We start from the raw sequence: 72,089 nt of genomic DNA, 5'->3' as shown, positions 1-72,089 counted from the left end.
AGAAAAGTTTGGGGACCCTGGTTTTAATAGTGTCTGAATGGCAGCAATTTAAATTTCCCCACTGAATGTCAACAAGTGACATCTGATTGGTGGCTCCACCCCCTTTTTCTAACCTGGAACTGCAGTTACCCAGTGACTAACTCTGCAAAGTTTAGGGACCCTAGGATTAATAGTTACAGGCAGCAGTTTAAATTTAAACCAATAAAAGTCAATAGGTAAATTGTGATTGGTGGTTGATGAGTGTGCCCACTTTTTCTAACCTTGAGTGGAAGTCACTTAGTGACAAACAGTGGGCACCCTGGCATAAATACTGTGAGAATGGCAGCATTTTAAATTTAAATGAATAAAATTCAATGGATGAAGTCTGATTGGCTGTTAGTGGCTGAGCCCATTTTCCCTATTTTTGAACTGCGTCCCCCAGTGACCAACTGTTCAAAGTTTGGGGACTCATAAAAATTGTGAGACTGACAGCATTTTACACTTCACCATTGAAAGTAAATAGGTGAAATGTGACTGGCTGTTGGTGTCTCCGCCCACTTTTTTCTAACTTTGAACGGCAAATACCCAGTTAGTAACTTTGGAAAGTTTAACAACTCTGGAATTAATACTTAAATAATGGCATCAGTTAAATATAAACCAATGAAATTTAATGGGTGGAAATGGGTTGGCTGTTGGTGGCTCCGCCCATGTTTTCCAACTCTGAACCGCAGTTACCTGGTGACTAGCTCTGCAAAGTTTGGGGACCTTAGTATTAATATTTAAAGAATGGCAGCAGTTTAAATTTAAACATATGAAGTCTATAGGTGAAATCTGATTGGCTGTTGGCTTTTCCAAACTTGGAACATAGTCACCCAGTGACTGAATGTGCAAAGTTTGGGAACCCTGGCACCTAACTAATAAAATTCAATAGGTGAAATCTGATTGGCTGTTGGTGGCTCCGCCCACTTTTTCAAAACTAAAACTGCAGTCCCCTAGTGACCAATTGTGAAAAGTTTGGGGACCCGGGTGTTGATTCTGTGACAATGGCAGCAGGTTGAATTTTCCCATTAAAAGTCTATTGGTAAAATCTGATTGGCTGTTGGTGGCTCCACCCACTAAAAAAATACAAAAAACCTTAAATGTGTAGTCACCCAGTGACTGACTATGCAAAGTTTGGGAACCCTGGCATCAAACCATTAAAAATCAATAGGTGAAATCTGATTGGCTGTTGGTGGCTCTGCCTACTTTTCAAAAGTAAAACTGCAGTCCCCTAGTGACCAACTGTGAAACGTTTGGGGACACTGGTGTTATTACTGTGAGACTGGCAGCAGGTTGGATTTCCCCATTGAAAGTCAATAGGTAAACTCTGATTGGCTGTTGGTGGCTCCACCCATCTTTTCTTACCTTGAACCACAGTTACCTGGTGCCTAACCCTGCAAAGTTTGGGGTCCTGGTGTTATTACTGTGAGAATGGCAGCAGGTTGAATTTCCGCTAAATCAATAGGTAAAATCTAATTGGCTGTTCACAGCTCCGCCCACTTTTGGGCATCCAGCAATCATCATATTTTCATTCAGGCTGTCAAGTTTGGGGAGTGTAGCCTCATAGCTAAGATTTGGCAGCAGTTTCAATTTCCCCATTAAAGTCAATGGGTGAAATTTGATTGGCTGTTGTTGTCCCCTCCCCCTTTGGGGTCATCCCATGATTATGTTATTCAAGTTTGGGGGGTGTAGCTTCAAAGCTGTAAGTGTGGCAGCAGTTTGAAAATCTTCCCTGTCAAAGTCAATGGAAAAATTGGGGTGTTCAGAGCGGCGCCACAAAAAGATGGGGGGCCGGATCGCTTAGAAAAGCACAAGCAACCTGCTCCGGTATCGGGCGACGATGTGTGGGGAGTTTGGGTGTTGTACCCCTAAAACTGTAGGAGGAGTAGCTTTTAGAAAATGGGGGGCGCTAAGAAGAAGAAGAAAAAGAGGAAGAATAAGCCAAAGTGGAAGAACAGTATGTCGGGACTTTCGCATGATTCACTATAAGCATACTCGCGCTATTTTACGTGCGGTATTTCATGCGATAGTTTTGTCGCGATAAATAGCGTGCACGGTATTTTCTGCATGCATGCTATTTATCGTATGCGCTAATTGTCGCGACATTACGCACGCGACAATCGGCAGCATAAAACTGGCGACATTTTGCCCTGGGAGAGCACAGAGTGCTAGAGAGGTGCTGTAAAAATGTTTATTTGCAAAAAAAACCCCAAAAACCCAATACAAATAAAAGTAAGAAAAAAAGTGCTAGAGATAATAAAATGGGCAGGGGGGGCATTTAAGGATATTTAGCCAAATACTTAGGGGTCCGTTTGCTAAAGTGGCTTAAATTAAGTGGGAGATTTTAGACACAGAATAAATGGCAAATATGTTATGGGCACTTTATTAAACGGGAACAAATATAATATTGCAATTATTCTGGCAACAAAACATTTGATTGGCAGTTATCACACTCGCCAGAAAATACGCTACGTACTAATTAACGCAAGTTTTACTATTCAGCAAAATGGGCTAAAGGCAAAATTGTTGGCAGAATATTTGCAAACATTTAACCCATATAGCATATTGATGCTGTTACTGATAAATGTAAGAGTGTAGGGGAAACTACATGAAAGTATAGAATACCATATCAAGGAAGGAAAAATAATTAGACATTAACCAGTTCAAAAGTACAAAAATAAAACAATTTTTTTTTACAATTAAAGGGGAAAAACTGGGAAAGAAAAATCTTAGGGCTTGCTGCCCTTGAGTTCTCGCATGTCCCTCCTGAGTTCTGCCATTTCCCCCCGGAGCTGGGCCAGCTCGGCCTTGATGTTGGCCAGGTCCTCCTGCACTGATGGTCCCTCGTGCGCAGGAGAACCTGGCGCCCAGCGCTTGGCCTGGGGGGAGTCCGGGGCCTGGGGGGAAACTGGGGGAGGAAGGAAGGGGGGCAGTGTCCGGGGTCTCGGGGGCAGTGTCCGGGGCCTCGGGGGCCGATGATGGGGCCTCTGGGGCATATTCGGCCTCGGGGGCCTCTTGTCCTGGGGCCTCTGGGGCCGGAGGAAAATTTGTGGCTACATTGTTTTTGCCTGTGTCTCCATGGGAATTATGGAATAACTTTTTTTTAAGGCTTCTACTTCTTCAATAAATATGCTTTTTCTTCATTAGACAAAATCTAGCATTGTATTATTGGTTATATTATATCTATAATCCTATGCATATACTGTACTTCTGTGTACTTTGTATTCTCTTATAGTAAAGAATGTGTGTAAGGTGCAATAAAAGCTCATAACCCACAGGCAGATAAGGCAGGTATATATCAGTGTGTAAAGGTGGCTATAAAGGAGCAGATAAAAGCTGTTGACTTAAAGTAGAACTAAATCCTAACAACGAATATGGCTAGAAATGCCATATTTTATATAATAAACTGACTGGACTGGCTTAAAGTTTCAGCATCTCTATAGTAGTAATGATATAGGTCTTTTCAGTTGTCACAGTAGCTCCCTATCTTGGATTCTGTTAGAACTGTCCGGGACAGTGCACATGCCCAGTGCGCTCTAAGCAGCTGTTGAGAGGCTGAGCTTAGGGGTTGTTGCAAATTATCAACAGAAAATGAGATATGTCTGTCATATGAGCGGATTCTACAGGGTTAATTATTCAGTTCTGATGCAGTTGCCCTGGTTTCAGATCTGTCATTTAATGTGAATCTGAATGAATTTTACTGTTACATTTATATTCTATTCATGCAGTATATTTTGAGTTGGCCCTTAAAGGGAAACGAAAGGTAAAATCACTTGGGGGTGCCAAAATGTTAGGCACCCCCAAGTGAATTTAACCGCTTACCTCGTACCCCGGGCTGGTGCCCCTGTTAGGAGAAAAATGCACCAGCCCGGGGCACCTGGAGCGGATCGTTTCCTTATTCCGGCTTCCGTTTCTGGAGTGAAAAGCCGACTTTAAAGTTTAAGTTTGGCTTTTCACTCTACTGCGCATGCGCGCACAGCGAATCAGGCAGAGGCAAGCGCCGGCAGCTACCCCGGGCTGGTGCTGTTCCCTCCTCACAGGGGCACCAGCCCGGGGTAAAAGGTAGGTGGTCAAAGTCACTTGGGGGTGCCTAACATTTTGGCACCCCCAAGTGACTTTGACTTTCTTTTTCCTTTAAGCTCAGTAACTGACAGCAGCACATGAGCATATGCCTTGGGCTGGTACAAAAGCCCAAAACATAATGTACAACATTTCTGCCCTACTTCTTTAGTTAGGCTTCAGTTCTCCTTTAAGGTGGCCATGCATGCTACATTATGATGCTTCACATGACCATTAGTCGTAGGAAATATTGTTTTTTCACCGTACTGACCTTAAGAGCTGAATCGTCAGATATGCAGGTAAAAACAAAGTAATTCTTACCCATATCTGTTGATTCAGCATTAACATTTACGATGTTCGGGCACCTTCAATCGGCTATTAGAATGGGATCCAGAGGCTCAGGAGCTTAGTCTCCCTCAGGCAACAAAGCACCCCGTCTGTCATCTTCTTAAAGGGCCCAATAACCCTCAAATTGTTTTCTCCACTAGAGGAGCTGGCAGGTTGAGGAAAACAATAGCTTAGATATTAGATCTGCTGACATCAACATTTTAATTGATGTTATGTGTGATTTCTTTTGGATAATAATAACATAAAATATAAAAAATAATAATATAAAGCTAATAAAATATATGTTTTAATTTTGATTTAAAATACCACACCTGGAGTAATTACAGGTACAGGACCAGTTATCCAGAATGCTCGGAACCTGGGGTTTTCCGTGTTAGGGTTTTACCGATTATTAGGACCCCGGGCTCTCTTGTTAATGTGAACCCTTCATTCCGGATAAGGGATTTTTCTGTTTTTGATAACTTAAGTTTGTTAAAAATAATTTAAATATTGAATAAACCCAATAGGACTGTTTTGCCTCTGATAAGGAATAATTATATCTTAGTTGGGATCAAGTACAAGGTACTGTTTTATTATTACAGAGAAAAAGGAAATCATTTTAAAAAATTAGAATTATTTGCTTATAATGGAGTTTATGGGAGATGGCCTTTCTGTAATTCAGAATTTCTGGATAATGGGTTTCCGGATAAGTGATCCCATACCTGTATTTCACATGATTATATATGGTCCCAATTTAGCTTCACTGTGTGCTGTTCATGTAACAAGGCCATTACTTATCAGGGAAGGTATTTTTTTTTTTAATATATATATATTTCTCAAAAAGAAATTATGTTGTTTTTGAAGCTGTCAGCATGTCCATTTCATCTTTTTTTAATCAGTTTTTAGGCAGTGTAATGAAATTGGTTGGTCAGGGTAATGCAACTAAAAATGTTTCTGCTCTTATATCTGAATGTGTGCTTAGTGGCATTCCATCTTCTTTGATGTTCATTAAAGGAAAACTATAACCCCAGAAAGAATACTTAACCAACAAATAGTTTATATTATATTAAATGGCCTATTAAAGAATCTTGCCAAACTGGAAAATATACAGTATATATATATATATATATACATATATATATATCAATAAATATTGGCCTTTTATATCATTTACCTTGAGCCACCATTTAGGGAAGGGCTGTGTGCTCCCTCAGAGATCACATGACTAGAAAGAGTGCAGCTCTAACTGTAACAGGAAGAAGCGTGGAAGCAAAAGGCAGAACTCTAACCATTAATTGGCTGATCGGGCCTAGCATGTACAGTGGTGTGAAAAACTATTTGCCCCCTTCCTGATTTCTAATTCTTTTGCATGTTTGTCACACAAAATGTTTCTGATCATCAAACACATTTAACTATTAGTCAAAGATAACACAAGTAAACACAAAATGCAGTTTTTAAATGAGGGTTTTTATTATTTAGGGAGAAAAAAAATCCAAACCTACATGGCCCTGTGTGAAAAAGTAATTGCCCCCTGAACCTAATAACTGGTTGGGCCACCCTTAGCAGCAATAACTGCAATCAAGCATTTGCGATAACTTGCAACGAGTCCTTTACAGCGCTCTGGAGGAATTTTGGCCCACTCATCTTTGCAGAATTGTTGTAATTCAGCTTTATTCGAGGGTTTTCTAGCATGAACCGCCTTTTTAAGGTCATGCCACAACATCTCAATAGGATTCAGGTCAGGACTTTGACTAGGCCACTCCAAAGTCTTCATTTTGTTTTTCTTCAGCCATTCAGAGGTGGATTTGCTGGTGTGTTTTGGGTCATTGTCCTGCTGCAGCACCCAAGATCGCTTCAGCTTGAGTTGACGAACAGATGGCCGGACATTCTCCTTCAGGATTTTTTGGTAGACAGTAGAATTCATGGTTCCATCTATCACAGCAACCCTTCCAGGTCCTGAAGCAGCAAAACAACCCCAGACCATCACACTACCACCACCATATTTTACTGTTGGTATGATGTTCTTTTTCTGAAATGCTGTGTTACTTTTACGCCAGATGTAATGGGACACGCACCTTCCAAAAAGTTCAACTTTTGTCTCGTCGGTCCACAAGGTATTTTCCCAAAAGTCTTGGCAATCATTGAGATGTTTTTTAGCAAAATTGAGACGAGCCATAATGTTCTTTTTGCTTAAAAGGGGTTTGCGCCTTGGAAATCTGCCATGCAGGCCGTTTTTGCCCAGTCTCTTTCTTATGGTGGAGTCGTGAACACTGACCTTAATTGAGGCAAGTGAGGCCTGCAGTTCTTTAGATGTTGTCCTGGGGTCTTTTGTGGCCTCTCGGATGAGTTGTCTCTGCGCTCTTGGGGTAATTTTGGTCGGCCGGCCACTCCTGGGAAGGTTCACCACTGTTCCATGTTTTTGCCATTTGTGGATAATGGCTCTCACTGTGGTTTGCTGGAGTCCCAAAGCTTTAGAAATGGCTTTATAACCTTTACCAGACTAATAGATCTCAATTACTTTTGTTCTCATTTGTTCCTGAATTTCTTTGGATCTTGGCATGATGTCTAGCTTTTGAGGTGCTTTTGGTCTACTTCTGTCAGGTAGCTCCTATTTAAGTGATTTCTTGATTGAAACAGGTGTGGCAGTAATCAGGCCTGGGGGTGACTACAGAAATTGATATTGAAATTGAAAATTGAAATTGATAAACCACAGTTAAGTTATTTTTTAACAAGGGGGGCAATTACTTTTTCACATAGGGCCATGTAGATTTGGAGTTTCTTTTCTCCCTTAATAACGTGAACCTTCATTTAAAAACTGCATTTTGTGTTCAATTATGTTATCTTTGACTAATAGTTAACGGTTTTTGATGAGCAGAAACATTTAAGTGTGACAAACATGCAAAAGAATAAGAAATCAGGAAGGGGGCAAATAGTTTTTCACACCACTGTATGTGTGCCTTGACTTTGTCTGCACTGTGAATCCAAGGATCCTAGGAGGTGGCCCTTAATTCATAAAATGGCTATTTTCTATTTAGGAGTACCCAATAACACATACTACTAAAAAGTATTTTTATGAAAATGGTTTATTTAGATAAAGCAGGGTTTTACATATGAGCTTGTTTATGCACTATATTTTTATAAACACCTACATTGTTTGCGGGTAGAGTTTTAAGTTTAAGTTAAAAATGGGCCAACATAAGTTTATTTCCTGCATGAGTACAGCATTACATTGTGTAAAACATTTCCTCTCCTTGCACTTTTACAAGCTATAAATGAGTGATATTACCTGAGTGACACATGCAATGTAATGGTTTACTTACCTTGAAACCAAGGTTTAGTGCAAACAGACCCATGCTTGGTATATACCGTATTTTTCACCGTATAAGACACACTTTTTCTTCCCCAAAACTGGGGGGGAAAAGTTAGTGCGTCTTATACGGCAAATACACAGAAGGAAAGTGAAAAATTGTAAATGCGCTTACTGTATATACTCGCGCAAGCACAACTTCCCATATAACTGTGCTGTTGCTTGTTGTGCGCACAGTGGAGTGCGAGTACTTTCTGCAGGACATGCCATTGAGGAGGTACGTCTGTACGTTCACAGGGGGTGGGGGCACGCCAGCTAGTGAGGCAGTTAGAATAGGCTTGTGATAGCTGCAGGTAGGAACGGAGAACACACACGCTGTGACACTGGAGGGAGAAGGGGGGTTGATTTGGGCAGGCGCTTCGTCACAGCTCTGAGAGCTGTTATTCATTCAAGGGTTAACTGTGGCCGGGAGGAAGGAGGAGGGGGGCTGAATCAGGCAGATGTCCTCTCACAGCTCTGAGAGCTGGTATTTACTTAAGAGATAATCGCGACTGTGGGGAACATTAGAGATCGCCGCTTCTCAATCAAGTGAGATGGCAGTAGTCAGCCGGGGATATGGTGGTTTGGTATTTGGTTCAGAATGTTTTTTTTGTAGATTTTCCTCCTTTAAAATTGGGTGCGTCTTATATTCCAGAGCGTCTTATATGGCGAAAAATATGGTAGTTACATTATGTGCATATTAAAATGCATGGAAAAGAGCTAATGCACATCAGGATAAGGAAATACAAAATAATAAAGGTTTATTCAAAATTCTGTGTAACAAGTGTGAGAAGTATATATTACGGCAATGCTCTATTATAGTCTCCTGGTGGGGAATTGCTGCTTCCCTTCCCATCAATTTGCAGTCTTTTTTACGCAGAATGCAGCATTTTGTTCCATAATTTAAGCGTCAGGCATGAGGGTTGCATCTGACAAAACACACACAATGTGCTCATTTTGAGGACTCAGGCACAATTGCAATTGAAAATGACATCTGTGTGTAATTCTTTAGGTGTAAGCGGGCTAAGCGTACTGATGCAGCCTGACGCGGGAACCCTGTAGCCCTTTGAGGGCACAGTGACTTGCACGTTACATTGATCAAATTACACAGTGACTACCAACATCAAGTTAAACATTTTTCCTTCCTTAAGGTGGCCATACACGGACCGATTTTTTACTTACAAACGACCGATTCCCGAACGATCCGATGCTATCGTTAAGTTATCGTATAGTTGGTGGTGTACGAACGATCGTCGGCCCACTAAACGAGCCGACATTATCGTCCCCAAAATCGATCGGCCAGGTTTAAAAATTTTGGTCGTTTAACGATAAAATCTGCCAGTTGGTGTGAGTGTCAGACATTTGTCTTTCAACGATTGTTCTCTGCGCATGTCACGATTGCCAGCAACGACATCGATCGTACGTAGATGTACGATCGTAGGTATTTTACGATAATGATGCGACAAAATCTTTCCCGAATTATCGTTGCCCGTGGATGGCATATCGTATGGGAACTCGATCGCCATACGATCGTTTGTCGATATAATCGTTCATCGCACAACGAGCGAAATCGCCTCGTGTATGGCCACCTTTAGCTTCTTACCAATTTCTATTCTACCATCCTCTTTTCACAGTGTTTGTGTCCCTTCCCTCTTTACTCTTCTCTTCTGCTCTCTACTACCTCTTCACTCTTCCCATTACTGTCAGTACCCTAGCTGCAGTCCCATTCTATCAAATTTATTTTCTTTCTTTAAAATCCTTTCTTTTCTCTCTTTCCACTCTGCCAACACTACTCTATGCTTCTCTAACCATCACCTCTCCACACATCTCTTCCAATTTTTTTCTTCCCCCTTCATGGCCTCTTTCCTCCCTACTCCCCATTTTCCTTTTTTTTGCTGGCACTTCCCTTCTTCCCCTTACATTCCCATGTACTTCCTTTACTATCAACTACCTGCTCCACTTTTTTCTCTTTACTGCACTTATGCAAACCTTAATGCTACCTTATCACTACCTCACTACTTCGTAAGTCCATCTCAGCCCCACTTCTGTCCCCCGCCCATGTTCCAGTCGCTCCACCCTCTCTCAAGTCAACCTTCTGCAGTGTGTAGCTTTCTCCCTTTACATATTCACAATAGAACTTCAGCCCGATTCCTTTATAAGCAGCATGCAACACTCCCCCCTCATTGGGCTTGTTACATTGCAAATGTGTTATAACCCACACATAGGGTGGGCTACCTTGCCATACCTCCCAACATTTAAAAATTAAAAAGAGGGACAAAAGTATATGCTGCGCTAAGTGATGCGATATTTTTTTACCACACCCACGTTACAAAACACCCCCATTTTCCATGGTTGGAATGGCAGCATCAGACACACCAAGTGCACTAGTGTTTTAAGCACTTTCTAGCCAAAAAGTGTTTGTTGGGTAATAAACCCAATAAATACAATAACACAATAAACTTAAGGAAAAGGGCCACAGTCATATTTTTGTTGCTAATTATATTGGCACTATGATGTATAAACAGAGATTATACGTCATTTACCACAGTATATACCTTATATACCTTTGTTCTCAAGGTCTTTGCTTCTATTTCCCTTTCCTTATCCATTTGTTTTCTCTTCTTCCAGTATTTCTGTTATGTGCTTTTCCTTCACTTCCAAGATTTGCTTTAACTGGTTTTTATGGCTCAGCCAGATCCCCACCATGTGTATGTAAATACACCAAATTGTAAGTGGGGGATAATATACAAGGCAGAGTTTGAAAGGGTTAAAGTGCACTCAAGGTGGATAAGGAAACACTGCTAATTTCTAAAGCAGTACATCTCTTAATTCCTGCACAGACTGACAGCACACAGGAAAGCTCAGCCCAGCACTGGCTACACTTCCCCTCTCCAGACCAGCTGCTGCAGAAATCCAGACCCTATTCCCTAGCCATGTGAGCGAGCACAGCCAATGGGGACGTCCAGACCCTTTCCCTAGCCATGTGAGCGAGCACAGCCAATGGGAGTCTTACAAACACGGAGAAGCATCCTGTATTTTACTTGTTGTAAGTGGACTGGGAAAGGTGTAAGTGTAGGAAACTCGTCTGGGTTCGGCTTGAGTGGCGCAAAGGCAGCTGTGCCGAAGAAGCAGGATATTCTAACAACAATCCGGGACTGCGGGATGTAGTATAAAAATCGGGACTGTCCCGCGAACAGTTGGGATGTATGCCTTGCACTGTAACAACCGCCCCCCTAAAAATCATATCAGTGTATTGTTTGCGTTGTGACTCAGCAAAACCCGTGCCCTTGCCGTGCCATAGGTAAAAACACTCTCATGCAGGCGTGTCTTGCCTTATCTGAATGAGTGTGCACCTTGTAAAGTTGTTTTATAGCAGGAAGACGAGTTCTTCACAAACTCAATGAATCCGAGTTCTGCCGGTTCTTAAATGGCGCCCATGAGGAGAATGCTAGGCACCTCAGTGTTTCTATGTGCCGCTGTCTTGTCCTCTGTTCAGGCTGGGAAGATTCTTGTAGTACCAGTAGAGGCAAGTCACTGGATCAATATAAAGATACTAATGATGGAGCTGGTTCAGAAAGGACACGAGCTGACAGTCCTCAGGCCCTCGAACAGTTTGTACATCGACGAGTATTCAGAGGACTTCCGTGTTATAAATGTGTCAATGGCGGAAAATCAAGTGATGAGCAGGGACGAGTTTGAGAAGTACGCTCTAGAATTTGTCTTCACAATTGCTCTATCCAAACATTCCTCTCCTTTCTCTTTAGCTTGGAATTTCATTCAGACCGTCCAGACAGGAACACAGATTGTGTCCGTTGCAGTAAGTGCACTTTTTGAAAACAATAACATTATGAATGAACTGAGAAATACTAGATTTGATTTGGTCCTGGCTGACCCCTATAATATTGCGGGGCCAATGCTGGCTCACCACCTGAAGCTCCCCATGGTATTTTTTGGAAGATGGATGCCCACAGAAGATATCCATTTTGTTACAGCACCTTCACCCTTGTCCTATGTACCTGTTATAAATTCTAGGCAGACAGATAAGATGTATTTTTCAGAAAGGGTGACTAACGTTCTCCTTTTTTCCATGTACTATGTGACTAGTCACTTGCTGATCTACCCAGTCTATGATAAATTATGTCAACTCTACCTCCACACAGATGTTGGATTGTTAGAGATGTATAAGAAGGCTGATATATATCTCATGAAAGTAGATTTTGTTTTTGAGTTCCCACGACCAATAATGCCAAATGCGGTGTACATAGGTGGATTTCAGTGCAAGCCAACTAAGCCACTTCCACATCACTTGCAACAATTCATGGATGGTGCTAGTCAGGGAGTGGTAGTCTTTTCCATGGGAACACTTGTGAAGTATCTGCCTTACAACATAGCCCGAGAAATTGCCGCAGGCTTAGCACGACTACCGGAAAAAGTAATCTGGCGTTATTCTGGAGAAAAACTAGACACACTAGGAAATAACACATTGATTGCAGATTGGATACCCCAAAATGACATTCTAGGCCACCCTAATACAAAAGCATTTTTAGCCCATGGTGGAGAAAACGGTGTCTATGAAGCTATATACCATGGAGTCCCCATAGTTGGTATTCCACTTTTTGGTGATCAGTTTGAGAACATTCTACGATTGAAGACAAAAGGAGCTGCCATCTTGTTAGAAAATCTGGCAGATATTAATTCAGAGGAAATTTTCAGTGCAGTGCGCCTAATAATAGATGATCCTTCCTATGGTGCTGCAATGAAACACCTCTCCAAGCTGCATCGAGACACCCCAATAGCACCACTAAATGCTGCAGTATTTTGGACAGAGTTTACTATGCGCCATGGAGGAGCGGGCCATCTGCAGGCTGTAGGCAACAATCTGCCGTGGTACCAGTACTATCTTTTAGATGTTATTGCATTTCTTGCTTTCATAGCCATTATTTGTATCTCTTTACTATACAAGTTCTTAAAAGCTATTTTCAGAAAATGCTGCTCAAGGAAGAAGAAGAACAAGAGAGACTAAATTAGATCTTAACATTCAGTTACTGTAACCCATATTTTCCCTTTTGCCTGCTACTGACACTGCACAGCAATTACTACCAATCTTATATAACCGCAGGTTTTTTGAAATACAAAATAAAACCAACAAAAACCTTGGTTCCGTATTGTTTATTGTAAAATAGTTATATGACACAGCACCATATCCTGAACGTAAAGGGGTAGTTTACCTTTATTTATCATGCTAAAAAGGGTGAACTGCCCCTTAAAGAATAAGTAAACCTTTTTTTGTCTCTGAGTAAAATTACTCTAAACAGCCTCCAGAATTACCTACCTTTGTCCCAGCATTCTCTCTGACCTGGTTCCTCAGTCAGAAGGTATTCTTTTTCCTTGCTTCCTTGTGCAGAGTGAAGCCCCGCCCTCACTTCCTGTTCAGTTCTCTCTTCAATTCGACAAGGTTGTCGGAGTGGAGAGCCTTCTGTGCATGCCTGGAGGCAGCACAAGGAAGCAACTAAAAAGAATACCTTCTGACTGAGGAACCAGGTCAGAGAGAATGCTGGGACAAAGGTAGGTAATTCTGGAGGCTGTTTAGAGTAATTTTACTCATAGAAAAAAAAAGATTTACTTATTCTTTAAAGCTGGTCATACACAGGCTGACAGCTACTTATTTGGCCCTTCTAGACTGACTCCGTTATTGGCCTGTGTAAGGGGGGGCCTCCCAAAAGTCAGGCAGATACCATTGTGAAGGTTTGACAATGCCATCAAGGAATTGTCAAAGTGTTGATGCAATGCAGTCATATCTAAAAGACTCTGTAGGACTGCTGTATCATTAAATACAATCACATGGCTGGCCAGATCGTGCAGAGATTTGCTCATTTGGCAATTTCCAGCTTTAATTGTATTGGTATTGTAGAAGATAATAGTTTTTCACTTTTGTGGCATAATGGAACTTGGCCATGCAAAGTAACCCAGAAACCCTATGACTATTTAAATAATGTTTAAACAACCACGTTTAGCCAAGTTTCAGAAGTTATTAGGGATGCGCTGAATCCAGGTTTTGTTTTGTGATTGGGCCGAAATCTCAGCCCTTTTTGAAAACTTCTAAGAGTTCAACCATACCTACTGGGTGCAGACCCTATCCCTGCGGGGAACCTTGGGGCGCAGGGGCATGTAAAAAAATGTGGGTGGGTTGCAGGTGACCCTCAGTTGATGGTCTCCTGCAATTATGTGCAGTAGGGATGAGCCCCAAAAATATTTTTGCACCAGGGAATTTCTTATACTCAATTCATGCAACTTTTAGTTTATTTTCAAATGTAAATGTAAATTTTTTTTAAAACTGAAAGTAAGTTTACAATGTGATTACAATTGTGTGCAAGCACAAAAGTAACTATAACTTTTTACAAAATTTATTTTTTCTTGGTTATATTTTAAACAAATATCTGCAATTATAATTATGTATAGATCATGAATTTCAGAATACAGTTTTCCATAAATGAAACAAGCCTCCACTGTGAGCTCTCACTAGACAGGTAGGAGAATGGACCCTATTCATGATTTTCCACAATCTTATAGGTGTAAAACAATATTTACTTAAGTAATGTAATAGACGGTGCAAAGCTTGTTCCAAGCGCACCAAACCACAATAACCAATCAAATGCTTTCTGCCACACAGGTGACTAGGGGATACTACCTGCTATGGTTGCTGTGGGTTACTAGAACTTTCTCTGTTATCACTTAATCCTCTTAGGTACAGTAGAGACAGGGGTTCAGATATATGCATATACTGTGACCAGACAACCCTCAAACTGCCATATAGGGAAAAAGTCTTGTTCTTCAACGTGACTAGTCATTTAACTGTTGTTCATGTAGTGCATAACATTCAGTAAACAGATCCCAATGTAACAGCTCATGTTACTTTTTAATAAGTATTCACCTACCGGTGCCATCACACTGCTCTGCATTATCATTGATTGATGCACAGGTTATACAGTTTTTTGCATGAGTTAACTAAATTGCTGTGGGGCCAAAGTAGTAGGTCATATAAATAGTAAATATAATTAATGAATGTGCTTATAAGTCAGTCAGTTCATTGGGGGTCAGTGGAATTTACCTTAGTTTTTACTGTTACGCAGTTTACAAAACACAGGCAGGCCCCCAATCTGGACCAAAATTTAACTAACAGGACAAACTATTTTAAAAAGGGTGTTTTTATACTTCCATCCAACAGTATAAAATGAGGAAATATTGATTCACTAAAAAAAAAAAAAGCCCACAGCATCAGTCATGAGTGATCTGGTTAGGGATCCCCAACCTTTTTTACCCGTGAGTAACATTTTAATATCAAAAAAGTTGGGGAGGAACACAAGCATGAATAAAATTTCTAGGACGTGCACAATAAGGGCTGTGATTCGTTATTTGATAACCCAATGTGGACTGACAGTTTAAAGGAGGCTCTGTTTGGCAGGACACATGGTTTTATAAAATGAGCACCTGCTTCGAGGCCACTGGGAGCAACATCAAAGGGGTTGGGGAGCAACATGTTGCTCACGGCAACTGGTTGGGGATCACTGGGTTAGACCCAAAACTAAACAGTTTTCTATTATAGCTAAAGAAGAACTAAAATCCTTAGGTAGAAAAGCCCCACTACAGGAATATGTGCAGTTGGAGCTATTGCAGAATCAGCTGCGTTTACTCCTGCAGGCTCCCTGTCAGTAAAGAGATACGAAGAGGATTGGAAGATGGTGCCTGCAATTTCCGCTGTGCTGCATTTTAGCTCTTCTATGAAATAGACTGTGTGGGAGAGGTGAGAGGGCAGATAAAAGGCATTTAAGTGAGGCTCCCAGGGAGGTTTAGTTCTCCTTTAAAGGAATACTGTCATGGGAAAATATGTTTTTTCAAAGTGCATCAGTTAATATCGCTGCTCCAGCAGTATCCTCTGCCGAAATCTGTTTTTTAAAATAGCATTTAATTTTGAAATCTGACATGGGGCTAGCAATTTCCTTACTTTCCCAGGTGCCCACAGCCACATGACTTGTGCTTTGATAAACTTCAGTCATTCTTTACTGCATGTTGAACTGATATCTACCTCCTCCCTTCCCCCCAGCAGTCCTAAATTTCTGTACCAGCTAAAACACACTGTGGAAAAACTGCTCCAAGTGCCAATAGCCTCATTTGGCTTGTTTAGTAAAGGATATATAGTGAATAGTGTACTCCCTGTTGTAAAATATAGGGATATTATAAGTCACTGAGAAGTTTCATGACCACTCCAAGGTGACTTCTAATATCCTCATATTTTACAACAGAGGATACATTATTTATTATAATACACAAGTTTCAGTGAGTCTGACTAACATAACATCACTAAGCACCAGTTATAACTGATTACATAATTAAGCTCTGTTTATAAGGATATCATTTACAGGTTATTCATGGCTGTTGTGAATTATATAGATATATACACACAGTGTGAATGTGCAATGAATAATGGTACATTGACTTTTATAAACAATAACTCCAGATCCTAAATACATTATACAGTGAGGGGCAGAAGTATTGGCACACACAATACATTACATACAGTGAGAGAGAGTATGAAATGGCACCCAAAACACAGTGAGAGGCAGTGGTAACTTTAGCCATTAAAGGAATACTGCAGTGGGAAAACTAAACACATCAGTAAATAGAGCTTCTCCAGCAGCATTCTACATTGAAATACATTTTTCAAAAATGCACATAAAACAGAATTTATTATATTTAATTTAGAAATTTCACATGGGGCTAGCCATATTCTTCATTTCCCTGGGTGCCACAGTCATGTGACCTGTGCTCTGATAAACTTCAGTCACACTTTAACGGCTGAGCTGCAAGTTGGAGTGCTATCACACCTGTCTCAGCAGCAGATCAGCAGAACGATGGGAAGGTAGAAGCTCCAGTAGATATCAGAATAGTTAGAAATCCAAGTCCGGCTTGCACTTCCTCCAGTTACATGGGAGTAGGAGAAACAAAAAAAGTGTACCATAAAAATCATGATCATTGTATCCCTTTAAAGGAGAAGGAAAGTCATTTTGGCATTTTCTGCCAAAAGATTTGCCACATTAGCACCACCTAGAATGCTATATTTATTCTGCAGAAAGCATTACCATACTTGAGTAAATAGCCCTAGAACCTTTCTCTGTTTGTTTAGGACAGCAGCTGCCATTTTTAGTAGCTTCCTGCTACAGCTCTAGCCTTTATAGCTCAGAGCACACATTCCTAAGGGGGGGTGGTGAGTTTTATGAATTCTTATGGGAGGGGGGAGCAGGAGAGAGGAGAGAACTGTGTAGACTCTGGCCCCAGGAATGAAGGATTTTTCTGAGAGAGTCAGACACCCTAAGAACATGTTTACAAAAAAGGAGACAAGAAATCCTGTGTTTCTTTTGATAGAGGACTCTATCAAAAGAATTATTAATATTTAAATAGACTTTTCTCATAAAGTTTACTTAGTTTTACCTTTCCTTCTCCTTTAAATACAATGACAGGCAATGATTTTTGATACCCCAGAACCCCTTACACTTCAAAAAAGCAGGTTTCCGAAAGGCTGGAGAAGATATCAGCATTGTAGATATCAAAATTAAGTCAGAATTCATTGCCTCATGGCATAGCAGCACTGTAATTGACAGTACATTGAGTAGGAGAAGCGATAGCTTATCTAAAAGCAGTTCTAATGTGTAGCGCTGGCTCCTTCTGAAAGCTCAGAATCGGGCACAATGCACTAAGATGGCTGCCCACACACCAATGTTATAGCTAAAAAAGTACATTGGTTGGTTTAAGAACATTTTTAATGGCTGACTAAATTATTTGCAATGTAATTTAGAAATAAATTAATAATAAGAAATAACAATTTAGAAATAAAAAGTACACCATAAAAATCATGACAGAATTCCTTTAAGAATACTTATATCACCTGTGTCTATATGTAATGCACAGTGGTAACAGTAGTAAGTTCAGTGGGAACTAGATTTTTGTTGTCAATATTTTTATTGCTTAATTTGAATCACTCAACCATTCATTTCATTTTTTTGTCATTTAGATCGCTGCCTTGTTGCTACGGTTGCTTACTTTGGCGCATACTGTATATAGTATAATTTAATTCCAGGCAAAAAACCCAAAACAGTTACATAATGTTTTTGTATTTAAGTGTATTTGAGTCAATAAGAACTAAATGCTATTATTAAAATGTAATACATAGATCTGCTGGTGTTATTTATGTACATTAAATACAAATCTGAAAAGACATTTTATCTAAATATATCTCTAGATATGGCTAATGGTTAAATGTTCCTATCCAATATTTGTTGAGAAATATGTTACATTAAACATCAGAAAACAGTAAATATGTGTAACATAGAATATTTATTAAAAATTAAAACCAGTTTCATTGATAAAATTGATAACATCAGTATTTTAGATCTTTGGTTAGTCCTCCCTCAAGATGGCAACCCAGATGGATTATAACTATTTGTTTTTAAAGCCAATGAGATACTGCTACCTAGTGGTCATTTACTAGAATAGTGGCTTCTTTGCACAAACTATGCAACTATTTCCAGTTAGAGTTAAAATGTAAAAATGCAGACAAGATAGTAGTATGAGAAATATGTCTTAGCACACCCACAGTGGGTCCAGATAAGGCAGCTTTTAAAAACATGCCTTAGTGGAAAGTGTTGCATGCCATCCCATTGCTATTATTTAGATATACTTATGGGCAATGTTCAAATAGAAAAAATATCCATTACAGGGACAGGTAGAAATGGTTATCTATGCTGATCCATTACAGATTATAGGGTAAGGATGCGCTGCACTCTGACACTGCTACAGGGGGGGGCTGAAACTGAACAAATCTATTACAAGGGCTGGAGAAACAAAAGGGCTTATTTGCAAATGTTTTAGAAATTGGTATATGGTCTTTGTGCAATGACAAACAAATATTTCCCTTAAATTCCAGAATAATTTGGGGATACTGTAAACTAGTTCAAAATTTTCCCAGAGAATGGCGCATATTCGGGTGCATGCAAACAGGACATGGGTGTGTATTTACAGATCCATCATGTGCATGCATGCAATTGTAATGGTGTAAAGAGAACCCTGTACTTGTCTGGTCAAGACATGCTTCAGATTGGTCACAACATACAGTATCTAAGACACAAATGGTTGTATTACTTTAGGCACAATAAGACCCCTAGTCAGTATGACAATCTTGCCCCTAAGTTTAAAGACATCTTTGACTTTTATAAAACAGAATATGCTTGACACCCAGTATGTAAAATACAATAATATACAAAGGACAATTTTATAAGAAATAAGTCCAAATTATTTTCTATATTGTTAGTTGAGCAAAATAAACTTTACTTACTCTATATAAATAATATAAACCTTGTTTCCTTCCGTCTTGGAATTACTCAATCAAAGCAAGCAGGCAGGCACCATTTTGTGGACACTGTTATGAAGGCAAGCTTTGTATCATGCAAAAATCTTGTTTATGTGCCAGAATGGGGGACCAGATGCCCAGGCCCATGCACTGGCTACACAATTAGATGATGAGGAGGGAGGGGAAAGTGATATGTGCAGTGACATCTAGGTAGTGCTGAATGGAAAGCTAAAGTTATTGTCTGCCCCGCCTCTATGCCTAAGGCATAGAGGCGGGGCAAGCAATATATGATTGACAGCTGTGATTTTTAAATGCCTTTATAATGGGTTTGGATGTGTTAATATAAAAATTAATTTGGGGTTTATGTTTAATTTGAACAGGACTTTTATTATACAGATTTTCATGTCTGGGTGACAGGTCCACTTTAAAATGTGAAAATAACAGGCCGATATCTGTAATAGATGAAAAACTAAATCCTTTAAAAAAAATACTGGCATGTTGACATGTCATGACACATTACGAAAGAAATCTAAAAGAAGCACATTTTAGAAAAAGTTATTATCCTAATAGAAAAGTTATATCAGCTTGGAATCGGCTTGATGACTAAAACACATTTCACTGGCTTAATGTTTTGTGCATGCTGTGCTTTGCATGGGACATACCACAACCACACTTGCCAGACTCAAAACAACTCTAATTATCACATCCCACCCCAATGTCACTGTATCAGCTATAATCCATATTATATTATAGAAACCTTATTCACTTTACTCAGGGCCAGGGCCGTAACTACCATATGGACACCTACGGGTGCATGTATGGGAAATAAAAATATTGTGAAAATAAAAATTCCTCCAGCTTGCCACTGGAAACCTTGGGCTAAATCCGACAGCTGGGCTGAGGGGTATACCTCTTTTCTTATTGATCTGCAGCAGAGAGAGGAAAGGGGACTGAAGTCTAGGGACTAGGGTCAGCACCAGACCTAAATACACCACTGCTTAGGGCAATGGCACCTGGTATTTAAATTACTTAAAACATGGCTAAGTTCCTGAATATTATAAAAACATGAGCACTAAGGTCTGGAGTGGACCAAGTGTGTGTTCCTCTGATACAATGGCAGCCAAGTCTTCCATCAGGGGGATCCGGGGGTACTTCAGTTAGGGGCCTGTGAGAGAGGGGGCTCCATATAGGGTTGTCACCTGGATAATAATTTACTGGTAAAAATAATGCTTGATGCCAATGTCATTAAGAAAAAAGTCAAAAATATATGAAGGCTGATATTTTTTTTTTAGAGAAGGTGGCAACAATAGCTCTTAAAGATGTGCTGTTTTTTTTGACCCTGACAGCCTGGTTTTCAGTAGGGATCTCCGGGTCAATTTGGAAAACTGAGCTGGATTCTTGAAGATTGACATGGTGATTTGCTAATTGCTGATTTTCCCGTCATAGCCCTGCCCCCGTGATTATGTGGCCAACCCCATGACATCACTAATCTGTCCAGTGATGTCAAACCCCCTGCCCGAAGTATCCTAAAAGCCAAGCTCTTTTGTTTCAGAATGTTGTATTCCAGCTCTGTCCAACTGGCAGCCCGTGGCCCCCACCTGTCTGGCTGCTGTGACTGCTTACCTTTGTGTAAGCTTTAAATGGTATAAGCTTCTGAGGAAGTGGCTAAGGGCCACAAAACACATCAAGCCAAGCAGGTGACTATTTGGGGTGAAGCTTCCCTTGTTTCTTGGTTGTTTTTATTATACTAACAGGCTGGTGGCTGGTTGAATCAACTTGTTTTTCAATTCAACAAAAAAGGGATAAGTATTCTATATTAACTTTACTCAAAATCATTGGGTTTTCTAACTGTTGGGTTTAATTTTTTCAAAAGTAATTGTTGTTTTTGGTGCTAATTTACAAAGTTTGGTGAATTATAAGGCTTACAGCAGGTTTGCCAGAAGTTACATTCCTTTGTAATTACCCCCAGTTTGAGGTGGGTGGGGTTTGATTAGTTGACCGTAACAGACTGTATTAATAGAACCACTGGCACTCCAGTGGAGCTTGCTCTGGTGGTAGGTGCTCTGTAAGTGATTGCTCTTTAAGTGGGGGCTCTGTAAGTGGAGTTATAAACACAGGAGTTAGTGGGGGCTCTATAAGTGGAGTTATAAACACAGGAGTTACAAACTAGGAGTTAAAAACAAGGTACTAAGTTTGTCCTTTTACCTATTTTTGTTTAACTGTTCCTGTAACTGGGAGAATGAGTGGCAGCAACATTGAAGATCTGACACAGTGCACAGCCTGCCACATGTATGCAGTTGTGGAACAACAGTTCCAAAGTGCATACCTCTGTTGTGGATGTGAGCGAATTGCCACTTTAGAGGCTAGCGTTAGAGCACTAGAGGAACAAGTTGCAACACTGCGTTCAATCGACAATCTTGAGAGAAGTCTCTTGCTTACTGAACAAGAGCTAGCGGGGTCATATAGTATAGGGGGAGGGGAGCAACGAAAGGATGATAGGGCAGTAAGCTGGGTGACAGTTCGACAATCTAGTGTGGGGAAAAGGAAAAGGGAGGCTGCTCCAGGGTTTGCGCATCCCAACAGATTTGCCAGACTGTGCGAAGATGGGAGTGTGAACTCTGGACTGGCGGTTCTAGATGAGGCTGATCTCTCTAACAGCCGGGAGACCAGTCTCTCTACTAGTGGTGGGGAGGAGAGCAGAGCTAGGCCTAAACAGATGGTGGTTATAGGGGATTCAATCATTAGGAAAGTGGACAGGGTAATCTGTCAAGCGGATCGCTTCAACCGGACAGTTTGTTGTCTTCCTGGTGCCAAGGTTCGGCATGTGGTTGATCGGGTTGACACATTATTGGGAGGGGCTGGGCATGACCCGGCCGTCTTGGTACATATCGGTACTAATGACAAAATGAACGGTAGGTGGAGGACCTTAAAGAGTGAGTTCAGGGATCTAGGCTCTAAGATTAAGGAAAGGTCCTCCAATGTCATTTTTTCTGAAATTTTGCCGTTGCCACGTGCAAGTTTAGGGAGACAGCGGGAGCTTAGGGAGTTAAATGTGTGGCTAAAGTCTTGGTGTAGGAAGGAAGGGTTTGGGTTCCTAGAGCACTGGGCTGACTTTTCTTTGGGGTACAATCTATACAGCCGTGACGGATTGCACCTCAATGGAAGGGGGTCTGCTGTGCTAGGGGAGAGAATGGTTAAGAGGCTGGAGGAGTGTTTAAACTAGACAAGGGGGGGGTGAGCTAGAGTTCTATAGGAAAGCTAGTGTAGACGGGGCAGTGGGACTAGCAAAGTGTTGTGGGGGAGGAGTAAGGGGGGCATATAGTTTATCAGATAAGGAGCTTCCGTTACAAGGAAAACAGTCTAATATTTGCCTTAGCTCTAACTCTCCGTTAGCTAATGTAAACATCAGAGGGAGAAGTAGTAATCTCCGCTGCATGCTGGCTAATGCGCAAAGCTTGTCGGGTAAATTTGGGGAGCTGCAAGCTATTGCATGTATTGAAAATTATGATTTAATTGGTATCACCTGGTGGGATGAAAAATGCGTCTGGGCCGTGAATTTAAATGGTTATACACTTTTTAGGATGGACAGAGAGATTAAAAAGGGTGGAGGGGTTTGTCTTTACGTAAAGTCAGATTTAAAGCCATGTAATAAAGACATTACCAATGAAAACGTTGAATCTCTTTGGGTAGAAATTTCAGTAGGGCTGAAGGTCACAAAGAAAATGATCATTGGTGTATGCGATAAACCACCCCGTATAGATGAGGGGGATGAGGCCCAGCTATTGTTGCAAATGGAGGAGGCTTCAAAACTGGGTTAAGTTGTTATTATGGGGGACTTTAATTATCCGGACATTGACTGGAGTAATGGGGTGGCTAAGTCAGAAAAAGCTAGTAGGTTTGTAAATATGCTAAATGACAACTTTTTATTTCAGGTGGTTCAAGAACCTACTAGGAATGACTCTATTTTGGACCTGGTAATATCTAATAATACTGAACTCATCTCTAACATTTGTGTGGGTGAGCATTTGGGGAACAGTGATCACGACATGGTCTCCTTTGAGATAATGCTGCAGAGACAGTTCTATAAGGGATTAACTAAAACGCTCGATTTTAGTCGTGCAGACTTTGCCAGTATAAGGGCATCTCTGCAATGTGTCAACTGGGAAAGGCTTTTCACAGGGTTAGACACAGAAGGAAAATGGAACATCTTTAAAACATTGCTTTGCAGGTATACACAACAGTATATTCCCCTTGTAAGCAAGGAGAGGCATCGCAAAGCAAAACCTTTATGGCTGAATAAAAGTGTTAGTGTCGAGGTTGGTAAGAAAAAACATGCTTTTAAAGCATTCAAGTTAGCTGGGACAGCAGAAACTTTCATCAGGTACAAGGAAGCAAATAAAGCATGCAAAAAAGCTATCAGGCAAGCTAAAATAGAAATGGAATGGGATATTGCAGCTAGGAGTAAAAAGAATCCAAAATGATTTTTTAATTATGTGAATAGTGAAAAAAAGAAGCAAGAAGGGGTGGGAACCTTATTATCATGGGGGGGTAAGTTGGTTGATGAGAATGGGGAAAAAGCAGAAATTTTGAGCTCTTATTTTTCATCTGTCAATAAATCTGAGGAACCAGCTAATGAAGGCTTCCCTTTTAATATGCCCAGTTCTAGTAATTTAGCTACTGACGCATGGCTCACTCGGGAGGAAATTCAAAAGAGACTTGAACATGTAAAGGTAAACAAAGGTCCAGGACCGGATGGGATTCATCCCAGGGTATTAAATGAGCTGAGCGCTGTGATTGCCAAACCTCTTCACTTAATTTTTCAGGATTCATTGAGGTCTGGCATGGTGCCGAGAGACTGGCGGATTGCTAATGTGGTGCCGTTATTTAAAAAGGGATCCCGTTCTCAGCCTGAAAACTATAGGCCTGTTAGTCTGACATCAGTAGTAGGAAAACTTTTGGAAGGGGTAATAAGGGATAGGGTACTTGAATACATTGCAGTTCACAATACTATTAGTTTGTGCCAGCATGGTTTTATGCGTAACAGATCTTGCCAGACTAATTTAGTCGCCTTTTATGAGGAGGTGAGCAGGAAGCTCGATCGTGGAATGGCAGTTGATGTCATCTACTTGGACTTTGCTAAAGCGTTTGATACAGTACCTCACAGAAGGTGGGGGATGTTCTTTTTTCCCATAAAAACAATCAACGCACCAGAGGTCACCCCTTTAGATTAGAGGAACGGAGCTTCCATTTGAAGCAGCGTAGGTGGTTTTTCATGGTGAGGGCAGTGAGGTTGTAGAATTCCCTTCCTAGTGATGTGGTAATGGCAGATTCTGTTAATGCCTTTAAGAGGGGCCTGGATGAGTTCTTGAACAATCAGAATATCCAAGGCTATTGTGACACTAATATCTACAGTTAGTATTAGTGGTTGTATATATAGTTTATGTATGTGAGTGTATAGATTGGTAGGTGTGGGTTGTGTGTGCTGGGTTTACTTGGATGGGTTAATGATCAAATTGAGGAATATTGGCCTAGAACATAATATCTGTAATTGGATAGAGAACTGGCTGAAGGATAGATTACAAAGAGTGGTGGTAAATGGAACATTTTCTAATTGGACCAGTGTGGTTAGTGGAGTACCGCAGGGGTCAGTCCTTGGTCCTTTGCTTTTTAACTTGTTTATTGGAGGTGGGCATAGACAGTACTGTTCCTTTTTTTGCTGATGACACTAAATTGTGCAAAACTATAAGTTCCATGCAGGATGCTGCCACTTTGCAGAGCAATTTGACAAAATTGGAAAACTGGGCAGCAAACTGGAAAATGAGGTTCAATGTTGACAAGTGCAAAGTTATGCACTTTGGTAGAAATAATATAAACGCAAACTATCTACTGAATGGTAGTTTGTTGGGGGTATCCTTACTAGAGAAGGATCTAGGGGTTTTTGTAGATAACAAGTTGTCTAATTCCAGGCAGTGTCATTCTGTGGCTACTAAAGCAAATAAAGTGCTGTCTTGTATAAAAAAGGGCATTGACTCAAGGAATGAGAACATAATTTTGCCCCTTTATAGGTCCCTGGTAAGGCCTCACCTTGAGTATGCAGTGCAGTTTTGGGCTCCAGTCCTTAAGAAGGATATTAATGAGCTGGAGAGAGTGCAGAGACGTGCAACTAAACTGGTAAAGGGGATGGAAGATTTAAACTATGAGGTTAGACTGTCGAGGTTGGGATTGTTTTCTCTGGAAAAGAGGCGCTTGCGAGTGTAATGACATTAATATGACATTATAATATAATTCTTTAACATGTGAATGATGGGTGATATCCCTACACCAACTATTTAGTTTTTTCTGTGCTACCACCATTAATGTGGGTATGGTCTTAAAAGCTCTTGTGATAACATGGGTGTGGTTTAAAGTGGGTATGTTTTTAAAAAAAATGGGAGTGGTCAAAACTTGCTTCCATTATCGGCCCTCCATCATGTAGGCCAGAAAAATTCTGGCCCTCTGTACCACAAAAGTTGGACTGCACTGTTGTATTCCATCTGCTTTTGGTGCATTTATGTGCCTTTGTTAGTAAAGCCCCATAAGGAAGAGGGGGATTTGTTTCTTCCTGTGCTCCCCTGTGATTGAACGCAGGGGGGGAAAACAAAACGGAGCAATGGTGACCTCGCATTCGCATGTTCGTGCATGAACCTGCAGTGGGGGGGGGGTAGGGGGGAGCAGAATGGTGGCAGCCTCGGGGCGCCCCCAGTAGAAATCTAGTGCTGTACTTGTGGGTACTAGTAACCCTTATACCTATTGCTAGGGGCCTCCACAAAGAAATGGAGGCCAATGGCCACTAACTGAGTGGGGCCTCTTTTAAAAAAAAAGAATCCTTTTCACCTAGTAGTATGGAACCCTTAGAACTCCCGATGGGGACCCTGATGGAAGTGCAGTCCAACATGGAATAGCTGAGATCCTCCTTAGCTACGTTGTCCTATGCAATGCATGACAACAGCAACGTAACTTTGTTGCTCTGGGCCCCCCTGCAGAAAAATCTTCTAAGGGTACATGGTGCAACCAGTCCCCCCTCCTGCACAACACGTATGGTGTGACCAATCCCTCCACCCAGCCCTCTTGTGCAGCACTTACGGCCTGGACTGGGCCACTTTATTTAAAGGTAGGAGAGGAGCTGGGGAAAGGGAACTAAAGTACATAGATATGCCACTGCACAATTCTGGTGATTTTGGGGCATCACATGGCATTACATAGCAACAATCATGTTTTCTTATACGGTGTAGCACACAAATCTCAAGTCTCACTTCAGTCAATGAATTTGTTAAAGTTATGTACCATGCAAAATATTACAGGTACCTCAACATATAAAATAAAAAATAGTATATATTTTGTGACTATATAAATAGGATAGGATTTACACTAAGGGGCCCATTTACTTACTCACGAACGGGCCGAATGCGTCCGATTGCGTTTTTTTTTAGTAATGATCGGTATTTTGCGATTTTTTCGGAAAATTTTCGCGACTTTTTCGTTACCAATACGATTTTTGCGGAAAAACGCGAGTTTTTCGTAGCCATTCCGAAAGTTGCGATTTTTTCGTAGCGTTAAAACTTGCGCGAAAAGTTGCGCTTTTTTCGTAGCGTTAAAACTTAAAAGGCGCGACGTTTTGCGCAAGTTTTAACACTACGAAAAAATCGCAACTTTTTGCGCAAGTTTTAACGCTACGAAAAAATCGCAACTTTCGGAATGGCTACGAAAAACTCGCGTTTTTCGCGCAAATCGTATTGGTAACGAAAAAGTCGCGATAATTTCCGAAAAGTCGTAAAGGCGCCGAAAAAAATCGCAAAAAATACGAAAAAGTCGCAAAATGTTCGTTTTCCAATCGGAATTTTTCCAATTCGGATTCGAATTCGTGGGTTAGTAAATCAGCCCCTAGGAGTATAGTTATCATGCTGTGTAAAAAGTGTAGTGAACCCCAGGGCAACCAATCAGCAATTAGATTTCAACAGTTAGAAAACCAAAGCAAAGCATCTGATTGGCTGCTATGAGAAACATCACCAGTAATGTTTTACTTAACTTTTTACACAGCATGATAAATATACCCGTAAGACTACGCTGTTAGAGGCTACAATTTGTGTAGCTGGGCTATGGATTGCCTTACATAACCTTACCCAATAGGCTCTACTGTACACGTCTTTCGAATTTCACGTGTCTATGGAAAGATCACCATTCCCTAACCAAACGACCTCTAAGAACAACGCACGCATGCGCACTTAATTCCCTCTAGCATCGGTCCCTCCTACGTGACGCATTTTTTTGTGTTCTTGGCCGCGCCCCTTTCGTTTGCGCTACTTGTCTGTGGCCAGAGTGAGTGGAGTAGTGATGTGCTGTGGTACGTTCCTTGTGTTCGTTTTGGTCCTGTTGGGGCAGGATTGGCTTCTGCTGACGGAACCCAAAGTAATCAGTAAGTCAATTTGCCTCAGGAACAATTTTTAATTCACTGACAGAAACCACGAGGCGTAATGTCCCGCCCATAGCATGCTCTAATTGGTCAATTATTATTAGTTTGCCTGCCGGTAGAGGGGTCATTTAGCGCTTTGATTGGTAAGGGCGTCTGTCGGTCACGGTACCGCCCCCCAGTAGTGTGTAATACAGCCGAGATGAGGTGACTGAAGAGGTGACTTTACTTAGGGCTGTGACAAAAATAAAATAATTGGTAATATGAAGGCGTTAAAATTAGTGATACCTATTTGGTGCTGAAAAAGTGTGAGCTGTGATCATGATCAATTTATTATATTGGTTAGCACTGGCGCAAAATGAGGCCAAAATAAATAAAGTAGAGAGAAAGTAAAGTGACGGTAAAGCGGCCAATGTTGCTCACTTTAAGAGAAAAGTTAATATGCACCAGTTGTTTGAGCTCTTGATCCATAGACTTCTCCAAGAAAGTATTTACCTTTTGCCCTTGGACAAAACAGAAGTTTTGTGAGTTTTAGTGAGTGCTTTGCAAAACGAGTTTCTTTTAGGGAATTATTGATAACTCAGTACTCATGTTCTTATTGACATTTGCATCTGATGGGTTGTAGAGAGGCAGGTATTAGTGTAGTGTAATGTGGTTGCCCAGTTCATTGCCATACTTTGCATTTTGGTTTGGTATTGCATAACTTCTAATAAACTGCTTGTGTAAATTATGTATGAATTAGGAAACAGAAGAATATAATATATATATATTAGGGCTGGGCGATATACCGTTTAATACCGAATACCGGTGTTTTTTTTTAAAACTATATTCATTTTTCAGATACCGCAATACCGGGGTGTCAGGGTACTCACCCGTGCGGCCCGCTCTCACGCGCGTCCCGTTGCGCACGCGCGTCCAGGTGTGTGTGCGTCAAAGCACACGTACATGTCAAAGCGTGCACGTCCGTGACGCGCTGACGGCGCCGGTTCTGCGCATGCGTGGGGGGTATTTAAAGCTATCAAACGCCTCCTCCAGTGCTCTGTTGTCTGCGGCCTTGCCTGGAAAACTAAGCCTGCCTGATTTCTGTTGCCGATCCTTCGCTTGCCTGACTCTGATTTTCAATACTGCAGTAATTATTCTCTAATTTATTAGGAAATGGGGTTAACACCTAATCATGCATGGAAAAAAAAAATACCGTCAAATACCGTGATACCGATATAATTTTGAAAAATACCGTGATATAAATTTTTGGTCATACCGCCCAGCTCTAATATATATATTCATTGAATATGTCACCAGTGTCTTGCACCCATTAATATTTTGATAGCAGCATTATTTCAATATTTGAATGTACTCATTCATGATAATATACACATAGCACTGTAAGAGAAATAATTTTTTTTAGCCCAGTTATTGAATGGCATTACCACCTTAATATTTGTTATGGTATGAGTTAAGATACCATAAACATTATACTGCTATAGATTGCTACCAGGCTTTTGCATTTATTTGTATAAAAGGTAAACAAGAAATGCAGATTTCATACTGTTGAATTAACATTTCCTTTAAAGGGGCCATTAACAGGAAAAAATGCAATGATGCATCCATTAAAGGGAAATGCTGATTTAGGGGCCTTTTTAATGAATGAAGACAATAAAATACCTGTTATTTTGCCACATCATGCCACATCTTTTTTTTTTTAACATGGTTACAAAGTGTCTCAATTATGTTGTTTTTAAAGGAGTGTCTATTATCCTTTAGGTGCTAATAGACTGCCTAGTCTTTGGAAAATTTGCCCCAAGATAAAGGTGTGTGTAGGCTACATTTTACTGGACTGTATATTCCTCATTACTTTGACTTGGTTTTGGTGTGGCTTGGGTCTTTGACAGTGTTCGACTGGGAACCCAGGGGCCCAACAGAAAACCTTAGTTTGGAAAGTAGAAAGCCTAAGGCCTATTTTTTCTCCTTTCCTCACCCAACCTCTTTATTCTCCTAGTGTCTTTTATTTACATGCTAGGATCTATTTTTTCATCTATTTAACCTGTTTGTTCCAATTCAGAAATAGGGAATGACCATGAAATAGGCGAAATGATCAGGAGCAGGAGGGCCCACTGACACCTGGGCCCACTGGGAGTTTTTGGTATCCTGGTGGGCCAGTCTGACACTGGTCTTTGAGAGTACTAATTTTTGCCCCTTGTACTGCTGGATGTGAAACACATGGATGTTTGCTAAAAATCCTCCCGAGTTATTTAGACACCCAGTGTTTTCCTCCTGTTTGTTCCTCTTGAGTGCCTGATTGACCTTGTTGCTGCGTTGTTGGAGGCCCAGTTTGGGTATCGGCAAGCTCGTAAAGTTCTGCAACTTTTGTATTCCTGGGCCTTAGATTCGCTGTTGGTTGTAATAATCTCAGGCCGGTGGTGTTTAAAGAACCAATAACGTAAAAAAAATAAATGAAAAAAATATATATTTATATAAACTTGACAATAAATGACATTTCATTCTGTATAGAGCCATGAATTACATTTCTATACAGCTGTGTAGGCCTGTGCATTTTTGCTCTATTTAGCTTACACAGCAGTATATATATATATATATATATATATATATATATATATATATATATAATATTACTGCAGTAGTGTTTCTAAAACAAACACAGTTCTTGCAAGTACACAGATTAAAATTCACATAAAATGCTGGTGTTTCTTGTCCTTTAAATTCAGATAAACCAAAATGTTCCCCAGTGATTAAAAGCAGTTCTCCTTTTCTAACTAACAGAGCACTTGATCTGTATCTTACCCTACTCTCAGGCATTCCCTGGCTTGGGTTTGCACCTGCACAGTAAAAATGTTCAATTTTACTTGATGTATAAGTGTCAGAGCTAAGAATGCTTTGAAAAGGTAAGTAACATTTCTTTATACCATTCTGTTAATCTCTCTGGGCCAGTTCTTTTTTTTTAAATAAAGGGTTGCATGACATTGATACCCTCCAGTAAATATGGCTTTCCTTTTTTTTTTTAAATTGCAGAAGTGCTCAGAAGAGCACTCAGGGGATCTTTACATTACATAAATGGAAGGGTATATGTCCTCTTTAAAATGGCATTATGTGGGACTAATAGGTGTATAATAATGATCACCAATGTATTTAGAAGAACACACATTTTCAGATCCTTTTTGTATGTCCACCTAGTTGATAGCAAGGTTTGCTAATAATCAATATTTTTAGCAGATAGTTACCGCTTGATAAAAAAAAAAACCTGATCATTTTAGACATTATTATTAAGTAATAAGGATACTTTGTAAGTGATCCTTATCGCCTGTCAACACAAAAGTGAAGATGCTCTTAGGGTGGGAATTATACAACAAGGTAAAAAGATGAGACCCATATTATTTGAGCATTCAGACTTTAACCAATAGGGAAGTATTGCCTCCCTCTACACTGTCACTGGGCAACGTACCACAAAGTAATTATGCTGCATTACTCCAAATATATATTAATGTAGTTTTTGGGCCAGAGACCAGGCTTAGTTAGAGGTGACTTCTGCAGTGTTTTCAGGGTTCTGGTTTCCAGTGGTGGCTCAGTGATAAAGGCAGCAGCCTTGATGTGGATACATGGATAAGCACTGCACATATGTGTGGGTGAGAAGGTTACTATACACACAACTTATATTGTAAGTATCTACACATTATAACAAGCGGCTAGTCACTGAGGTTGATTCATTGGGCCATAGCGCTTGCTAACCTGGGATTTTTGCTTATTACAAATGTATGTATGTATAACTTTATTTATAAAGCGCCACAAGGGTACACAGCGCTGTACAATCTTACAAAATTACACATAGGGAGGACAAGGGTTATAATAAATAAATACAATAAATATATATAATGGCACAGGGAATAAGTGCCATGTGGTATGAGACACAGTAGGAAGGAGGTCCCTGCCCCGTAGATCTTAAAATGCATTTGCAAGAGACTATAGTACAGGTATGGGATCCATTATCCAGAAAGTTCTGAATTACAGAAAGGCCATTGGCTCCATTATAAGCAAATAATTTGAATTTTTAAAAATTATTTCCCTTTTCTCTAATAATAAAACAGATTAGAAAGATCCATTATCCGGTGCCCCCCATTTTCTAAACGCTACTCCTCCTAGAGCTGGGCGGTATGACCAAAAATTTATATCACGGTATTTTTCAAAATTATATCGGTGTCACGGTATTTGACGGTATTTTTTTTTTCCATGCATGATTAGGTGTTAACCCCATTTCCTAATAAATTAGAGAATAATTACTGCAGTATTGAAAATCAGAGTCAGGCAAGCGAAGGATCGGCAACAGAAAGTCGTAAGGTAAATCAGGCAGGCTTAGTTTCCCAGGCAAGGCCGCAGACAACATAGCACAGGAGGAGGCGTTTGATAGCTTTAAATACCCCCCCACGCATGCGCAGAACCGGCGCCGTCAGCACGTCGCAGACGTGCACGCTATGACATGTACGTGCGCTTTGACGCACGCGCACCTGGACGCGCGTGCGCAACGTCCCGCGGACAACGGGATGCGCGCAAGGAGAGGCGCGAGGCCGGTCCGCACGGGTGAGTACCTTGACACCCCGGTATTGCGGTATCTGAAAAATGAATATAGTTTTTAAAACACCGGTATTCGGTATTAAACGGTATATCGCCCAGCCCTAACTCCTCCTACAGTTTTAGGGGTACAACACCCAAACTCTCAACACTTTTTCACCCTATAGCGGAGCAGGTTGCTTGTGCTTTTCTTAGCAATTGCGCCCCCAGTCTTTTTGTGGTGCCGCTCCGAACACCCCAGTTTTCCCATTGACTTTGACAGGGAAAATTTTCAAACTGCTGTCACTCTTACAGCTTTGAAGCTACACCCCCCAAACTTGAATAACATAATCAGGGGGTCACCCTGAATGAAACAGCAACATTTGTTGGATGACCCAAATTTCATCCATTGACTTTAACAGGGGAATTGAAACTGCTGCCAATCTTACAGCTTTGAGGCTACACTCACCAAACATGAATCACATAGTCATCGGGTCAGTCTGAATGAAAATATGAAGATTGTTGGATGCCCAAAAGTAGGCGGAGCTGTGAACAGCCAATCAGATTTTACATATTGACTTGGCGGAAATTCAGCATGATGCCATTCTCACAGTAATAACACTAGGGTCCCTAAACTTTGCAGGGTTAGGTACCAGGTAACTGTGGTTCAAGGTTGGAGAAAGTGGGCGGAGCCACCAACAGCCAATCAGATTTTACCTATTGACTTTCAATGGAAAAATTCAACCTGCTGCCATTCTCACAGTATTAACACCAGGGTCCCCAAACTTTTCACAGTTGGTCGCTAGAGGACTGCAATTTTTGTTTTGAAAAGTGGGCGGAGTCACCAGCAGCCAATCAGATTTCTCCTATTGAATTTTATTGGTTTGATGCCAGGGTTCCCAAACTTTACACAGTCAGTCACTGGGTGACTACATACTCAAGGTTAGAAAAAGTGGGCGGGACCTCCAAAGCCCAATCACATTTCTTTCATTGTTTTCAGTCGGGAAATTTTAACTGCTGCCATTCTCACATGTTTAATGTCGGGGTCCCCAAACCTTGCACAGTTTGTCACTGGGTGACTACATTCCAAGTTTAGAAAAGTGGGTGGGGCCAACAACAGCTAATCAGATTTCACCTATAGACTTCATATGTTTAAAGGAGAAGGAAAGGCTAAGTCACTTGGGGGTGCCAAAATGTTAGGCACCCCCTAGTGATTTAAATTGCTTACCTTGTACCCCGGGCTGGTAGGAGAAAACCGCAGCAGCCTGGGGTACCTGCATCGAGCGTCTCCTTTTCATTCTGCCGTCTTCGCTGGCTTGCGCATTAAACTGTCCCATTTGGCCTTATTTCACCTTGAAAATACAATTCACATACATGAGATCTTTTGCCAATTTATAGTCTCCTGGCAAGCTACATGCGATGATCTTTTTTTACTACCTTGTTTTAAAATCACTTTATATGGTCAAATAAAAGAATTTTTATCATGTTGTTAAGAAATCAAGCAGTGGGTCAGAGGGGCTGACTTTTGAACTTACTGCCAAACTATAAGAAGTTGTTTGGAGTAAGGAATCTTGTGGAAGCAAAATAATTCTTGTTAATGCATTATTGCAGAGACATTGCACAACCTCAGTTGTGCCACCTTGCTTTTTGTACACCTCCATAGCATACACATCTGTTGTAGATTTGTGTATTGTAGATAGATGTTTACAGACATCTTTTGCTTAAATTTCCCTCCAAAAAAAAAAACCCCTAGTGTAAAAGTGTTCACAGTACCGTGCTAAACACTTTTGCAAAACATTTGTTTTCTATTTTGTCCGCACTTTTAGATATTAGCAATTTTCCAGTGGACAATTACTCCTTTTGCCCTTTTCCTAAAGCTGCCCTGCCTCCACTTTAAAGAAAAATAAAGTTTAAGGCAGCATACAGCAATTAATGTAAAAATGCCCCAAAGGAAAAAGGATTGGTAACAGCCTGCAGAGTAGATATTGGAAGAGGCCAATTCAGCTCAGTGATAGCAATGCTTGCACCTCTTTGATGTGTTTGTGCTTATTAAAAAACAAAAAAAAAACCCTATTCTTTACATATGTAACCTCAAAATAAAATACAGATAATTTAGTGACTTGCAGTGCTTCCTCATTATTGAAAAATGGGTGGATTAGGACAATTTCTTCAAACCATAGAGACAGGGGACAAAATGTCCAAAAATGGCCCTAATAAACCCTAATGCCTTGCCAAAAGCACCACCAAAAATGATTTACCTCCTAATTTAAAATCACAAATATAAACTTTAATATGGAAATAGAATTATGAATTAAAAAACATGTTAGTTTGATTCAAAATAAAGGGGAGATGGGGCTAGGGTTGCCACCTTTTTTGGAATAAAAAACACTAGCCTTCCTATATTATGGATGTTCCCTATTAATAACATTGGCATCAAGCAACATTTTTGTTGCTAGCCAGGTGGAAACCCTAGATGGGGCTTGCTGTTTTTAAAATGATACAACCTAGCAGCCATATTAGCCCTGATGGCCTAGTAACATTTGCCAGTATTCATGATGAGGTGGGTAGAAATGGAAAATGGCCTTATATAACCTACAAAAAGACCTCCAGTGGCTTCCTTTATCTACTATTGATTTCCATCTGTATCGAATCCAACCCTGCACCAGAAAAGCATTATAGATCTGAAGGCTAAAAGATCAAGTAAAGAGTTAATTGACTGGAGTGCGCCAACTTGTTAGGCAGCCTTCCAGTTATTATGATTGCTAATCTTAGACCCTGGGCTGGAGCTCCTCCTTTCTAAAACATGCACTGGTTTCTATTCTAATGAGAGCTGTGTTCCTTGTGACTGTCCTGAGGCAGGTCAGATGTGCATTAGAGTAAAATCGAAAATAGAAATCTGTAATAATCTGTAGTAAAATCTGTAGTTCTACTCTACTGCTAGTGTGCACCACTCAATGTAATAGCAGGAGATCCCTGGACAAGAGTCAAGATGGCCATGTGGTGCTCTTCCCTGGGCCAGTGAATTTTTCAGTGAGGAAGAACGCCAAATAGGGCATTGAGTTAGGGAATTTAAACCCTGGATTTGTAATTATGCCTGGGGCATTCCTTTTAACTGTCCCCTGTCCATCTTACCACCTGCTTTGTCTCCCTGCAGCAATACTACTGTGCTCAGGGCCCCTGGGGGGCCTTGGGTGGTGTTCCTTGATAATAAAAAAAACAAAAGATGTAAAGATAAATGAACACCCCACTCCAGATACCTTGTCCGATTTGGATAAATATTTTAGCCCTGGAGTGCCCTCTTCTGCTTTAAACTTTTGTAAGAAATGGGTCTTATGGTGAATAAAGACAACAGAAAAAAAAAAGAAAATAGCGTAATACAGTAAACAACTTGCGCTACTGCACGCTACAAGATTGGTCTGTAAGTAGAAGCACAGTTGGAAAAGGATATTGTCACACAATTTTCATTACTTGGAAAGTTGTTAGAAAGTTAAACATTTAACACAATGGACACATGTTGGTGGTTACCAACTTCACTAGAGAGTGAAGTAGCGCAAGTTGTATACTGTATTATGCTATTGTCTTTTTTTTTTTGTTCTGTTCTCTGTTCCCCATAAGACCTATTATTGGTGTTCCTTGATGCAGTCTCACCTCCTGACCCTCTAGTAGTTTGGCCGCTGGCAGAGAATTGCCACTGTTTGGGTGAGAGGCATTTCTAACATAAAATACCAAAAGCATTGCGATGTAAGGAGGAGAGTGAAAAGAAAGTTAGTAAGAGGCTTTCCAAAGTTTGCATTTTGTGTGTATATGTGTATAGGAAATAAACATGGGTGATTTGGCATGGGTGATTTTTCTGCCATCATGTGATGAAGTTTTTGTGTTTGTGCATTACTGTAATTTTATATTTTTTTAGTGACAAGCTGCACAATATGAGTGGAGCGATGTGTTTCTGCTTTTAACGGAACATTGCCAACACTTAAAATTCAGAAAGTGCCAAATGTGTGTTAAACAACAGACTTTCAGTCTCTGTAAAATAAGCTACCATTCATTGCCATATAACTTATGTAAAGGAGATGTGATCACCTTTGAACGTACCTTAGAAACATAATTTTCACAACAACTCAAATATATTTGTATTTTGTATATTTTAAGATTTGTTAACACTTAAAAGCTGGATATGGAATATGCTGTTTTTAAAATTTCACTAAGAATACATTTATTATAGGGGGCTGTGTTACCACTGACTGTCTATATCACTACCACCTAGGCCGGAATTAGGGGTAGGCAGAAGAGGCACCTGCCTAGGACGCAACGGTGGGGGGCGCCAGGCCGGTACCTCTTATTTCATCTACCACTAGTTCCAGGACCATTCCCTTCTGCCAGCGGGCCCGGCAACCCCGCCGCCTTGTGTCCCCAATTCTGGGAGGCGGGCCCGGTTGGCTTGGCCCGGTACTGCTACCACCACCTGTCTAAACTTACTCTCCCACGTACCATTGTACTGGATTTAGGGGACAGTAACACTGGGCAATTTTAGTGTGACAAGAACATTGATGGTGGACCTTATAGATTGCCCAGCTGTAAGAGAATTTATTGTAGTGGGTAAAGATGGGTGAATGGTAAATGCAGTAAAAATGCTGCAGCTGTGTTTTAAACACTGAAAACTTCTGAATTCTGTAATTTTCTATTTGAGTAAAAATGTAATAGCTGTTGTTTTAAAACTAGATTTTTAATGTAGTAAACTGGGCATTTACTCAACATCTGCAAAAGTTATGGCTTGGAGCAATATGCCTGTACTTACTGTTTAAAGAGCACTATCATAACAAATTACCAGCCCACTGAGATTAATTGTATAAACAAACCAGTCCTTTGTCTTAGATGTAGTGTATTAGGCTTTTAGATAAGAAACAACTCATTATACAATGGGCTTCTTGCTAATTTCTCTTTTAAAAACAGGAAGTAGAATGTCCGTTTCAGATTTTGCCCTCTTCAGTGCAAGAAATACCATAGCTATTTCATAAATACAATATTAAGCAAAATGTGTATTCCTTAAAGTGATTTAAAAAAAAAGGGTTATACTGCCCCTTTTAAAATCCTCCAAAGGTGTTATTTCTGCTCAGACACCTCCTTCCCTGTAATACTTCAAGGGCAAAACACCAGTACTTGCCGAAACTGTGATTTGTTTTTTAATTTTATTTTTTCAATTAGGCTTACCTGTGACATGCCTCACAAATCAGTTTCAATGCATGGATGGAGCCTGCATCCCAGCTCTGTGGCTTTGTGATGGAGACAAAGATTGTCCAAATGGAGAGGATGAAGTGTCCTGTTGTAAGTAACGTAACATGATAAAAGTTTGATTTTAGTGTCTCTTAGGTTTTTAAATTGTTCCAGAACTTAGAAGGGGCACCTTATAACAAAACTAGAACAAATAATATGTTTAACCCTTACAGAGATTACTCATCTTTTGTTTGGACTAAATGGTGCCCTAATGTAATGTAAAATATATTGCTTCCTTTTTTAGCAAAGAAAATGGCATGTAATGGCTTCCAGTGCAAAAACGGACACTGTATTAATTCAACATCGAAATGTGATGGACATTCTGACTGTGCTGATGGCTCGGATGAAGATCTGTTAATATGTGGTATGAAAATATATAGTATATAACTTCATAATTTTTGATAATTTTAAAAGCTCATGATGTGTGCAAATCATAGCTATACATTAAGATAATAGGGCCCTTTAACCGAGATATGGAATTCTATATCTGGAAACCTGTTATCTATAAAGCTCTGAATTAAAGCAGGGCTGTGGAGTCGGTAGATAAATTCTCCAACTCCGACTCCTCAGTTTCTAATACTCACGACTCCGACTCCTCTGTTTTTAATATGCTAATGTATTTTATACATTCATACAGTCAATGAAAAGCTTCATGGCCACTCAACGTGTTCGTTTATGCACTGCGTGCATTGGGCTTTATTCTTTTAGCAGAGAAGTAATTAATTATGACTGTTTGTGAATTGGGACATATAAACTTGCTTTATTTTATTTTTTTATTCCCATTTAAATTTAGTAGGAGTCGGAGTCGGTTCATTTTTTGCCGACTCCGACTCCAGGTACCCAAAATTGCCTCCGACTCCACAGCCCTGAATTAAAGAAAAGCCATCTCCCATAGAGTATATTTTAACCAATAAAATTTATATTTTCTTTTTTCCTTGCAATAACAAAACAGTACATTTTATTTGATGGTAACTAAGCTGCATGAATCCATACTTACAGCAAAACAATCCTATTGGGTTTATTTACTGTTAAAATCAGTGCTGTCCAACTTCTGTGGTACAGTGGGCTGGAATTTTTGTATCCATATTAATGGTGGTAGCACACCACAAAGACAAATGTTTGGTGCTCACTGCAGGTGATCACCCATCACTCATATGTGAAAAAAAGTTAAAGGAATACTGTCATGGGAAAACATGTTTTTTTTCAAAACACATCAGTTAATAAAGCTTCTCCAGCAGAATCCTGCTTTGAAATCCATTTTTCTAAAACACAGATTTTTTTTAATTTAATTTTGAAATTTCACACAGGGCTAGCCATATTTTTCATTTCTCAGGGTGCCACAGCAATGTGACCTGTTCTCTGAACTTCAGTCACACTTTACTGCTGCGCTGCAAGTTGGAGTGATATCAACCCCCTCCCAGCAGCCAATCAGCAGAATAATGGGAAGGCAGCAAGATAGCAGCTCCCAGTAGATATCAGAATAGCACTCAATAGTAAGAAGTCCGGCTTGGGACTCTTCCACTTACATGGGAGTAGTTTTAATGTGTAGCACCGGCTCTTTCTGAAAGCTCAGACTCAAGCTTATTTGCTATGTGTAATTTAGAAATAAAAAGTACACCATAAAAATCATGACAGTATTCCTTTAATTAAGTTACACCCTTAAATCCATATTCCTTCTCCTCCCCTGTGGATAGCACAGCAACCCCCAGCACATAATTAAACACCTTAGGGACCCCCTAATAACTATTTCCAATTGCTAACAAACCCCCAGACCAAACCCCTGTCAGGTTCACCTCCCACAGGCATGATAGAACAGGCAGAGTATGGCGCACGCAGGCAGAGTATGGCGCACGCAGGCAGAGTATGGCGCACGCAGGCAGAGTATCAGCCTAGACTGAGGTGCGGATAATGCTAGGGGGGCCAGTTAATTTCAGTACTGATACTTTTTAAAGCTACACAAAGGTAAGCAGTCACAGCAGCCAGACAAATGGTGGTCCACACAGAGAGAAGCCGCATGTGGGCCGCAGGCCTCCAGTGGGGACAGCAGGCAAAAATGCAGTATACAGCAGTACCAGTGTAAATCTTTTCCTATTAGGTCTTTGCACTTTTCTCTAGCCCTGTGTGATGGCTGTTGTACTGGAGGGACAAAAACTTAAGGTTTTGTAAAAAAAAAAAAAAAAGTCTAGCACAAGGAATATCTGTAAAGCGATACTGACCTGCTAGCATCAGTTAAACTTGGATTTTTATAAGAATGACTACATTCTATATGTTGTGATTTAGAAAATTATTTTCCCTTATATAAAAATTTGAAGGAGGTTTTAGATTTTCCTGAAACGCACATTCTGTCCCAACGTTCTAAGTTTAGATCACTGCACAGCCAATAATAACAGGATTTGGCTAAATGTCCGCATGTTTCAATGATATTTTGACCAGAGGGTGTTCATACAGTAAATAGAAAGTAAATAAAAGCTGTAAGTCAAAACAGCATTTGATGCATATTAAATGTTATTTCTGCTGAAGCTCAAAACAAACATTGAAAATGTATCCAACTTTGATATCTTATGAATAGGACCCTTAAAGGACATGTAAAGCCTACACTTGCCTACAATGTATATCAGTTGGGCATGTCTCCCCCACCCAAATGGCATCATTTGTACAGCATATATCCCCTCCGATTGCCAGCACCATCACATTTTCCTAAGGCAAATAGCAGCTTTCACCTGGTGGCCATTTTTCCTCTGATACATAATCAGTTACATTTGAATCTGCAAACAGCCTACACACATAGAACCTTATTCAGCATACATTTCATCAAGAATACAGGCTCACACAGGCACAAATGTCTCTGCTAAAAGTTCTGCTTTGTTTGAGCACTGTAATGGTAAAGCTGAGCTCAGGAGCAGGAAGCAGACAGCTAGAGCTGAGTTTCTATGGGAACCAGCAATGCCATCTCTTCACTGGCTGCTAGACTGGGGGGCGTGTTTGGTAATCTGAGCTTAGAACAACTGAGCATGCCCACAAGCCAACAGCCAAAGCAAATTCCAGAGGGAGAGGGCAGGGGGGTTACAGGAGGAGAAGGAAATCTAAGTGATTAAGGGGATGTTGCAGCCTTACTATTAACCTCTGGACAACCAGTGTGGCAGGTATTGAAAGATTTCAAAGAGGCTGTTCTCTGATTAAATTTTTGTGTGTGGGGTTTACATGTCCTTTAAGGATTTATTTTCACAATGTATTTGTTTTTCTTTTTCAGAGCACATTACTTGCCCATCTTTCAAATTTCATTGCAGAAATAGGCAATGCATAGCTGCAGAGCTGGCATGCAATGGACAAAATGATTGCACTGATGGAAGCGATGAGGTTGGATGTCCACCACAGCAGTGTTCTCCTGAAGAGTTTCGATGTGGTTCCCTTTGTTTGTCCCGGAGTCTTCTGTGCGATGGCAAAATAGACTGTGCTGGGGGTTTAGATGAACTGAAGGAAAAATGTAAGGGGCAGTCCAGGTTACATTGCCCTACAGATGAATTTGAATGTGATGGGCATTGTGTGCCTAAAGCTTGGAGGTGTGATGGGCATCCTGACTGTGAGGACCAAAGTGATGAAGAGCTCTGTGAAGTGCCTACAGTAGGTCTGTATTTATACTCATCGGTCTATCTAATATGTCTGTCTATCTTTGATCTACAAGTCCATTTATCAGTACACTGTTAGTAGACTGATGTTTTCTTTGGGTCCCTTGTGAATATACCTAAAAATTTTAGTATTTACTCAATATTTAATTTCTGTTTTTGTATAAGTCCTGTTAGTATGGAATTCCTTGGTTGTGTATATTTTATTTATTGTAACATTTCTGAGCCCACAATAGTTGAATTGCTATATTAGAATGAAAAAAAAAAATTAGAGGATATATCATGTTTCAGTTTAAAAAAAAAAAAAAAAAAAGTCCGCAAAGGCTAAAAAAGTGAATTAAATATTAGTTTGCCTTTAACTTTTAGTAGAAATTTGTTTTTTTTACAATTTAGCAGGTATCTATTTACTAGGGTCAATTAAACCCTAGAAACAATGCAATCGTTTAAATAAGAAATTGGAAGATGAATAGGAGAGCTACTATATAGAAAGCACTATATAGAAAGCTCTCACAGAGCAATAGGTTTTCAGATTGTCAAGTTTAGTGACCCCTATTTGAAATTTTGAAATCTGGAAAAAGGCAGAAGAGAATGGCAAATTGCTGCCAAGAATACAGGATTCTATAACATCCTAAAAATGACATTAAAAGTGACCAGAACAAAAGAAAACTAACAATGTTTAATGCAATGAACATCTTATTAATAAACCATTGGTGTATGAAAGGAAAAGTCAACTCAAATTCAATTTTGGTGTCAATGTGTAGCAACTTGAAAATAATTGCTTACTTTAAACTCCAGGCCAGTGCTCCTGTTTGGTAAAAAGAAAAAAAAAAATGACTGTCCTGGGGTGCTATTCCTTCAGCAGCACCCAACTATCCCTTCACTGCCCTGGACAGCTCACGTGCACAGTACAGTAAAATTCCAAACCTTAGAGTTTGGATTTTTACTTTTCTGCGTGCTCATGCATGTTATTCAGGACAGTGCAGACGATCACTGTGACATCAGTAGAGACATGGGTAGCCCGTGGTCTAAGGTATGTAATTATATAATGGTAGAAAACACATGCTGCCTGACAGCTTTCTGTATTTCTACTCTATTAATGGAAAATGATGGATTGGGCTGTCAGTGTAGTTATATCATTATTTCCTACTGAGATTCAGGAGGTTTGGCACAGGAAGTCTACCACAAGTGTGGTTTTGTGGGCATTAATAACACACATTTTGCTTATTAAAGGGGGTTTTCACCTTTGAATCAACTTTAAGTATGATGTCGAGAGTGATATTCTGACAATTGTCTTCATTTTGTATGGTTTATGTTTTTTTAAATTATTTAGCTTTTTATTTAGCTGCTCTCCAGTTTGGAATTTCAGCAGCTATCTGGTTGCTAGGATCTAAATTTCCCTAGCAACCAGGCAGTGGTTTGAATTAGAGACTAGAATATGAATGTAAGAACATTTGTATTAAAAGATAAGTGATAAAAAACGACAATAGGAATAATATTGTCGCCTCACACAGTAAATGTTTAGAGGCTGCCGAGGTCAGTGATCTCTATTTGAAAGCTTGAAAAAGTCAGAAAAAGAAAGCAAATGATTAAAAAAAGTAATAAAAAAATTAAGATCAGTTTAAAAGTTGCTAAGACTAAGACTTGCATTTCTATAAAATACTAAAAGTTTACTTGAAGGTGAATAAATAAGTAGTTCAGATAACAGCTGCTATTTTCTTTGCCATACACAAAGCTTCATGGCTTGGTTCTTCAGTTTATCAAGGACTGTAATATCTGAAGGCTGGGTAGCACTACATTGCCTTAAAGTTGTTTGATGCCATTGAATTGGCATAGCATAATAAATGAGATGCAGACACATTCTAGGCCAGGGGGCTCAAACTCAATTTACCTGGGGGCCGCAGGAGGCAAAGTCAGGATGAGGCTGGGCCGCATAAGGGATTTCACAAAAAATTGGCTTTCAAGGGATAATGCAAGGCACGGCGGGCGGGAGCTGCTGATTGCGGCAATGACGTTATGCCATCATAACAGTTATTATGGGAAGTTATTATGCTAAGGAGCTAATTGTGCACACAGAACGTCTTCCCATAATAACTGTTATGATGGCATAACGTCATTGCCGCAATCAGCAGCTCCCGCCCGCCTTGCCTTGCATTATCCCTTGAATCGCAATAAAAATCGCGATCCATTCATTGCTTTTGAGAAGGCGTTGGTGCGGGCCACAAAATATTGTACCGAGGGCCGCGAGTTTGAGACCCCTGTTCTAGGCTTTTATAGCAATGTGTCAGTAGAACTTGCTGCACTGTTCCTAAAAAAACATTGAGAGGGCCGCCTGTATCAGCCTTTAACATTGTTTCTTCTCACAAGGCTGCCACACAGATCTTGGGAGCAGTGTAGAAATGCAGCATACAGCAGTACCAGTGCAAATATTTATCTATTAGGTCTTTGCACTTTCCTCTAGCTCTGTGTGATGGCTGTTGTACTGGAGGGGCAAAGGCTTTAGGTTTTGTGAAAAAAAGTCTAGCACAAAGAATATCTATAAAACAATACTGACCTTCTAGCATCAGTTAAACTTGGATTTTTATAAGAATGACTATGTTTGTCCCAAAGAGTTTTAATTTAATTTTTTTTTGCTGGTTTTACTTATAACTCAGAGTTGGAACCTTTTCTGCTCACATTTAACTCCAGTGAGATTATTAAAGGGGACCTTACTGGTGAGAGGCAAGAGAACATCCTTTTTGGTCTGGCTAATATTACTGCTCTTACTGGAGATATGTGGTCCTCTGAGATCTTTTGGATCAACGGTGAAGATAAGAACATATATGGGTAAGATATATTTAACACGTTTTGGGGTCACAGATTTTGGGATTTATATAATATTTGTGATAGGTTAGCAGTTTTGACAATATTGCAGAAACAGGCAATGCATAGCTGCAGATCACTGCTAAAGTGGGATTTCCACCACAGTAGTGTTTTCCTGAAGAATTCTGCTGGGGTTGTCTGGGAGTCTGCTGTTTGTTGGGAAGATAGACTATGGTGGGGGTTTAGATGAATTGAAGCAGAGATTTAAGGGGCAATCTAGGTTACATTGCCCTACAGATAATTTGACATTGATGGGCACTGTGTGCCTTAAGCTTGTAGGTGTGATGAGCATCTGACCGAGTACTGAAGTGATGAAGAGAACTGTGTAGGGCCTACAGTTGGTATGAGTTATAATCATCTGTCTGTCTGTCTGTCTATCTATCATCTAAAAGTCTTTTACAATAGAGTGATGTTTTGTCTGGGTCCCCTGTGAATACTGCCGAAATGATAATATTTACTCAATAATTAATTTCTGTTTCTGTGGTGTGTGGAATTCTGTGGTTTTGTATATTTTGTTCATTGTCTGAGCCCACAATAGCTGTATTGCTATATTAGAATTACAAATTAGGTAGTAATCTCAGGTTTTGAATTTCAGTAGTTATCTGATTGCTAGGGTCAATTTTAAAATGGAAATTCTGCTCTTCTAGTGCAGTAGCGCTCCCTGCACTAGCAGTGAGGCCCCCCTTGACCACCCCTTGCTGCCTCACATGGCAGCAGCCCCAGGATTAGCCCTGGTATGATATATTTTGTGGCTGCAGTCACTTCTGTTGTCACATTGCTGATGTTGTACTCCTGTTGCTGTCAATGCAAAAGTAGCACCCCTACATAAGAATCGTGGGATGGGTGAGCCAAAAAGTAGAGACATGCAAATTGTGGGTGGGGATTGTATGGGGACAGCTTTTTTCGCAGACCAAGGTCCTGAAACAGGATCTCTTCACCATGAAACGAGGAATAATGGAAACCTAAAATGTTTTTATAGGCAGGTCTTTGCGCTCCAGAATAGAGCTTAAATATTTGTACATTGTCAATGAATACAGCATGTGTTGGGCAGTGTATTCATGAAAGACACACTGGTCAGAGGCAGGTAGGTATCCCTGTCCCACTCCTAACCACCCCCTAACTTACAAGTCTGAATGAGCACCATAAGGAGCAGGATGTATGCTGATCTTGTGCAGTAATAACATACAGATTTGACCTCTGTCTTCAGCCCTCCACCCAAATATTTACACAGGTTTTACTTCCCCATACTCTTCATTAACTCTTTTACTGCCAAGCACGTATGGCATACGTGCTGGCAGTAAAAGGGCTTAAACGCCAACGACGTGTCTCATACGTCGTTGGCGTTTAAGCGCTGCACATGCCCCTGCTGCAGAGGGCTTCTAACAATGACAGCCCCCCTGGGCAATGTGCCAGGGGGGCTGTCATCAGGGTCCTGCGAGCCGATCGCTCGCAGGACCCTCCAGGAAGCAGCAGACGCGATCGCATCGCGTCTGCTGCTTCCTGCTTCCTCCCTCTCCCCCAGCGCCGGCCCAACTGAGGAAGGAGGCGATCGGTCTTCAGGAACAGGTAAGGAGTTTTTTTTTTCTTGCATTTACACACTTTTACACACTTATACACACATTTACATACATTTATACACACTTACATACATTTACACACACTTACAGCACACATTTTAGCATTTTTTTTATTTTTTTTTTATTTTTTTTTCATTTTTCACACTTTTATACACTTATTTACACTCATATACACACTTACACACTATCACACAACTTTTACACATGTACACACATGTATACACAAACACTTTGGTTTTGTTTTGCTTTTTTTTTTTTTCATTTTACCACTTTGTTTTTATTTTCTTTTACCTAAAAACTGTTTATTTTGACAGCGTAACTATTGGATCAGATATTCTGGCCACTAATTACACTGTCATGTAACTTATTTTGTTGTTTCACTGATTTGCACAATTTTTGTGGTTTTATCACATTTTATCCCTATATAAGTGTTCCTGATCTGTTTTTAGCGTAGCTTTGCCAGGTGTAACTTTGGTGTACAAAAATAACTTTACCTATTTTGAATTCATCAGAATGTGTACTTTCCAAAAATATATGGTTTTCTGGGGGTCACTGTATAGTTAGGGGGGGTTACTACACATAATACACTGACAGGGGGCTCTGTGTGCAAAAGCTGAGCTGGCAGGCGAGAAATCCTTATGCGCTATTTTCATTTTGGGTTCAGTACATACCGCAGACTTTGGTATATCTATGCATATTGGGCATCAAACTGTTCAGTAGGCCTCTGGTGTTCCTATTTGGGGTGACTTGCCTTTGTACGCAAGAAATTGTGTGAGATAAATGCGGCAAATTGCAACATTTTTAGGCGATTTTCTGAAATGTCATAAAAACCGATAACTTTAGGAAAGCTTTGCGGCTTGGTACTTTGGTGTAGAAAGGACTCTTTACCCTTGTTGGATTTGTCAGAATGTGTACTTTCCAAAAATATATGGTTTTGTGGGGGTCACTGTATAGTTAGGGGAAGTTTTGGCACATAATACACTGACAGGGGGCTCTGTGTGCAAAAGCTGAGCTGGCAGGCGAGAAATCCTTATGCGCTATTTTCATTTAGGGTTCAGTACATACTGCAGACTTTGGTATATCTATGCATATTGGGCATCAAACTGTTCAGTAGGCCTCTGGTGTTCCTATTTGGGGTGACTTGCCTTTGTACGCAAGAAATTGTGTGAGATAAATGCGACAAATTGCAACATTTTTAGGCGATTTTCTGAAATGTCATAAAAACCAATAACTTTAGGAAAGCTCTGCAGATTGGTACTTTGGTGTAGAAAGGACTCTTTACCCTTGTTGGATTTGTCAGAATGTGTACTTTCCAAAAATATATGGTTTTGTGGGGGATCTGTATAGTTAGGGGAAGTTTTGGCACATAATACACTGACAGGGGGCTCTGTGTGCAAAAGCTGAGCTGGCAGGCGAGAAATCCTTATGCGCTATTTTCATTTAGGGTTCAGTACATACCGCAGACTTTGGTATATCTATGCATATTGGGCATCAAACTGTTCAGTAGGCCTCTGGTGTTCCTATTTGGGGTGACTTGCCTTTGTACGCAAGAAATTGTGTGAGATAAGTGCGACAAATTGCAACATTTTTAGGCGATTTTCTGAAATGTCATAAAAACCAATAACTTTAGGAAAGCTCTGCAGATTGGTACTTTGGTGTAGAAAGGACTCTTTACCCTTGTTGGATTTGTCAGAATGTGTACTTTCCAAAAATATATGGTTTTGTGGGGGTCACTGTATGGTTAGGGGAAGTTTTGGCACATAATACACTGACAAGGGGGCTCTGTGTGCAAAAGCTGAGCTGGCAGGCGAGAAATCCTTATGCGCTATTTTCATTTTGGGTTCAGTACATACCGCAGACTTTGGTATATCTATGCATATTGGGCATCAAACTGTTCAGTAGACCTCTGGTGTTCCTTTTTGGGGTGATTTGTCTTTATCTGATCTTTATCAAGAAATTGTGAGAGATAAATGCGGCAAATTGCAACATTTTTATGCGATTTTCGAAATGTCATATAAATCTGCAAACTTAGGAAAGCTTTACAGCTTGGTACTTTGTAGCAATAAGAAATATTTACCCATTATAGATTCGGGGGGATGTGTATTTTCCAAAAATATATGGCTTTCTGGGGTGAATGTACTTTTTTTGTAGCATTATCCCACATAAAGGATGTAAATGTGTTGATTTTGCAGGAGCTGAAATGATAGATCATATGGGGGTATGTTCCCATTGGGGCCCCTACATGCCACATACTTAGGTAAACCTATACATATTGGGCATCAAACTGTTCAGTGGACCCCTGGCGTTCAAATTTAGGGTGTTTTATCTTGGTACCTAACACTATGTGGGAGATAAGATGCTGCAAAGTGGAAGCTTTGAGGGGATTTTTGGAAATGTCATCAAAATTGCTAACTTTAGAAAAGCTGTGCGGCTTGGTACTTTGGAGTAGAAAGACATGGGTACCCATTTTAGATTCGGGGGAATGTGTACTTTCCAAAAATATATGACTTTCTGGGGTGAGCATACTTTTTACTAGCTTTATCCCACATATAATGATGTAAATGTGTTGATTTTGCAGAAGCTGAAATGACAGAAATGACAGTTCATATGGGGTATGTTCACATTGGGGCCCCTACATGCCACATACTTAGGTAAACCTATACATATTGGGCATCAAACTGTTCAGTGGACCCCAGGCATTCATATTTAGGGTGTTTTATTTGGTTACTTTATGACCTGTAGGAGATAAGATACTATAGACTGGAAGCTTTGAAGCGATTTTTAAAAAAAATCACAAATTTTGATAAAAACCAATAACTTTAGGAAAGCATTGCGACTTGATAGTTTGGAGTAGACAGACAGTTGTGCCTATTCTGTATTCCCCAGAATCTGTTCTTTCCAAAAATGTACAATTTTCTGGGATAAACCTTCTGTTAGTGGAATTTTGGCCTTGAAATCCAAAGTATGCAGTTTTTTTGGAGCAGTGCTTTGGGAATTTGGTAGTGTACTGCTGGGAGTTTTTGACCTATACAAGTGAGAAATCTCCATAAAACTATATATATTTGGTATTGGCACGTTCAGGAGACGTGGGACTTTCCAAATCAGTTGTATATTCGTGCATAAAATAATTTTTGTTTCTAGTATGTGTGATTATATTATGGAAAATTTGATTTTTTTTGCATTTTTAGACATTTAGAAGCCTATATCTTGTTACAGAATTGGAATTACACAAAAATTCTACCTTATTTTGAAAGCTTAGGTTGTTCTGAAAAAAACGATATATTGTTTTCCTTGGTAAACTAAAAGTCCCCCCGAGGAAAGGCCCCTAAAGTGAAACAGTGCAAAATGTTCAAAAACTGTCTGGCAATACAAGTTCCGCTTTGACCAAAATGGCTGGCAGTAAAAGGGTTAAAGGGAATATATACCCCTCTTTCTGACATGGGCTCATTCAGTTGGGCTTATGCAAAAAGTGTGCATAAATGCTATTTGAACATCCATAAATAAATATAGAAGTTCAAAGTGGTCGGCACTCACGATAAATTGAAACATAGGTGCCTGGGTGCAGTTCTCATGAGCGTAGATACAAGTATGGAAATGGACCGCTCCACACAGGACTTACGGCAAAACAAATATTTTATTAAGTGCAAAAACAAAACACTGACGTTTCGGCTACTCCTGTAGCCTTTCTCAAAGTTGATAATATAAATAAATATAAATAAATATATATAAATGTATTTTTTTTTTTTTTACACAAACATACCTTATTCCACAGATTTAATAAAAACTATGAAAGTTTATCTCACATTACAAATGTAACCGTAACCTTGTATTACAGACAAATACCATAAAAATGCCAACTGTTATGGTTATTATCCAATCAAGAGCACCTTCGCAGAATGAATGAAATTATATTAAACAAATCGTCATTAAAATATGAATCATTAATGTAAAAATCTGTGTGCAGTATTTATTTCAGAAATAATTGCAGTAAACAGGTATGGGATTCATTATCCGGAAAGCCGTTATCCAGAAAGTTCCAAATTATAGGAAGTCCATCTCCCACAGACTCCATTCAAAGCAAAAAATTCTAATTTTAAAAAATATTTCCTTTTTTTCTGTAATAATAAAACAGAACCTTGTACTTAATCCTGACAAATATATCATTAATACTTATTGAAGGCAAAACTATCCTACTGGGTTTAATTAATTTTTAATCAGACTTAAGGTATGATGATCCAAATTACAGAAATATCCAAAAAACCCCAGGTCTCAAGCGTTCTGGATAGCAGGTCCAATACCTGTAACTTTTGGAGTATCCCTTTTAGCAGTATTCATATTTCATGACAAGTGTTTGCCAGAAGGTATAAAAAAAAAAAAAAAAAACGTCACAGGAACCTGCCAATGTGTCAGTAGGACTTCTACATTGTTGACTTGTTAACTATTTCTTTTTTAAGATCCTCACCTCAAAAACCTCTTTATGAAGGTACTTGCTGGCATTTTAGAGTGTTTGCACCACAAAACACCCTTTTGGAAAATTTTGGTATAGGCCCATTTGGGCTTAGCAAAGGCTTTTATGCAACCTCCAAGGCAAGATTTTAAGGGCAATGTCCACCTAAAATGGACAAAAATATTATTCTACGCAACTTTCCCTTATACATTTATTAAAAAATTAATTCTAAAGTCGACTGTAAATGTAACTGCAATTGAAATCAGTTTATATCTTTCTCTTACAGTTGCCTACTCATTTTTTCCCTGGCTGCTCATACCATTCCCACATTGTATCGGTAGTCAGCTCTCCTCCAGCCACAATGCCTTTTTGCCTTTTATGATTACCGGACAGGAGCCTATAAAACAGAGAAGGCAATAGCAAAGGAGAGGAAGAAACTGCATAATTCATTTTTATTGTTCCATAACATAGACAAAATACACAGTGAACAGCAATGAGCTGAGTTTATGCAAAACTAATTGGGCTAATAAAAACATACAGAGGGAGTGGTGACCAGGGGCTGTAGGAATTGAATATGTACATTTCTTTCTCAGTAATTTGCCTTAAGCAGCTTTTCAGAACCATGAATTTGGGACAGGACTGACTGTCTGTTTCATTTACTGCAAGAAACAACTAAACCGATATATAATTTCTATTGAAAAAAAAATGTTCAAAAGCCATATTCATTAATCTGATGTTAAAAAGGCTGCTATACTGCACTTTAATGCAACCCAAAGGGGCTGATTTACTAACCCACGAATCCGACCCGAATTGGAAAAGTTCCGACTTGAAAACGAACATTTTGCGACTTTTTCGTATGTTTTGCGATTTTTTCGGATTCTTTACGAATTTTTCGTTACCAATACGATTTTTGCGTAAAAACGCGAGTTTTTCGTATCCATTACGAAAGTTGCGTAAAAAGTTGCGCATTTTTCGTAGCGTTAAAACTTACGCGAAAAATGCGCAACTTTTCGCGTAAGTTTTAACGCTACGAAAAATGCGCAACTTTTTACGCAACTTTCGTAATGGATACGAAAACTCGCGTTTTTACGCAAAAATCGTATTGGTAACGAAAAATTCGTAAAGAATCCGAAAAAATCGCAAAATACCGATCATTACGAAAAAAACGCAATCGGACTCCATTCGACCCGTTCGTGGGTAAGTAAATCAGCCCCAAAGAGTTCAGATAATTAGTGAAAAGGCCCATAAACCTGAGGGGCTGCTATAGTTTTACAGATAAAAGTAATTTTTCCCCTGAGATGATTTAGCCACATTTATGCTTATTATTACTTTGGCAACAAAATTGCTATGCAAAGTAGAGTGTATTTTACACTGACACAGATCTCTTGAAGTCCACATGTATTATGTTTAGCTGATATTTTATTATGGAAAATACTGTTACTTTATTCTACTAATTTTTCAGTTCTGAATTCACTATTAGACTTGAAACGTGAAAGATTTTGAATCAATTTGGAATCCAAATGGCCAATTGACCAGTAAATGGGACTTTGAGCATATTCTTAATGTGTTTTTCTTTTTCAGACAATCGCTGTATAAAGGTAAAGGAAGAAGAGAGATCCTCAAACAGCTAGGCAAAGCCACAGTTCTTTCTCTTGACTGGATTTATAAACTTATCTTCTGGATTAATTCGGAAACTGGAACAATATCCGTGGCCTCTCTTGATGGATCAAAACATAGAGTACTGTATAGAGAAAACATTTCATTACCGACAGCAATAGCGGTGAATCCTCTTACTGGGTAATTTCTATTGGTAACATTTAATTAAGATTATCAGTATGATCCCAAGTTTGTTTTTCTCTCTGTTAGTTTCTTATTATGTTATGTACAATTCATTACTGTAGGGCACATGTATGTCAGCAAGTGAAGTGAGCAAAGTGGGTGTGCAAGTTTTATCTACACCTGATTCCTTAGGCGCAAGTGTGTTGTGTCTATTGATGCTGGGCATGAAGAAAACCCTGGTGCTACCACCCTGTCACGAGGTGATGGTAGCTCAAGGAATCCCCTGTGTCAGTAGGTTCAGCAGTGCTCAATATGGAATGGAAGGCAGGAAGGACTAGGCAGCAATGAGCATAACTATAATTGCAAGGAGCACATTTTGAACCAAGTACCTTAAACAAAAGTGTTTTTACATGCAACTGAATGATGGAAAATTGCAGGGACTGCAACTGCGCTTGGGTACATAAATGTACTTTCATGTCTTTACTTGAGATAACTGGTAACAAAACATAATTGAATTTTATTGCATGCAAAATCTGTATGAATCTTATTGTATTAGTGCATCTTTTATAAATAATTATTATTATTCAAATAAGGGTTGGTTCACTAAAGTACGATAACGCTTATCGCATGCTTTCTTGCGTTAAAATTGACGCAAAAAAACGAGCGATTCGCTAAAGTATTATTGCATGCGTTAAGTCGCATATCGCGTGCGTTAAATAGCGTGCAACCGCATGCGTTCTTTTTACCGCATTGCACTAATTCTCACGCAGAAATAATATTAACGCATGATTCACAAACACTTAGACATGCTAAATATCGCATTAGTCTATGTTTAAATTAACACCTACTTGGGGCAGGCGGTAATTATAGAAAAGTACAGTTCATGAGCTTTTGGCAACACAATATGGACTTTGCAGTGTTATTTATTCAAGTATGTGTTGGTCCTAGAGTGATGTAGGATGTAGCCTCCAGTTTGCAGGGAAATGGTCATTTTAAAAAAAAAAGTAGTTTTACGAACGTAATGGTGTGTATGGCTAATATGGCGTGTGCATGATAAGTTGCGCGCGTGACAAGTAGCGTGCCGCGTTAATTAGTGCGCGTTGTGTCGAATACCGCACGAAAATAGTCTTCGAGACTTAAATAACGCAAACAGCATCGCATCTAAATTAACGCAAATATACTTTTAGTGAATCGTGCGTTATGATGCAATAAAATTTTTAATGCATGCTATAAATAGCGCTCGTTTTATCGCACTTTAGTGAATCAACCCTATAGTTACAAAATATTGAATATTCCCATATAAACTATTCAAGGTGTTTAGGTGCAGTGTTTTGTTTCCATAATAATATGCCAATGTTTAGTGCTGAATGCTGTACATTGTAATTAAAGGGGCAGTATACCCCCTTGTTCAACAGGAGTTCAATGAATATTGCTTGTGATTTTAATTAATAACAATCTATGATTTTTTTCATTTCTTTAGATAAACCGGGCAAACAGGCAAACCAACACTTGGCCATGTTTGGTCCTTCTTAAGTAGATAATTAGATTATCAGTGAACATATAATACCCCTGCACAACTGATTCCTGCTAACAAAACAGGCAGGAAGGGGGTGTGTACTGGGAATCTTGTTATCCATCTTGCAAGGCAAGGACCAAACATGGAGTAGCTTGTTCCCGTGTTCCCTGTTTGTCCTGTTGAGCTAAAGAAATAACATCTACTTTTATAAATTGAACTCATGTTGAACAAGGAAGATATATTTTGCCTACAACACTAGAGCAGAGAGCTCTGGGTGTTAAGCAAAATTATGTATGGGGGCCAAGCTGCCTCCTCGCCACCTCACCCTTCTGCACACGCATGTGCAAACTAGTTCTCTCATATATACGCACCTATACTACTGGGGATTATAGAGCAGGCGCGCTCTACTTGTACTTATATGGCTAATATTTATGATTCTGCAACTTTTTTATAAGGCATTCTGCATTAGCAGCATACTCAGGTTTCTGTTTAGGTGATTCTTTGTCTTCTTTAGCATTATATTGCAGAGCTCAATCCAAAGACATGACCTATTAGCATATGGCTGCAAACAGTTCAGTACTGTAATGTATATTCATAGTAGCACATTCCTAGCTTCAAAACCATGACAAGTAATATATTTTCATTACACACATTGTACATAGTAAAATTCCTCTTTTCTGATGGAGAAAAGTCCAGGTTATGATAGCTTTAAAATCAAATGTCCTACCTGTTGAAAAACAAAAAGCAAAACACTGGTCAAAGCATGCAAATCCCTTATAGCTGTTGTAGGATGCCTGGGGTTTGCCATAGATGCTTCTTTTTTGTTTAAATTATAGGGCATTAGTGCTGCTGCCTATTTAAGGGGGTATGCTCTGTTGTTGGCTATAACAAAAATAAGGGCCCTATTTATTATGCTGTGTAAAATGAAGCAAATCAAAAAAATGTAAAAAACTGTGTAAAATAAATGGGTAATTTTTTAAGGCATGTTTGATTTTACTCCATTTGAGTGCCAAATTTTACTCCATTATATGCTTCAGACCTTGTGTAAGTAATGCAAGATTTAATATAATATTAATAACAATATTATTCACCCCTTCTACTAGGGTTAAGGTTCTTTTGAGAAGCAGACAATCCACACCAATAAGTGTATATTAAAGGGAATAATATAACCAAAAAATCGAATTGTTACAATTAAATGATCATTTAAACTAAAATAATATTTACACTATTTGCAGTTACAGATGAATCCCTAGCCTACATCACATAGTTACCAACAAACACAAAACATGGTGGCCTGGTTTCTTCTCTCCAGCAAATCCATCATGGCTTCCCTCTGTAGGCTCCAGTCTGCAGTGCTTACTTGCTGCTCCGTCTCCTCACAGGCTGCTCTCCCCCTCACTACTGCCAGGTGTCCCCATTTATACACCATTTCAGCCCCTGCCCCTCACTGCTAACATCCCTCCTGATAAAAACCACACCTTGCCCATTGTTCAAAGACTGTTGCAGGCTTTTCGCATACAGAAGGGAGTTTTTTTTTGTTCCTGTGGCCAATATACTGCCCAACTGCCATTCACAAGAAAACCCTTTCATATGTATAATTTGACGCTGGGTGTAATTGTAAGGGCTGTGACAGACGCGGAGATGAGTCGCCGCGCGACAAATCTCCCTAAAATGCCATCCCACCGGCGAGAATGTAAATCTCTCCGGTGGGCAACTTTGGCAATTTACATTCTAGCCTGTGGGATGGCATTTCGGGGGGGATTAGTTGCCCGCGACAAGGGAGATTTGTTTTGCCACGACTAATCTACCTGTCTGTCACAGCCCTAAGCCAGCTGGAAAACTGTTTTTCTAGTAATCTTGTGTTAACTGTAAGATGGTGCATATAAACCCATGCAAATGTATAAAAATAAAATTTTTTTTTAGCATAGTATAGCTGCACCTATATGTGTATATGTTGTTGGCAATGGTTTAGGAAGTTATTGCCAAAGAGGATACCAGGAAGATAATGCATACTTATAAGCAGAAGAAATTGTTTCAAAATGTGTTTCTTCTGTAACGCTTTTATAATTGAATGGTCAAAAAGACTGATCTACTTTTTTAATCTGCAGGTTTATTATCTGGTGTGATGCTGGGGAGTCACCTAAGATTGAGAAAGCTGCTATGGATGGAAGTCTCAGACAGCCTCTTGTTTCAGTAGACATTTTCAGACCCATGGCTCTGACTTTGGGTAAGATTTAAATTTGACTCAAATAATAATGTGTTTCAGCAAAATAACCAAACAGTTTAAGCATGATACGTAAGAATGTAAAACCAAATATCAGTGTGACCATTTCATGTGACAGAGGCAAGTTACTAGGGCTCCCAAAGGTTTGTATGGGCTCATTGGGATACGGAGGTAAGAGCGAACAGTCAAAGATTTCATTTTAATTTGGAAAAATATAGAAGACTGACTTAATGGAAAGGTAAATTCTAAATAATATGTCACATTGATGTAGAGTAATTTCTGTTCTTCCAATTTACTGCCACCTGTCCTGACCTTTTGCTCATCCTCATTTATGATTTTGTTTCATGCTTGTCTCTACTTTACCAGCATTAGGTTTTTTTATGCACTGTTGTGGGTTCCACGTGAGCAGAAAGTTCCCAGGCTCCAAAAGGATTTTGGTTAACACCAGTGCCAGCAGTCTTTTCTGTGTTCCTGAGCAGCTGTTGTCATTATAATGATATAATATACAGTTTGGTCATTTCCCTATGGGACCAAACTGTAAATTATATCCTTTAAATGGTGCTTAGTGATGTCATTTCTCACATGACTCACTAAATTTTGTATATTGTAATAAATAAAGTACCCCCTGTTGTAAAATATGATGATATTAGAAGTCACCTTGGAGTTCACGGAACTCCTCTGTGACTTATAATATCCCCTATATTTTACAGTAGGGGTTACTTTCTACACTATATCTATAACCCCCACTGTCAGCAGCAGTTTGATGTTTCCTTGGCTATATTTGCCCCAGCTGTGCTTTTGCACTGCATTCAACTGCATTTTAAATGCATACCCAGTTGGGAACAGATGGATTAGAGAGAATGTTTATCCTTATTTTAGGCACAAATGATAGATGCATTGTCAGCACAGTGAAAATACTGCATCTGTGTCAAATACATTTAGATGTTACACAATATGCATTTATTTGCATTAAAAAAAATACCAACAGTACCCAGATTCCTTCCTTTAAGATCAGTAACATGAGAAAAAAAATGTGAGAACATTTTGGATGTATGACCATTTTTGAGCTTCTTTTGGAACATTTTTATAGATAATGTTAAAGGTTTTTATTTTATATTTTATTTATATTTTATTTTATATTTATTTTATTTGTTTTTTAAATAATATTTTCAATGCTAAATGTTTTAATAGTTGGAATTGTTTTGATTTTTTTCAGACCTTAAGCACAGTTATGTGTATTGGATTGATAATGAGCTCAGCAAAATATCTAGTATTTCAATGGATGGTCAATACAGGAAAGTAGTCTTCTGTTCAAAAGAGTTGCTGGCTAAGCCATCAGGAATTGCTGTTTTTGAGGTTAGTATAATAAATACAGATAATGGAGTTGGCTTTTATTGCTCTTTTGAGTTATAGTCACAATGGAGAAAGGAGAAAAGTGACTTTGGATTGTGACCTCTCTAGACAATTATAATCTTACCCATGCAAAACAACATAAAGGAACATACCTGTGAAAATTGAGGCAAAAAAAAATCACATTCAAATATCTAATAAATAAAAGCTTCTATGGAAACCAATGGCACTTCCTTTTGTATTTCATCCGGCAGGAAAAGCAATGGAACATGCTACTGATGCCTCAGAGAATGCTTCAGAGAATGATCTTGTGTTTTAAAGCGCTGAAGAATGTTCTTATGCTAAAAAGCACAGCACAATGCTATGAATGAATTACAAGTCTTATCTAATTTGTTTGCTGTTCTTTCCATAAAAACATAAAGGGAATATAAAGATATGTATATTTTTAAGGAGCATTTTAAATTATTGACATTGTCCTGCCATCTGCTTCAGATGTGAGATTCAGATGTTGTTCTGTTGTTTATATATTTTATGTTTTTTAAATCCCTCAACCCAACATTTTTTATACCTGCCAACAACTTGCTTAAGTTGTAAGCAGCTGACAGTTTTTCCTGGTCTTTCACAACTGGAGCCTAATTTCATAAGGCACCAGTAAAAATAAATGTTTTCAATGTTTGTGTGATATTCTTTTTTGGATGGACTCCACAAAACCAGATTTTTACTCTATCTCATGAGATATTTAATGTATATACTTAAAATACAATGCATGTTCCTTTTCGCTGTCTGATATAAATATAATTCACTATATTGAATTAAATGTAATATTTATCAATATATACCTGCTGACTGTATTGAACATTTTACTATGTTCCTTTCATTTTTAATGATATAGGAGAGGATCTTTTGGTCTGATTTAGAAAATCAAGCTATATACAGCAAGCAACGGCGGATAAGTGCCAATGTTACCACAGTGGCAACTGTAAGGAATCCTGCAGGGCTTATTATACTGGCCAGAGAAGTGCAAGCTAATAGTAAGTATACGTCACTAAAAGTTAATTTGACTTATTTATAGAATGCTATCTCCCGTGATGCTACAACTGAATGCTTACTATGATTTTATGAATTAAGAGATGTTTATGAGAGTGACTTTTATAACGTCTTTCAGAGGTTTTGGTACTTTGAAAGCCTTAGATGCAGCCATCTTGTTACTCTCAGCAAGGCTGCCAAATTCAGCATTCCCCCTCATACAGTGCTTGTCTGTGGCTTCTACTCCACTGAGCTTTATGTGATATTTTTAACATGGGTTCTAAGTTCTATATTAGCTGCCTCTTTGTGACAGGGTGTGGGGCAGCCCTCCAGGTAACTTACAGTGGCTTGCAAAAGTATTCGGCCCCCTTGAACTTTTCCACATTTTGTCACATTACAGCCACAAACATGAATCAATTTTATTGGAATTCCACGTGAAAGACCAATACAAAGTGGTGTACACATGAGAAGTGGAACAAATATCATACAGGATTCCAAACATTTTTTACAAATAAATAACTGCAAAGTGGGGTGTGCGTAATTATTCAGCCCCCTGAGTTAATACTTTGTAGAACCACCTTTTGCTGCAATTCCAGCTGCCAGGCTTTTAGGGTATGTCTCTACCAGCTTTGCACATCTAGAGACTGAAATCCTTGCCCATTCTTCTTTGCAAAACAGCTCCAGCTCAGTCAGATTAGATGGACAGCGTTTGTGAACAGCAGTTTTCAGATCTTGCCACAGATTCTCGATTGGATTTAGATCTGGACTTTTACTGGGCCATTCTAACACATGGATATGTTTTGTTTTAAACCATTCCATTGTTGCCCTGGCTTTATGTTTAGGGTGGTTGTCCTGCTGGAAGGTGAACCTCCGCCCCAGTCTCAAGTCTTTTGCAGACTCCAAGAGGTTTTCTTCCAAGATTGCCCTGTATTTGGCTCCATCCATCTTCCCATCAACTCTGACCAGCTTCCCTGTCCCTGCTGAAGAGAAGCACCCCCAGAGCATGATGCTGCCACCACCATATTTGACAGTGGGGATGGTGGGTTCAGAGTGATGCGCAGTGTTAGTTTTCCGCCACACATAGCGTTTTGCATTTTGTCCAAAAAGTTCCATTTTGGTCTCACCTGACCAGAGCACCTTCTTCCACATGTTTGCTGTGTCCCCCACATGGCTTGTGGCAAACTGCAAATGGGACTTCTTATGGTTTTCTGTTAACAATGGCTTTCTTCTTGCCACTCTTCCATAAAGGCCAACTTTGTGCAGTGCACGACTAATAGTTGTCCTATGGACAGATTCCCCCACCTGAGCTGTAGATCTCTGCAGCTCATCCAGAGTCACCATGGGCCTCTTGGCTGCATTTCAGATCAGCGCTCTCCTTGTTCGGCCTGTGAGTTTAGGTGGACGGCCTTGTCTTGGTAGGTTTACAGTTGTGCCATACCCCTTCCATTTCTGAATGATCGCTTGAACAGTGCTCCGTGGGATGTTCAAGGCTTTGGAAATCTTTTTGTAGCCTAAGCCTGCTTTAAATTTCTCAATAACTTTATCCCTAACCCGTCTGGTGTGTTCTTTGGACTTCATGGTGTTGTTGCTCCCAATATTCTCTTAGACAACCTCTGAGGCCGTCACAGAGCAGCTGTATTTGTACTGACATTAGATTACACACAGGTGCAGTCTATTTAGTCATTAGCACTCATCAGGCAATGTCTATGGGCAACTGACTGCACTCAGTCCAAAGGGGGCTGAATAATTCCGCACACCCCACTTTGCAGTTATTTATTTGTAAAAAATGTTTGGAATCATGTATGATTTTCGTTCCACTTCTCACGTGTACACCACTTTGTATTGGTCTTTCACGTGGAATTTCAATAAAATTGATTCATGTTTGTGGCTGTAATGTGACAAAATGTGGAAAAGTTCAAGGGGGCCGAATACTTTTGCATGCCACTGTATATGATAAAGTTGTAAGCTGTTACATTTTATTTATCAAGATAAGATGCCTCCTGTATGACATGAGCTGAGTTACGCTTCACTTCTGTAAAACTGATGCATTATGTGCTGATTTCCGCACCTGTTAGTTGCGTGGCAGTCATTGCTTGATTCATAGTACTTTATTTGTTAATGATGACATTTTTCTATTTACTGTGATGCCACTAGTATGCTAATGCTAATTTTTATTTTTATTATATGTTGATACTTTATAAATGATAAAAAGCCACACCAAGTAATATTAGTGGCTTAGGCTACTTAGCCTGGCACCACTTACCTGCTCACTCCTTTATCTTTTTTACACTTTTATCCTAGCATACCATATTAATGTTAAACAAGTTTCTTAAACATGTACTTTATGTGGTGATTTTAAAAGCTGCTACAATTGGTTGTTTTTTTTTTAACTTTCCCTTCAGGTATAAATCTCTGCTTGGAGCTGAGGGCAGACTGCCCTTTCCTTTGTGTTCCATCACCCCTAGACCCGGAGCACTCAACAAGATTCTCCTGCCTAAGTTCAGATAGTTTGGAGCCAGACAATGATGTAGTGGTGCCACAAACAGGTAAAATAACTCTTATTTTTTGCAGTGTCAAACGGAGTTAGTATAGAGGCTCTGCTTGTAATTATTCTTTGTATTAGTGTGAAATGTTTTAAGCATCATAACGAACGTTCGCCAGTCCAATGGGTCACCATTAGGTTTGGCATATGTTAAAAAGTTCATTTGAATGTAGGTAAGAAACAAGATTGTGGTGGTAAATAAAGGTTTATTTAGAAGGCTTTGTAGTTTTCATTACATGTGAGGTAACACCATCCATCTTCACTGCTGAAATCAACAGGTAGAATCTTCTACTACAGGTTTAAACGTGGTGCATTTTGATTTTGTTTTGGATTAATTTTATGCCCCTCTGACCCGCTGTAACCCATGAGGGGGGCAAAAGAAAAGGAAGAAAGCTAAGCCAGTAAATACCATTATGGAATATCACTATAAAATACTTTTACAGAAGTTCTTATTATGTACTCTAAGGGGCCGAACGTTTGGCTACTAAAACCAATCAAGAGTTTAGAAACTCTTCATTCAAATACCTCGGTTTTCTGCTGATTGGGGTTTTCTTTAAATCAGGTTTATAGCAAATTCAGACAAACTCTGATTTGGGTCATTTCTTTTCCTTTGTGTCCAAATTGTAAATAGTCACAGCCATTTATTAGCAGGGACTCTTCTTCACAGAGGGTTGAAGAAGTAAGGGTAAAAAAAATGTACTGAATCTCTCTATAATGGAATACCTGAAACTGCCCATACATACTCAAATTTACTTTGGCAATATGGCCTGTTTATTCTATACTCAGTGACTGTCTGAGTATGTATGTCAGGGGTCAGTTTGGACAGACCATCCTACAATCCTGTTGGATAATAGATAATCTGTCCTGTGTGAAAATGTCATCTGCCAGTATACCAAGCAGGAGTGTGGTGCACTGGTAGATGGGAAAGGGGAGAGGAGCTAAAAATCCTTGTGGCTTCCTGAAGTTTTTTAATTCCTGTATGACCACTTACATAGTATCTTTTCATTAGGCCCTGTGGATTAATCAATATCCCATAACAACCAATACTGGTGTGGCTATTGGTTGGCTGTGTTTGACACTTGCTAAATCAGGTCTGGGTTGATATCTTTTGTTTTTCATTCTCTACCCATAGGCAGTCAAGCCTTGGACAACACAAAAGTGGCCGCACAGTCTCCAAACAAGATAAAGCACATCAGCAGAACAGGTAGGCCTAAACAATGGCAAATAATATGCAGATGTTTAAAAACCATTAACTTACAACTATAACAACCTGCCCCGAAATAATTGGCACACAGCCTAAAACTCAGTCTTAGTTACAGTTGAATGCTAAAGTTTGGGCACCCCTTGCCAATTATTTTGTAACTACTGCAGGAATCAGTGTGTTATCAGTGTGCCATTTAGTATGTAACTTGCATTTAAATTATTTCTACCACAGCACATATCAGTCTGCATACAACACTGACTGAAGTTTATCAGAGCACAGGTCACATAGTAGCACCCTGGGAAATGAAGAATATGGCTAGCCCCATGTGAAATTTCAAAATTAAATTAAAAAAACCTGTTTGTGTTTTTAAAAAATGATTCCGATGCAGGATTCTGCTGGAGAAGCTCTATTAACTGATGTGTTTTGAAAAAAACATGTTTTCCCATGACCGATTTCCTTTAATTTGAACATTTATCTTTTTCAGTGAATTCAACTGTAACCACTGAGCACCATGTGCCTTATAGCGTTAAATGGGTGATTCCTTTTGCAGGTAAGTGTATAAAGCACAATAGAAAATTGAAAGTGGATAACAGTTTCAATGCATTACTTTTGGAAAAAGGCTTCCCAGAAATAATTGATGATGAAGTTCCTTATTCTGTAATATATTTATGGTAATTATGCACAACAGATGAGACCTTGCTGTTCAATTCCTTGTCAGAGCACAGAGCTACATCAGTCTATACTATGCTATGTGATAGCAGTATTACACATGGGCACTGATTCCAGGGCTAAACTTATGCACAAACCCATTTAAGGCTGGCTCCTTGTAAATCAAAGCTGCTGTCCCTGTAGTTGAATTTTGAAATAGGCACTGTGTTGTACTACTATAATTATCCTAATTGTGCATACTAAGTTTTGGGTTGCCACCTTTTGTGGTTCGGGAGTCCGGGCAGGGCAGATGAAGAGGGCGGGTCTTGTGATATTTTTGGCCATGATTATGATGATAGGTGGCAGGATCATGGTGTCACGATCAGCGAATGGCTAATTGCTGCACAATTTAACTTCAAAGTCCTGTCCGGATTTGTCAAATCAAAATGTTGACAAATCTGTAACGTCATTGGTGAACCCCGCAATTATAATTAGGAAACTGTTTCTCCAATAATTTTGCAGTAATAATTGCACTAGAAGCATTAAATTTTGACTGTTAATTAATTAGCTGTGTAATGTTATGTAGATTAGTTGGAGAGGTGGGGGAGTCATCATACAAATTTTGAAAAGTTATAGTTTTAGTTATCTTGGTACCTCAATTTTTACCTTTGTGCTACAAATATTTTTTCTTCAGTGTTTTTCAGTTTTACTCTGATTTCCTGCATGATTATCAGCTGTCGCAGGAAGAGCCGCTGCAGTTTACTCCACACCCAGATCTGTGAGAAATCTAAGAAATATTTAAAGCCAGAACTTGGTCGGACAGTGTCAGCTACTTACATGGTTAGTGTCAATAACTGCAAATTGCTTTAAAATTGTAAAATAAGTTGTAATTTTCTAAATCTTTAGAACAAAGCAAATCATTTTTTTTAAATCTCATTGCAGTTGACGGATATGAAAAGTGAAGATGAAGATGAGGACAAGTGAAGGCACCTGGAGGTTTAGTTCAACTGCACATGGCAATACCTTACATTGGTAGGGATATGGCATTTGGGTGATGTTTGGAATATCATATTTCTCTTATGTGCTAAGTCCGGTAATCAACGGGTCAGATAAGAACAAGTTCAGTCAGTAGCGATCAAACGCCCAGAGATTGGTGTGCTGTGCACAGGGGCCCTGTGGCTTTTGGTAATGACAGGATTTCCTGTTTATGTATTGGGCTCAACATAGCTGGCCTTGTCCTGTAAAATGAAGGTGCAGAATAGTTGTGCATGAAGCCCCCCCATTATCAACCTCTGTTTGCTGAGAAAAATGACTGATTGTAGTACTTTGATACTTTTGATACCTTTGCGTGCTACATTATTAAGGCATCTGCTTTTTTTTTTTACAATTCTTATTTTTTTCAACACTTTTTTCACAATAATTTTTCTTATTTTAAGCTGAAAACTGTCCATGTATCATGCTCACTCTTTATCTACAGCTACGCTTTATTTACTGCTACACTTCTCAGAAACATATGAAGCACCCTTTCACTACTGGTGACCAGAATTATGGTTAATCAAAATAAACAAATAAGACTTTTGGTCTCACTGTACAGGAAAGAAGGTGGCAGGTAGCCTCACTGTTAAGGCCCTATACCTCTTTCATACTCAGTGAAAGAGATATAGGGTTCAAGGGTTTATCTAACACAGGGTACTTAATCTTTGCTTCCCTCGCCTCAGTCCCTTTTGCATTCACTGATTTAGGGGATACAGGTGTCTTTTAAACTATATAATTATCTTGTTCTCCAAATTGGAGATATTTAGGGGGAGCGGGGTATTTATGACTGACATGCGAATGTAGCCTGTGAAAATTTCTGTCAATTAAAAGATAAAAGGTACCTCATAATGTGAATTTCACATTTTGTTTCTGTATGATTTTGCTACTTTGACATAAAATCACATAGCATAAGGCAGGTAAAACATGAAAATAATCCAGTTTATTTGACATGCCTGATATTTCTGTCCTGTACATATTAAAATATTGCCTTTAAAGCAGACATTTTATTACTGTATTTATTAGCTTCATTGTCTGCATTTATGATTTATCTCTTGTCTCCTATGTTCAGCAGAACATATATCCATGACTTAGACCAGCCCTGCAAATTGAAAATACTGATTTATGTATACAATACTTTGTGTTTTCAGCACAAAATGAAAGCATGCATGTTAATTTTGTAATTGGATCTTTAATAAACCCTTAGTAGTTTTTTAAATGTATTATAACGTGTCTGTAAAACATTATGGCTCAGTGTTTAGTTCACAGTACTTTTTCTTTCTGAAGAATCTTAAGCACTGAAATAATCGTTATGCAAACAAGTAAGTTTAGGGCCTTGTCATACTCTGTGATGGTATTTATAGGAAGTTTACGAACATCAATCAAAATATTGCACATAACCTGTCCAATAGTGGTCAAAATAGCACGTATAGTGATAGCAGTTGTTGTTACAACTGTCTGTATGTACAAGGGAAACCAGTCAATATCTGGAGGTTATGTTATGCCATATATCAAAGGGTAAACAGATAGTTTGCCAAAGGAGGACAATCGTGGACATATGAAGAGAGGAGTGGATATGTATGAGGAACAGAGTAGAATCTTTCCATTTAATTTCTGAGGAAGTCAATTGCAAATGGACAGTAAGAAATCTTTTTGCTCAAAGCTTGAACTTAGCAAGACTGCAGGTTACATATAAATATATATTGTTTGGGATGTATCATTATTTATTTGGGATGAGAAGCGGATAAAATTGACTAACAGAGGCATAGCTACAACAGGAACATTTTCCCCCCATGCCTATATATGAAAAATCGATAACTGTTTGCATAGGTGTACTAGGTACTATTCTTCTGCTATATTAGCACAGTGTCCCTTTAAGGGACAATGCAAAAAGTACATTAAGCACAGCCTTGGACAGCAAGCAAATTGAACTGGAGACATATAATGTGGAGTTAATACTTTGTGTATTTATGGTTTTGGTGATAATTATTTCAGAGACATATTGTCAGGTCATTAAATGTTAATAAATATTTATTTTTGTAATGGTATTTGGGATTTTAAAACTGACCTAAATAAATACACAAGAAAGAACAAATACTTTCTATACCTTTTATGTTTATGATAGAGTTCTGTCAATATAAATTAGGGTGCAAATATGTTGCCGATATTACAGGTTCCACCAACTATGCTGGTATAAAATGTAGTTACTTCACATGCTTGTGAGAAAAAATGGTAACTAAAATTATTTGCCTGGATTCTTCTGATACTTGAAAATGTATGTTTTAAAATTTGTAAATAAAAGAACATTTTAAATAATATACTTTTTCCCTTTATTTTCTGTTGATATTGAAATTCCAAAACTTGACATCAGAAAACATAAAGGTACCAGACACGAGGAGTGATGTGCCAACAATAAATGTGGTGATGCTGTGACACAACTGTAGTGGTAAACACAGTTGGTAAGAAGTTACTTCCAATGCTCTGTTCTCATGTTGTATTTATATGCACTGGACTTGCAACTAATTAAATAGTGTTAATAAGCTGCAATTTGTATCAACATTGACTCCTAATGTGTGATTTTGTAATTTGCAGTCACATTAGTAAATAGTTCAGGTAGGGGATCCTTTATCCGGAAACCCATTATCCAGAAAGTTTCAAATTACGGTAAGGCCATCTCCCAAATACTCCATTATAAGCAAATAATAATTCAAATTTTTAAAAATGATTTCCTTTTTCTCGGTAGCAATAAAACCGTACCATGTATTGGAGCCCAAATAACATAAAATAAATTCTTATTGGAGGCAGAACAATCCTATTGGTTTTATTTAATGTTTAAATGATTTTTTTTTTTTTAGTAGACTTAAGGTATAGTGATCCAAATTATGGAAAAATACCTTATCCAGAAAACCCCTGGTCCCTAGCATTCTGGATAACAAGTCCCATACCTGTAGGAGACAAACTTGTGGAACATTCCTATATGTTCCTATATTTGGCCATGTGCTTATTGAGCAGTTGGTTAATCTCCCCAAGATACAGGTGTGTGTAGGCTACACTTTACTGGACTTCATATTCCTCCCCAATTAACTGACAGATAATTAGCATATTAGTCAATGGAATGTGTTATATGAACTGCATATTGTAGAGTAACATCAGCTGTTAATGGCCACACACACACACACCAGGGGCATGGCCAAAATGTTGGTACTGCGAGCTTGTGTTCATAGGGGAGCCCCATACAACTTATTTATACAAGTTTCTGATGGTGGCCCTGCTGTCCTCAGAAGGAAAGACCTGATTTAAGATGTGTAGGCCATCTATACAGCACACCAACAATGGCTCAACTCCCCCTTGAGAGAGAATCAACCCTGGCCACAGTTTTGAGGTGGTTATTACTATGACCTGGATTGAAAGAAAACAAAACATTTATTTAACATACAGAAACAGGAAGTCCAATTTTTCTCTGCAAGGAAGAGCTTCTAGAATATGAGGCATTCTGGTGAGTCAGCTGTGGTATCTGCTTTTATTGCTTCTTCATATTCCTATAGTAAAGTTCTTGATTACACACATTTGTTTTCTGAGGGTTTGCCCTTGTTATACCAATTTTTTAATGCTATCAGTCCTGCTTTAATGATGGGCCTTTTGTCCAAGGCCCACCAGGATAGTGGAGTCACCATCAACCACCTCATCAGCATTACGTTTTAGTTGGAACTTCTAGAAATGGCAGACCCCATAATTTTAGTTGGCTTTAAAAGCTATACCACATTACCTTTTTAAAGGACATGTAAAGTCTGTTTCACTGAGGTGCCAAAGTGGTAGGTACCTACTAGTGAAATAGATCACTATGCTGTTTCTTGGGCTTATGCTCCTGAGAAAATCTACCCAGGCCTTGTGCCAGCATCTCATTAACTGAGATCTTCGTTCTTTTGCATTTGACATTTTGTGCATGTGCTGTAGAGTAGATCTCACAGGGACAGGGATTTTAGAACAGATGGCAGGGACGCTGGTAGGAAGGTAAATGCCAGTGCAGCACTGAGTTTTTCCACAGGTTGGTGTAGTTTTCTCCTAACAGGAAGAGTGACCAGGGCAAAAAACTTAGCAACCCATTTGACTGGAGAGGGTGCCTAATATTTTGGCATCTCCCCAGTAAAATTGATATTTACATGCCCTTTAATGCATTTTTGGATATCTTTATTTTTCATTTCTTGGAAAAAGAAAACTATCCTTTCCTGCTAGTTTCCACTGAGCCGTGTGCACAAAAATTATATTTTGTTGGCACTTTTAAAAGTCTGTGTACAGAAAGGAGTGGTCTGGCCAGAATAAGTAGAAATTTATTTGTACAAATCTCTTGTGCACTCTACAATTTGTTGTGTACACTGGCCTCATAATTTGTGTGCAAGCACAAAGCCCTGGGCCCTTCTGTGCGTTAAAGTGACCCTACACCTAGCTGTTTTGCTTTGCCTCTTTGGGAAGTTTAGAAACAGAAAAAAACATGCTGTGTCCATTGTATTTTCAATGGACAAGGGGTTTTTAATGTGCAGCAGCCAAAATTTATTGCAGGCAACAATGCATACCAAATGCTATGACCCTCAGTATATTATAGCTTGGCCAGTTCTTACTAACTTTTCAATTGGCCTTATTTTTGTAATTTTTTTTTTAGTTTTTGGATTATCTGCTTTACTCTTTTGCTGCTTGTTCAGCTTTCAAATGGGGTCCACTGACTTGGAGTTTAAAATGCTTCTTGTGAAACGTGTATTGTACTAATTACCGTATATACTCGAGTATAAGCTGAGTTTTCCAGCACTCAAAATGTGCTAAAAAAAGAAATCCTCGGCTTATATTCGAGGCAAGTAGTAAGGGCACTTACATGTCCAACCGCTGAGTATCTACGCATGGCATGTCACCTAGGTCCTGTAAGCATGCATGCACGCACGGCATGTCGCGCGCACCCCGCCGCCAGGCAGAGCCAAGCATGCCGTTTTCATAGGAAAACAGGCAATTTCGGTGAAACCAAATTTTAAAGCACCTTCCGCGCCGAGCATGCACGCAACCCCCCCCCTGCGGCGCGTCACGCCGTGCGTGTGTGTATGCTTGCAGCGCGGGGGGCGGTGCGCGCGACATGATGCGCGCGCATGCTTGATGCATACTCAGCGGTCGGACAAGTATGGTAGTGTATTGAATTTAGAGCTGGAGAAGCTCTACATTTCTTATAAAACAGTTATAAGAAGTAAATGTTTTCTGCATTGTACACCATACATTACGATTGGTTTTAACAGAAAAAGAGAGGGTTAATGACATTTAACAATATGTATTAAATTTCACTTTATCCATTTTATCTTGTATGAATTTTATTTTAAAGTAGTGAAATTTGAGTGGGGGTGAATTTGACAGCGATATGGAATGTTCGAAAAACTACTGTAGGTCAGACTCAGCTTGACGTTAGAGTGTATAGAGCTGACCTGTTCACAATTGACAGTTCCATAAAATTTAGTTCATGCTTATTTGAAGACATAGCTAATCCTACCAACATAATTGTTAATGTTTGCAAATTAGCAGTTTTTATTAGCTAATATTTTTTACAGTCCATTTAAGTTGTACTGCAACTGGCACTTTGCTTGGAGAGCAATGGGACAACATTGTGCATGCTTGGCGACAGCCTCAAAGCTTTGGCCTCCTTTCCATCGCTGGCTTCTTCTCCAGGTTTGAGCAGTCAAATTCCATTGTTTCCTATGGGCTAAAACCTTCATCTTTCAGTTTTACAGCTAAAAGTGCTTTATAAAGTAACAGAAGCAGTGGACTCTGCCAACTAACAAGTATGGAGACCCAGTTAAAACAAATTACTCATCTATATAGATTACTTGACCACACCTTTTTTGTCTACATCTGTCCAGTTGATAATGGCCCCTGTGGCTCCATAAAGTAGAGTTAATCCTGAGCCAACTGGTCAGAGTTAGCAGCTTAATGCTAATAGATGCCCAGAGAATGTATTCATGTAACAAGCGCTGGTGATTTACACTAATTAGTCCATTTGAGTGTCCTTTTATTAAATAATTTGATTATTGAAACTTAGCAGTAGCGGCTGCATTTCCCACCCTAGGCTTATACTCGAGTCAATAAGTTTTTCCAGTTTTCTTAGGTAAAATTAGGTACCTCGGCTTATATTCGGATAGCTTATACTCGAGTATATACGGTACATACTTTTTCCGTTTCAGATTTATTTACCTTTCTGGACTTATTTTGACTTAATATGGACACTGTTACTAAATGGACTGGGTTCCTATCCGTATGGTAGGAGTAAACCTTTTGCTATACATTGTTTACACAGATTAAGGTAATTTTGTTAACCCGTATACTTATGCGCTAACTTATGGTGCTGTATTTTTGGATAGATCTTTTGGGTAATTTCCAGAAAGAAAAGTAAAAAAATATTTTAGTACCTGGCCACATGATCCGGTGGGGATTATGGGTTAGTGGGTTTATAAAGCCATACACTCAGCTGTTCTGTAAACTGCACGAGAGGAAGGGCCCATAAGATTCGCACTTGTTTGCACAGACGTGAGCTCTCCGGTGGATTCCTTTTACATTTGGAGCCAAAAATCAGGGGTGGGCCCAGCAGTTTATAAAGGGACCCTCTGTTGTTTTGCCAGCTTTTAGAAGAGAGATCCAGAGTGAGCAGCCAGTGCAAATAGTTGTGTGTTCAGACTACAAAGAGAGAAGTCTGCTGGGCTTCTGGTGTTTACAAAGTCCTCTGTGGAATCTCCGTGTGTGTCCCCTGGTGAGGACAGGTATTGCTCGATTGCCTGCAATGTGGGAGCCGCCACCTTTCCAAAAGGGAAGATATTCTGGTGCAGGTAGCACTACCTGGGGGACTTAAGAGCTCTTGGGGAAGGGACTGAACTGAATAAAAGGGTTGGGGTCTATCCGGATCCAAGTTTGGACTGGACACCGAAAGGGACTGTGCCAAGAGTGTATAGACTGCACGGGTTCCTCAGGACAGGATAATCAGTTAGCCATAAAGTTGTTTTACATTATATTTCAACGGTTATATAAAGTCCTTGCTGCAAAGTGTGTGCTAATTATTTTTTCTAGTGGCAATGCCCTTGAGGTGTGCTCCTCAGTGTCCACTAGGTGGAGGCACTGCGCTAAAATCCCAGTCCCAGTATCTTTCACATATTGCAAAGAGAACTAACTAAAAATCTTCTGTTTTAAGCAAGTATACAGCCAAAAGAAGTGAGTGTGCCAATAAAGGGTTACATAAGTTAAAAAGCAAAGGACCAAGGACTGACCCCTGCGGTACTTCACTAACAACACTGGTCCAATTAGAAAATGTTCCATTTACCACCACTCTTTGTAATCTATCCTTCAGCCAGTTCTCTATCCAAGTACAAAAATTATGTTCTAGGCCAATATTCCTTTATTTTATCATTAACTTTCTGTGAGGTACTGTATCAAATGCTTTAGCAAAGTCTAAACATCCACTGCCATTCCAGTATCGAGCTTCCTGGTCACCTCCTCATAAAAGGCAATTAAATCAGTCTGGTGTCAGCGTCGGACTGGGCCGTCTCTTTCTGGAATTTTCCCTACACAGTAAGAAATCTGTGTAGCATACAAAACATGCAGGCACAGGAGCTCCTGCTCTCCCTTCTGAGGTCTGCAGCCCACTAATCAAGTAAGTGCAGCATGGTATGGTCCCCCATGGGAGGGAAGTTTCTAACATTCAGTACCGCCGCTCCCTATACACAGACTACGCAGTCTGTGTAGGGCACCAACAGACCAAGTCATCATTCATCGGCGGCTCCTTCTCTCTTATGCGGCAGCTACAGGCCCTTTTATAAGGTTGCGCCCATGCGTATGACGTCACACATCAGCGACGAGGCGCAACTCACACATCAGCGACGAGGCGCAACCTTATAGAAGTGCCTGTTGCCGTGGCATAAGAGAGAAGGAGCCGCCGACGATGACTTGGTCTGTTGGGGGTACTTTCTATGGGGGTAATTGGGGGCACTGTGTGTGGGGGCTACTGTCTATGGGGGTTACTGTGTATGAGGCAATTGGGGGCACTGTGTATGGGGGGTACTGTCTATGGGGCAATTGGGGCACTGTGTATGGAGGCTACTGTCTATGGGGTGAATTGGGGGCACTTTCTATGAGGGGGTACTGTCTATGGGGGGCACTGTGTATGGGGGGTACTGTCTATGGGTGCACTGTGTATGGGGGTACTGTGTACTGGGCCATTGGGGGCACTGTGTATGGGGGGGGCAAAACTGGTACATAGTTATAACTCACTTATAACTGACTGCCTTCTCTCTATATTTTATATGTAGGAGTTGCTATATTGTTTTCCTTAGGTAGTACAGTATGAGGGTATAGTACAATTTGCGTCTGATACCGTCATTTCAACTATATAAAAGGAGTATTTTTTGGGAAAAAAATGGGGTGTGGTAATTGGGGCATGGCCACAAAAGTGGGCGTGGAGGGGGCACAAAAGTAAATTTCTGCTTAGGGCACCCATTTGGCAAGCAGCGGCCCTGCTGACAGGGGTGGAAGCTCCTATCTGACAGGTTTGATGGTCCCCAGGCATGGCGCCTCTTGTGTTTCCAGCTAAGTTATGAGAATATAATTCTTCATATTTGGGCATGAGTTTTCTTCACAGGTATGAAATGTGCTCAGTTTGCCATTTATATTTAAATTTAGATTGCAGGGATTTAATTGTAGTTTCTGGGGTGCATATTAGTAGGGCTTCAGTTTTAGTTTCATTTTCTATGCCTGCTATATTAGGCCTTATCCTACAACTGCTAAAGGCTCTATACTTCATACTAACCCATAGAGTAGAGGGGAGA

The 72,089-nt window shown here is 39.6% G+C and overlaps 1 protein-coding gene and 1 pseudogene across 2 annotated transcripts; both read left to right on the top strand.

Annotated features, from left to right (window-relative positions):
- Positions 1-10,691: 10,691 nt before the first annotated feature.
- On the top strand, positions 10,692-12,907 carry LOC101734175 (annotated as a pseudogene). Its single transcript, XR_001169312.3, has one exon. The product of XR_001169312.3 is annotated as a UDP-glucuronosyltransferase 2A2 pseudogene (transcript).
- Positions 12,908-27,447: 14,540 nt separating this feature from the next.
- On the top strand, positions 27,448-65,568 carry ugt2b4 (UDP glucuronosyltransferase 2 family, polypeptide B4). The gene is made up of 14 exons (XM_002938563.5): positions 27,448-27,603; positions 37,357-37,476; positions 37,670-37,789; positions 40,676-41,050; positions 43,700-43,871; positions 51,513-51,728; positions 55,335-55,453; positions 56,667-56,806; positions 57,693-57,831; positions 60,229-60,372; positions 61,501-61,572; positions 62,057-62,122; positions 62,915-63,060; positions 63,163-65,568. Exons 1-14 carry the CDS (start codon positions 27,522-27,524, stop codon positions 63,202-63,204), a joined length of 1,953 nt encoding a protein of 650 aa, XP_002938609.3. The 5' UTR covers positions 27,448-27,521; the 3' UTR covers positions 63,205-65,568.
- The last annotated feature ends 6,521 nt before the right edge of the window (positions 65,569-72,089 follow it).

This window comes from Xenopus tropicalis, chromosome 1 (genome assembly GCF_000004195.4).
Source record: "Xenopus tropicalis strain Nigerian chromosome 1, UCB_Xtro_10.0, whole genome shotgun sequence".
NCBI classification, from domain to species: Eukaryota; Metazoa; Chordata; class Amphibia; order Anura; family Pipidae; genus Xenopus; species Xenopus tropicalis.
The sequence above is the reverse complement of the archived record's forward strand: the minus strand, read 5'-3'. Positions and strand labels throughout refer to the sequence as shown.

Coding starts and splice junctions, on each gene's coding strand:
- ugt2b4 (XM_002938563.5), top strand. CDS start 27,522: ATGTGCTGTGGTACGTTCCTTGTGTTCGTTTTGGTCCTGTTGGGGCAG. Junction 37,790..40,675: donor TGAAGATCTGTTAATATGTG/GTATGAAAATAT, acceptor TTTCTTTTTCAG/AGCACATTACTTGCCCATCT. Junction 43,872..51,512: donor GAAGATAAGAACATATATGG/GTAAGATATATT, acceptor TTTCTTTTTCAG/ACAATCGCTGTATAAAGGTA.